The 69,059-nt window shown below is 38.2% G+C and overlaps 6 protein-coding genes and 1 pseudogene across 6 annotated transcripts; all 7 read right to left on the bottom strand.

Annotated features, from left to right (window-relative positions):
- Nucleotides 1-3,332: 3,332 nt before the first annotated feature.
- LOC114041695 (olfactory receptor 5B12-like) lies at nucleotides 3,333-5,917 on the bottom strand. Its single transcript, XM_027860282.1, has 2 exons — nucleotides 5,006-5,917; nucleotides 3,333-3,353 (listed from the first exon to the last, which is right to left on the bottom strand). Exons 1-2 carry the CDS (start codon nucleotides 5,915-5,917, stop codon nucleotides 3,333-3,335), a joined length of 933 nt encoding a protein of 310 aa, XP_027716083.1.
- Nucleotides 5,918-11,741: 5,824 nt separating this feature from the next.
- On the bottom strand, nucleotides 11,742-12,719 carry LOC114041719 (olfactory receptor 5B12-like). Its single transcript, XM_027860302.1, has one exon. It carries the CDS (start codon nucleotides 12,714-12,716, stop codon nucleotides 11,742-11,744), a length of 975 nt encoding a protein of 324 aa, XP_027716103.1. The 5' UTR covers nucleotides 12,717-12,719.
- Nucleotides 12,720-31,299: 18,580 nt separating this feature from the next.
- LOC114041720 (olfactory receptor 5B12-like) lies at nucleotides 31,300-32,238 on the bottom strand. Its single transcript, XM_027860303.1, has one exon. It carries the CDS (start codon nucleotides 32,236-32,238, stop codon nucleotides 31,300-31,302), a length of 939 nt encoding a protein of 312 aa, XP_027716104.1.
- A 9,329-nt stretch (nucleotides 32,239-41,567) lies between these two features.
- Nucleotides 41,568-42,524, bottom strand: LOC114041721 (olfactory receptor 5B12-like). Its single transcript, XM_027860304.1, has one exon. The coding sequence runs from the start codon at nucleotides 42,522-42,524 to the stop codon at nucleotides 41,568-41,570; it is 957 nt and encodes a 318-aa protein (XP_027716105.1).
- A 10,876-nt stretch (nucleotides 42,525-53,400) lies between these two features.
- LOC114041737 lies at nucleotides 53,401-54,332 on the bottom strand (annotated as a pseudogene).
- Nucleotides 54,333-63,795: 9,463 nt separating this feature from the next.
- On the bottom strand, nucleotides 63,796-65,860 carry LOC114041722 (transmembrane protein 189-like). The gene is made up of 2 exons (XM_027860306.1): nucleotides 65,827-65,860; nucleotides 63,796-64,511 (listed from the first exon to the last, which is right to left on the bottom strand). The coding sequence occupies exons 1-2, from the start codon at nucleotides 65,858-65,860 to the stop codon at nucleotides 63,796-63,798; spliced, it is 750 nt and encodes a 249-aa protein (XP_027716107.1).
- A 162-nt stretch (nucleotides 65,861-66,022) lies between these two features.
- LOC114041723 (olfactory receptor 5B2-like) lies at nucleotides 66,023-66,979 on the bottom strand. Its single transcript, XM_027860307.1, has one exon. It carries the CDS (start codon nucleotides 66,977-66,979, stop codon nucleotides 66,023-66,025), a length of 957 nt encoding a protein of 318 aa, XP_027716108.1.
- Between the last annotated feature and the right edge of the window lie 2,080 nt (nucleotides 66,980-69,059).

Here is a 69,059-nt window from a genome sequence, read left to right on the forward strand (position 1 = left end):
ATCTATCTATCTATCTATCTATCTATCTATCTATCTATCTATCTATCCATCCATCCATATTTTCCCCCTCCAACTACTGAGAAAGATCTCATGAGTTACAAATATCATCTTTCCGTGTAGGAATGTAAACAGCTCAACTTTAATAAGACCCTTATGATTTTTCTTTCCTGTTTACCTTTTCATGCTTCTCTTGAGTCTGGTATTTGAAAGTCAAATTTTCTATTCAGCTTGAGTCTTTTCATCAAGACTGATTGAAAGTACTCTATTTCACTGAATGTTCATTTTTTCCCCCTGAAGGATTATATTCAGTTTTGTTGGGTAGGTGATTCCTGGCTGTAATCCTATGTCCTTTGACCTCCAGAATATCATGTTCCAAGCCCTCTGGTCCCTTAATGTAGAAGATGCTAAATCTTGTATTATCCTGATTGTGTTTCCATAATATTTGAATTGTTTCTTTCTGTCTGCTTGCAATATTTTCTCCTTGACCTGGGAACTCTGGAATTTGGCTACAATATTTCTAGGAGTTTTGCTTTGGGGATCTCTTTCAGGAGGTGATGGGTGAATTCTTTCTATTTCTATTTTACCCTCTGGTTCTAGAATATCAGGGTAGTTTCCCTTCATAATTTCTTGAAAGATGATGTCTAGGCTCTTTTTTTGATCATGGCTTTCAGATAGTCCAGTAATTTTTAAATTCTCTCTCCTGGATCTATTTTCCAGGCAGTTGTTTTTCCAATGAGATATTTCACATTGTCTTCTATTTTTTCCTTCTTTTGATTTTGTTTTATAATTTCTTGATTTCTCATAAAGTCATTAGCTTCCATTTGCTCCATTCTAATTTTTAAGGAAGTATTTTCTTAAGTAAGCATTTGGACTTCCTTTTCCATTTGGCCAATTCTTCTTTTTAAGGAATTCTTCTCTTCATTGGCTTTTTGGACCTCTTTTGCCATTTGGGTTAGTCTATTTTTTAAAGTGTTATTTTCTTCAGTAATTTTTTGGGTCTCCTTTAGCAAATTGTTGACTTGTTTTTCATGATTTTCTTACATCACTCTCATTCCTCTGCTTCTCTTACTTGCTTTATTTTTTTATTTTGGTGAGGGGATTGGGGTTAAGTGACTTGCCCAAGGTCACACAGCTAGTAAGTGTTAAGTGTCTGAGGCTGGATTTGAACTCAGGTCCTCCTGACTCCAAGGCCAGAGCTCTATTCATTGCACTACCTAGCTGCCCCCTTGCTTGCTTTTCAAAATCCTTTTTGGGCTCTACCACGGCCTGGGATTGACTCATATTTTTCTTGGAGACTTTGGATGCAGGAGCTTTGACTTTGTTGTCTTCTTCTGGTTGTATGTTTTGATCTTCTTTGTCACCAAAGTAAGATTCTATGGTCTAACTTTTTTTTTATGCTGTTTGCCCATGTTCCCAGTCAATTACTTGAGTTTTAAACTCTTTATTAAGGTAGAGGTATGCTTCCAGTGTGGAGAATGTATCCGAAGCTTCAGGGATTTTGTGAAGTTGTTTTCAGAGATACTTCTAGGGACCTGTAAATTTTCAGTTCTTTCAAGTGTTATGATCAAAGTTGAGGTATTTACTCCTTTCTTGGACTGTGCTTTGATCTATGAGTGACCACAAGCACTCTTTTCTCCTTGGAACTGTGAGGATGATTCCCTTTTCACAGCCAAAACAAACTCCACCATGCCAATGCTCCTCCTCACCCCAGGACCACCACCCAGACCTGTGACCCAGATCTAAGTATGGGCAAAGCAAGGGAATCCTGCCTCAGTGCCAACAATGGGATCCCTGCAGTCCCCCTCTAATTAGCTGCTCAATCCCCCATTCATCTGTGGGCTGAGAGCTCCAGAAGCAGCTGCCACCCTGGGGTTGCACCAGGACTGGGCCAGACCACACTCATCTCTCACTCAGGTCCAACGGACTTCTCCTATTGACCTCCTAAGTTATCTTTGGTGTTTGTGGGTTGAGAAGCCAGGAAACCTCTACAGCAACCCTTGATTCAGTCCCTTGAGGCCTGCTCCAGGTTCACTGAGGCCCTGTCTTTACCTGCATGGGCCATGATGAACTGAGCTGCTCTCCCAGCCACGTGCAACAGATCTTTCCAATCAACCATCCAGGTTGTGTTGGACTGGAAATTTGTTTCACTGTCTCTTTTTGTGGATTCTGCTGCTCTAGAATTTGGTTAGAGCCATTTTTACAGGTATTTGGAGGGGTTTGGGGGAGAGCTCAAGCAAGTCACTGCTTTTACTCTGCCATCTTGGCTCTTCCCCCTCCTTTGTTGGCTTTCTTTTCAAACTTTTCTTAAACTACTTTTACTCCCCTTTTTCCTCTCTGCTTTATGAGATGATATTATTCAGAATCATCCACAATTATTCTTTCTTTTTTTTTTTTAGGTGAGGCAATTGGGGTTAAGTGACTTGCCCAGGGTCACACAGCTAGTAAGTGTCAAGTATCTGGTCCAAGGCTGGATTTGAACTCAGGTCCTCCTGACTCCAGGCCTGGTGCTCTATCCACTGTGCCACCTAGCTGCCCCAACCCACAATTATTCTTTAGCAAGTGTCATGGGTGAGTTTATACTCTAAATTGATTTCTTTTGACTTTCATCTTTTGTTCTCAAATCCTCCTCTTTTAGAGACTTGCCCAGGCTATGTTCCGGAAAACCGTAACAATGAAAAATGATGAAATTGCACTTGTTTACTAACACAAAAATTTATAGAATATTTATACTGTAGCAAGAAGGTGCCTAGTCTTGAAATCAGAACATCTAGATTTTGAGTTTTAGTTCTGCTGTTAACAAGCAATGTGGCCCTGAGCAAATCAATCATCTGTTTCAGTGGAATTGGAAGCTATCTGTTAAAGAGATCATATAGCAGAGCTATCCCCAGAACTTGACACCTCAATGTCCATCTTGTAGGTGTTCAAGAAGTGCTTGTTGACTTTACCTTTTGATTTGTTTTAGAAGTCCTAGAGGACCTATGTTGAAATCCCATCTCTGAAACATATTACTTATGTGATCTTGGGGTAACCTCCCTAGACTTCAGTTTCCTCAGTTGTTAAATGAGAGAGGTAAACTGGATGGCCTCTGTGTTCCCTTTCAGTTTTAAATCTATGGGACTACAGGGGTGAGGAACCTGCAGCTTTGAGGCCACATGTGTCTCTCTAGGTCCTCAAGTGTGGCTCTTTGACTGAATCCAAACTTCACAGAACAAATTCCCTTAATAAAAGGATTTGTTTTGTAAAACTTGGACTTAGTCAAAAGGCTGTATCCAAGGACCTAGAAGACCAGATGCGGCCTCAAGGCTGCAGGTTCCACCCCTGGATAAAGGCAGTCACTGAGCCATTTTCAATACCTCCCCCTAAAAAATAATTACTAAGCCATGGAGAATCAAAGGTAATAATAATAACAATAATAATAATAATAATAATGAAAATAAAAAAACTAATAAAAATAATAATAAACACAGGAAGCATACAGCAAACTTACTAGTATATATGTGTATATACATATGTACTTTCACATGCACATATATGTGTGTATATGTATATATGTGGGTATGTCTTAAATTTTTAATATATATTAGATTGTTTAGTTATTTCCAACTCTTTGTGTCCCCATTTGGGGTTTTCTTTCAAAGATACTGGAGTGGTTTGTCATTTCCTTCCCCAGCTCATTTTACACATAAGAACTGAGGCAAACAGAGCTAAGTGACTTGCCCAGGGTCACATAGCTAGTAAATGTCTGAGGCCAGATTTGAATTCAGAAAGATGAATCTTCCTGACTTCAGGCCTGGCACTCTATCCTCTGAACTACCTAGCTGCTCTTTGTGACTTAACACATAGAATTTTTTTTTAAAGTTTCATGTGGAATGTTGCTTTAAATAATCAAAAGTTAATATTTAAAATATGACATCACTCAAAAGTTTAGTCAGTGATGTGATTACATAAAAATCTAAAGTCTTGCCTTTCATGTGGCAGGATGAAGTGAAGGTAATAATGTTTTTAAATGGTCATTGTGAGAAATTAGATAATGTTCAGATTATCCTGTGCATAATTGTAATATGGTATAATTTGATTTCAAGGTACTAACATATAAAATATAAAATATTGAATACTTAATTGGCCATTTGTATATTCACAATGAGACCATACATGCACCCATATTCCTCACTTCTCAAATCCCAGAAACCAAAGAGAAGAAAGACAGATAGGAACTATGAAATATAACAATAGTAGATAAAAGGACTGCATAAATAATCAAGAGCTATATAAAAATGGTTCTAATACCTTTGATATCATCTACTTCTTCTTTTCTTTTTTTTTTTTTGGTGAGGCAATCAGGGTTAAGTGACTTGCCCAGGGTCACATAGCTAGTAAGTGTCAACTGTCTGAGGCTAAATTTGAACTCAGGTCCTCCTGACTCCAAGGCCTGAGCTCTACACTCTGTGCCACCTAGCTGCCCTGGCATCATCTACTTCTGAAATGAGTCTTCATTTAGTTCCTAGAAAGGCCAGAAGTAAGCACCATAAAAGCTACAAAAAATTTTACATGGCTTAAGTAGGAAGAAGTCATTAGTGCCATAAGCACTAGAATGATTGGTGGAATCAAGTGTCATTCATACCATATTAATGTGAAGAAAAGAACCATTTATTAAGTATAACTTCAAATTCTTCAAGTGTTCCTATCATAAGAGTACAAATGAAGACATGAATGATGAAAGAGACTAAATGACTTCTTGAGGGACACAAAACAGGAAAATGTCATAATAAACATTACCATCTGATCTCTTCTGATTCCAAGTACAATACTGTACAATGCTTCCTCTGGAAAAGATAAAATCAATATTCTTTACTTCAGAAATCAATCTGAATTTGGAACTGTAGCCTAGCTATAGGAGATTCATATTGGGTTTTCTCCACAATTAGCATTGATGAAGTATAATTTCAAGTTCTAAAATTAACTTCAAGATTTCTCATATGCCTCGTGGATATTTTCTCCCAGCAGCTTTCCTGAAAGCATTCTTGACTTCCTTGTTCCTCAAGCTGTAGACCAGAGGATTTAGCATGGGAATGACCATGGTGTAGAATACTGATGCCAGTTTGTCTGTGTCCATGGAATGACTTGAGTTGGGTTGGAAGTACATGAAGATGATTGTCCCATAGAAAATGGACACAGCCGTGAGGTGGGAAGCACAGGTGGAAAAGGCTTTATGCCGACCCTCAGAGGAACGAATTCTTAGGATGGCAAGGAAGATGAATATGTAGGAGGTAACAATTACCAAGAGGGTAAAAGAGACATTAAATCCTGCTAAAATAAATATCACCACCTCATTGATATAGATATCAGAGCAGGAGAGAGCCAAGAGTGGGGGAATGTCACAGAAAAAGTGATGGACCACATTGAAACTACAAAAGGAGAGGTGAAAGATGCATCCAATGTTAATAGATGACTGAAGGAAGCCACAAATATAAACCCCAATAGCCAGGCGAATACATACACTCAATGTCATGGTGGTGCCATAATGTAGGGGCTTACACACTGCTGCATGGCGATCATATGCCATCACAGCTAGAAGGAAACAGTCCACACTGGCAAAGGCCATGAAGAAGAACATTTGTGCAGCACATCCATTATAAGAGATGACTTTGTTCCCTGTGAGGAATCCAGCTATTACTTTGGGAGTAATAGCTGAAGAATAACTAAAATCCACCAAAGACAGGTTACTGAGAAAAAAGTACATTGGATTGTGGAGATGGGAGTCCAAGGAGATCAGTACTACCATACCAAGGTTCCCCAACAGAGTGATCAAATAAATAAGCGTGAAAATTATGAAGAGGGGGATCTGAAGTTCTGGGGCATCTGTTAATCCCACAAGAATGAATTCACTCATTTCTGAGTGATTTTCCATAGGTGCCATTCCAGGGTAGGGCCAATCACCTGTGACAAGAGACAAACCAACAGAAGTAACTCAACATAGTTAATTTTGAAACATAAATGATGATAAGACACATATTTCTTGTGGTGAGTGGGAATAGGAGCATGAGGGGGCAGGAGAATCAGGTGGTCATCATGGTAGTTACTACAGCAACTATGTATAAACTCTTGACTAATGTTTCCAACTTATTTTTCAATCTACCACCAGCTTAATAATTTCAAAGGTGTAATAGTAAATCTCATTGTCAGAGAAGGTGCCTTTGTTCTGGTGAAAGTCAGCATAGTAAGGGATGAGTAGGTGAGTAGAGCAGAAACACTTTTCTTGGGAGTTTGCTCTATTCTGATAGGGAAGAAAGAAGAGAAGGAAAATTTAGACAGTAGAGAGAAACAAGGAGGGAGGAAAGACTTAATGACAAAAGAGAACAATAATGATGGCCAGGGGTTCAGTGGGTGTTTTTAGGACAGATTCAAATGCTGATAGGATGTCTGTGCAATGACTTAAATTATTACTCTTCCACTCACCCCTTAAATATTTGTAGAAGTCAAGCTTTTTAAAAAGAATATTCAGGAATCACTTGAGGATAAATATTTTATTTCTAAAGTGAATTTTTTTAGCACTGTCTTCTCCCTTTTCAATGCTCTAACGTGACCAATGTGGAAACAGGTGGTGCCACAGATGGGTTTGAAGGAAGTTGTGTCCTCTTGTCTATTTCTTTGTTTGCTGAAGATATTTTCCATTGAAGGAGAACTTTGTACTATCTTTTGCTTTCCTTTGGATAAGATCTGGTCGAATACCAGGCTTTACTTAAAGTCTTCCTTGTTTAGAATGACCAAATGAAGCTCTATCCCAATGAGATAGTTTTTTGAAACCTAGCTTCATCACTCTTTCACACTGAGACTTTAGTGGAGGACATTAGTGAAGGTCTTAAGCAAGCTGCTGCATGTTAGCCAAGACAACTTGCACTGTGAAATAAATCAAACCATTATTGAGCAAGGCGGGACCATGAGTGTGACTCATATCTGACTGATAAGTGCCTCTACAACATCCCTAATGAGGATGTGGAAAATCAGAAAAGAAGTGAAGTCAATTAAGTTAAAGTAATAAAGACCAATACATAAACAGCCTTCTAGTAATATAGGTAACAAGCAAGATGACTTATATATCCCAATATAAGGGGATATACTTGTCCTCAATGATATCATTAACACTTTGTGGGGTGATAAATACATGACTGCAATACAGACCTCGAAAGACATACATTATTCAAAATAAACAGTATTGGTAGCAACAAGTTGGAGAAGCACTATATAGTAAGAAGATAAATAGCAGAAGAAATTCTGGAACAAGAAAGGAAATGTATGATGGAAAGTATTTGGAGATAGATCAATGGAGATAGAAACGAGTACCAATGCCATCAGAGTTGACTAGAGATATTCTAAACAAGAAGAAAAAATGAGTGAGGAATTTGGGGAACATCACAAGACTGGGCAAAGTGATTCATCAACATGTTATTTCATCACCTTTTGAAGAAGAGAGTAGGAAAGTCCATTTTAACAACTCACTCTGGGTTTGATCTGGGAGTTTCACTTCACATCACAGCAAATGCTTCAAAGAGGCTATTCCTAGGTTGGTGCTCAGACACAGTTATATCAATCCCATACGTTCTACTTTCACACTTACCTGATGGTTATGATAACTTAGCCAATTAAATGTAGCCATGTCCTTAAAAATAATCTCCCTGATGTACTTAAGATTAGGTGACTTGGAGTTCCCATATATAGAGTCCATATGGATAAACAGAAGAAAAAAATGATTTGTCTTCCTTTATGATAATATTAGTAGCTAATATTTATATTGCAACTAAAGGTTTACAAAATGTTTTACACATTTTATCTCACTCAGTTTGTAATCCTGGGAGGTAGGTGCTATTATTATCCCTACTTTACAGATGAGAAAACCAAGGAGATCTTGCCCTGGGGCACACAGCTGTTAAGTGTTTGAAGTTAGATTTAAACTCTGGTCTTCTTGACTCCAAATCCAAAGCTCTATCTGCTGGGTGACTTCACTAATAAGACATTGGATAATCATATGTTAGAAAAAGTACTAGACTAGCAGCCCAGAAGATTTGGGTCTAAATTCTACCTCAAACATTTTACTAGCTGTATATCCCTGAGAAATTCCCTTAACTTTTCTTGTTCTCCATTTGGTCACCTGTAAAATGGGGATATAAATAGTTATTGCACCTTTCTTATAGAGTTGTGAGATTAAAATGAGTTATTGGATGCAATCCACTATTAAAAGTGAGCTGAGATGATTGAGAGCAGGAACCATGTCTTATATAAACTCTGTGTCACCTTCAGAGTTTAACACAGTGCTCTGTAAAAGGTATGCCCTTAAATAATGTTTGTCAATGAGTTTTTAAGGTTTCATTAACATTAAGTAACTCTGACATACTCTGTTGTTCATTCATGTCTTACCATTCATTATTCCATTTGAGGTTTTCTTGACAAATACACTGGAATGGTTTGCCATTTCCTTCTCCAGCTCATTTTACAGATGAGGAAACTAAGGCAAACAAGGTTAAGTGACTTGCCCAGGGTCACACAACTAGGAAGTGTCTGAGGCTTGATTTGAACTCAGGAAGATGAATCTTCCTGACTCTGGGTCTGGCACATTACCCACTGTGCCATTTAGCTGCCTGATATACTCTGTACCTTCTAAAAATGCCCCTTAAGTTAGTTCATCACAATCAACTTGAGAAGATGCAATGTGGCAAATAATAACTGGCATTTTAATAACATTTTAAAATTTGAAAATGCCACATTTCTTGAAAGCAGTTACTACAGGTATTATGATCAAATTTTATAGATGACAAAAATGAGACTGAAATGACTTGACCAAGGCCATGCACACAGTTAGTGTCAGAGAGAGAGAGCACTTGTTGTTCCTAGCCCCAATTAACTAGGACATATTATCCTTCAGATAAACCCTGGAGTTGTGGATTAGGCTTCTTAAAACCTACCACTCTGGAGAAATAAAAATGGAACTTAGGATGGTGGAGACAAGCAACCACCTTCACATGTGGGTCTTGAGTTTGAAGTCCTAATACTAGGAAGGAAGTTATTATACTGAAGAAACTTCTCCCTCTTCCCTAATAATGTGTTCAGTGGTCTCTATTTCAGGAGAAATCATTCTTGATCACTGCTTCTTTGTATGGCAGTAGAATTGGTGAATTTCTCTTCTGCAGATTCTCAAGACTAATAATAATTGAATGATTGTGAGGCCTCCTGCCTCCAGGTTGATCCTATAGCAATTAACTCTAATGGTGCATCAATTAGATGTGAATGGCTGAAGGTGGGAATCAAGGAAGGGCTTTACATAGACCTTGGCATAAAGCAACTCTTAGGAGACCATGCCACCTTGGGGAAACCTGGCAGTTCTTCACCCAGTTCATGAACAAAACAAACCATTAACTCTGCTGTGACCATGGGGACCAAGTCTTGATCATCCAAAGAGATCATGTTCTCATAGGTAACTTTGTCACTCTTAGTTCATACAAATTCAAGAAGAAGCCCTAGAGGCAGGGATCTGAAGGCATAACTACTGATCATATACCTTTCATAGTCATGAATAAAGAATGAATTATTGATCAAAAAGGGACAAATGCTATTTAAAAGAAAAAAAATATAATTGGAATAACACAAAATTGAAAAAAAACCTTTTGCATGAACAAAATTAATATATTTAAAGTAAGAAGGAAAACAGTTGGCTGGTGAAAAATAGTTGTATCAAATATCTCTGGAAAGACTCTGATATCCAAAATATAACCAAAAAAATGATGAAACCAAAAGCCATTCCCCAATAGATACGTGGTCTAAGAATAGAGGTAATGGCCTTAATCTGGGAGAGGCATCTTGTTCCATGAATTTGAAACTAGGCAGAGCAGCAGGTGCAGAGTGGAGAACTCTTCAGAAGAGTTTTTCTCCTCTACTAAAAATATTCCATTTTTCTTCAACTGCTTCTTATATGAGCACTTCTCGGTTTCACTTCTCTGGGCATGCTCCAGGGTCAGTTGCATTCAGAACTTCAAGATAATTCTCCAGATATGGTCTGAGGCAGAGCAGGTTCATTGTCATCTTCATGGTGCATACTATATCTCTATTAAAATAGACTAGGATTATATTGAAGTGTTGGCTATCATGACACAATATTTATTCCTATTAGTCTTGCAATCTAGTCAAACTCCTAAATCTTTACACAAGAAGCATGAGAGAGTCACTTAGACTCTGACATTGTGCGAGCTGATTTTCAAGTACAATAAATTTTGACAACACTAAGAAAAACTCAGAAATATCACCAGCTTACTCCCAGTCTCTGGAAAGGCCTATTCCAGTGCACTGATTGTCAGAGAAGAAGGTTTTTGTTGTTGTTTGTTTATTTGTTTTAATATCTGACTCTGTAGGTTGCCATAGTGCAAAGTCATTTACCCTGCATGCAGTAGAAAGGAAGGCACAGGGAAACTAAGCATTTTTGTAATTAAAGGGCTGACATATTGTATTGCTCATTCTTGAGGCCTGAATGGAAGATCTATGGAGTTATATACCTGAGATCTGCTCTCAAACCCCAGCTCCAAAACCTACTAGCTATGGGACCAGTTTGTCTAAATTTCAGTTTTCTCATTTTTCACAGACTTAACAAAGTCCAATTTAACATTTATCAAATAGCTATTGTGCCCAAGTCAGTGTACTAGCCTCTGCAAATACAAAGAGTAAAAGTGGAAGAGATATTACAGTTTCTTGGGGTAATAAAAAAAAAATACACAGATAAGCATGATGCAAAATACAATGGGACAAAAGTCAGAAAGAGATCCATGAAAACAATTTAAGGACAATTTGAAGAGGAATATCAACTGGGTGAATCACGCATGAGGCTTTGTGAAAGCTGTGCAGTGGAGACTGGGTCCTGAGGAAAGGGAAGACTTCAATTTCAGATTATGAGGGGCATTAAGGGTATTTCAGGGACAAGGAGTGCTCTGTGTGAATATTAGGAATCAGCAAAGGGTAGGACAAGGTCGGCCATTAGACCGTTTTATCTGGAATATCCCAAACTAGGGGTGTTTCAAAATAGATATATTCAATTACAAAAATACTTTGTTTCCCTGTGACTTTATACTGTATGCAGGGTAAATGACTTTATGTAGAAAGCTTAGAGAAAGACTAAGTTGAAAGAAGTGAGACAAAAGTCACTAACCTTTCTAATGTTTTGAAGCCAGCCTAGCCCTCATGAATTGCATAGAACAGGGGAACATGATATGCGAGCTTAATAGCAGTTACCAAACCCCAACTTCACTCATTCCTTCTTCCATTTTAGGGAGTATAGATCCAGGGATATAGTCATAAGCCAGTTAGGTATTATAAGGATTATAAAACGAGTTTCTGATCACAAGTCAAATGAGAGTTGAATTGAGGAACTCACTGGAAAGGAAAGGGAAGTTGAAAGAAGAGATGATCTTACAAGGATAATTTGCTATGTTCCATGACAAACCAAGAAAAGAAAATGTTCCTACTCATTTTATTGAAGTGTTGCAGAGAGGCTTATTAACCATAGCAATCACAGGGAATGGAGGACAGAACACTTGGTAGCCTTGAAAATGGAGTTTCTGCTGAAATGAGATCCAGTTAAAGTCTGAAAAGCTGGCTGTAATCCTCATAGGCAGGGGAGGGGCTTATCAGCTACATAGTACTCTCACTTGATGTTGTACTAGGTAATAGGTGATCCTGAAGACAATTGGATAGGTTAAGAGCAGCTAGAGTGAGATACATGGAGGAGTAACATGGAGAAGTAGAGATGTGATGCACAGGAAGGAGGAGCTGATGCTTTTCTTGAAAGCATTCTTGACTTCCTTGTTCCTCAAACTATAGACCAGAGGGTTCAGCATTGGAATAATCATAGTATAGAACACAGATGCCATTTTGTCTATGTCCATGGAGTGACTAGAGCTGGGTTGCAGGTACATGAAGATGATCGTCCCATAGAATATGGACACTGCTGTGAGGTGGGAAGCACAGGTGGAGAAGGCTTTCTGGCGGCCCTCAGCAGACCGGATTTTCAGAATGGCAATGAGGACAAACACGTAAGAGGTGAAGATGACCATGAGGGCAAAGGAGATATTGAATCCCCCTAATATAAAGAGCACCCACTCATTTATGTATATATCAGAGCAGGAGAGAGCCAGAAGAGGGGGAATATCACAAAAAAAGTGATGAACTATATTGGAACCACAGAAAGAAAGAGTAAAGGTATCTCCTACACTCACAGAAGAGGTCAGAAAGCCCCAGACATAGGAACCAACAGCTAGACGTGTGCACACACCTGATGTCATTGTCATGGTATAATATAGAGGTTTGCAAACAGCCACATGACGATCATAGGCCATGGAAGCCAAGAAGAAACTTTCAACAGTGGTAAATGTTGCAAAGAAAAACAACTGTGTAGCACATCCATTGTAGGAGATGACCTTGTCTCCTGTGAGGAGCCCAGCCATCACCTTGGGAGTAACAGCTGAGGAGTAGCCAAAATCCACCAAAGATAGGTTACTGAGAAAGAAGTACATAGGAGTGTGGAGATGGGAGTTCCAAAAGATCAGGGCTATCATCCCCAGGTTCCCCACCAGTGTGATGATGTAGATGAGGGTGACTATTATAAAGAGTGGTATCTGAAGCTCTGGGGCATCTGTTAGTCCCAGAAAAATGAACTCATTAACCTCTGAGCCATTTTCCATAGATACTACTGGGAAGTTAGGTTATTTACCTGTAACAAGAAAGAAAGCATCATAAGAATGAACTCAGACCTATACATGACTCAGAGTCATAAAATATGACCACAAATAAACATATCTATTGTGAATGGTGGAAATACAGGTGTGAGGGAGGAGGAGGGCCTAAATGATTTTCATGGAAACTGATCCAGGACCTATCATTTCGTTGATCTCGGATTCCTCTGAGGCCCTTAAGACTACTTCTCAACTTTTCTTTTCAGTTTGTGAGATGCAATCTTCTCATACCTATAGCCACTCAGGGAAAGGGGCGCCCTTCTGGTGAGTTAAAGAGGGGTGCATTGTTGTAGAAAGTAGGAGAACTAGACTCTTGTTGAGGAATATGCTTCACTCTGAAAAAGATGATAGAAAAACAAAATAAGAGAGAAAAATTGGAGAGAGAAAGGAAAAGAAAGCCCAAGAAACAAAAGGCAAAAGAAAAAAAAAGACCAAGGTGACAGATGCCAGTGAAACTTTGACTAGGCCACACATAAAAGCATTTAAGTTCTACAAGAACAAAGAAGGCCTTTCCAGGGGAATGAAGTCATCAGCCACTGGGAAGGAATACCTACTAACAGAGTCTTGTTGCATAGTTATGGAAGTCAAGACAATCAAAATGATCACGGAATTATTTGACAATAAATTCATTGTTTCTAAGTCTAATTTTATTTACATTATAGCCCCACCTATTTTTAACATGTTTATATATATATGTATATATATATATATATACATATATACATATATATGAGAGGAGAGGGAAAGGGAGATGGGGAGATGGAGACAGAGACAGAGAGAGACATAGAAAATATAGACATGTCATATATAGACATAGAGATATAGATATCAACATAGATTCAGATACAGATATCCCTTAGATATCTATATCTGAATCTATGTTGATATCTATATCTAAGAGTGTACTCTTAGAGGTCAGGCTCCTGGAAGTGAGACTCTCTCCCCTAAGTCAGGATGGTGTTTAGGAACTGGACTTGTAGTCTATCACAAACCCACACTCTCAGCCTTTATAGCTTCAAAGGACCTGACAGATTCTGCTTCTCTGCCATCATCCTTGAGAACCCAGAGTCACATCTGTACTAAATAAGGCACTACCGGAAGGCCTGAGTAGAAGACATTGGTAGACAGTCTCATGAAATCCATGTGAACTAGCACCATGAGACAGCCATTAATGAAGACAGAATCACATGATCTCATAGCAGTCAGGGGCCTTGAAGGACATTGAGTTTAACTCATAAATGAAAAAAAGAATCACTTTGACTTCAAACGTCACCAACAAAGGCACATATTTTTGGAAACTTTAGTGGCATATTGGAGCCCCTCAGTGGTAATATGAGGAGGTAAATTTGTCTTTATGTCTGTCACTGGGACTTGGAAGGATGAGACATACCTGGAACATGTTTCTGGGAGGGTGTGCAGTAAATAAACTAGGATAGGTAAAAGCACACCCATCTGATTGATAAAGTTAACAAAAAAGGAAAATGACAGATGTTGGAGGTGCTACTGGAAAACAGACACATAAAAGGTCTTTTGAAGGAGTGTAGAATTAGTCCAGCCATTATGGCAGACACAAGTGAATGATACCTTTACTTAGCCTATATAGTATTGAAAACAAAGAAAGAGGAAAAGGACATCAAATGCCCAAAAATATTTATAGCCACACTCTTTGTAGGGCAAAAGATTGGAAAGTGAGGAAGTCTTCATTTATTGGTGTTTAGCTTAACAAATTATGGTTTATGAATATAATCAAATACTATTGTGTCATAAGAAAATATGGGGGCAGCTAGGTGGTGCAGTAGATAAAGCATCGGCCCTGAAGTCAGGATGACCTGAGTTCAAATCCGGCCTCAGACCAAACACTTGACACTTACTAGCTGTGTGACCCTGGACAAGTCACTTAACCCCAATTGCCTTAAAAAAAAGTATGAAAGAAGTAGTTTCAGAGAAACCTAGGAAGACATGCATAAACTGATAGTCATAAAAGTAGAACAAGATTTGTTGTTGTTTGTTTGTTTCAGTCACGTACGTGATTCTTCAAGACCCCATTTAGTGTTTTCTTGGCAAAGATACAAGAGTGGTTTCCCATCTCCTTCTTCAGCTCCATTTACAGATGATGTAACTGTGGCAAACAGGGTTAAGTGATCTGCCCAGGGTCATACAGCTAGTAAGCATCTAAGGACATCTTTGAATTTGTGAAGATGAGTCTTCCTGATTCTAGGCCTGGCATTCTATCCACTGCACCACCTAGCTGCCCTAGAGCCAGGAGAACAATTGTACAATAACCACATTGTAAAAAGGGAACAATTTTTTTTATGACTTCAGATGTCTGACCAATTCAGTGACAAAATAAGATTGCAGAGGACATTGATGAAGCACGCTATCCACATTCTGAGAGGTCATACACTCAACTGCAGAATGAGACATACATCTTTGTATGTGGCCAATGTGCAAATGTATGTTGCTTTACTATGTATTTTTTTCTTTATCAATTGGGGTCAGTGAGGGGGAAGTGGGAGGAAGAGAAAATGTGTGTTAATTGATAAAAAAAAAAAAACAAATTCACCAGCACTGTATATCAAAAAGAAATGCTCATATGCTCATATCTAATATTCTAAGAGGTAACCATGGTGGAAATTATTTCAATAAAGCAGTTGGAGATTTGGTGGCAGAAATAAAAGGGATATCGTCATAAGAATAGGTTCTGGACCACTTGAGCTAGAAAAGGAAACATATGAGGCATTTGGGAAACATCATGGGTTGAACATGGAGTTATGATTATAGTATCATGATGATAGTATATAGTGTAAATGTAACAGAGTTATAGAAGCAGTGACATCAATTATTTGGAAATCTACTGGATTCCTCTCTCTCTCTCTCTCTGTCTCTTCCCTCTTTCTGTCTCTCTCTTTCTCTCTGTCTCTCCCTTTTTCTCTATCTCTGTCTCTCTCCAACGATTTCTTGACTTAACAATAGTTTCATCCTTCAAAGAAACCAACACATAAATTCTGTTCTGTATCTGCTTGTCAACAGGGAGGACCTGGTTACAAAAGGAAATAATAAAAACTGTAGTTGGAGGGGCAGCTAGGTGACACAGTGGATAGAGCACCAGCCCTGAAGTCCGGAGGACCTGAGTTCAAATCCAGCCTTAGACCAAACAATTGACGCTTATTAGCTGTGTGACCCCGGGTGAGTCACTTAACCTCAATTGCCTAAAAAGAACCAAAAACAAACAAAAAAAACCCTGCAATTGTTTAATGATGAACTCACCTTGGGGTTTCAGAAATAATTATGAAGGATCTTATTTTTCATTCATTGCAGGAATTATTAAAATGATCAATCAGGTGGATGCTGTTGACAAAGTCTGCCTAAAATTTATTTGATGATTTGATAAAGTCTCTCATGAGATTCTTTTCAGAAAGATATAAAGAGTTTTGCTAGATAATAGAACAAGTAGGAAGATTCATCAGTAATTAAATTACAAGATCCCAAGCTCCAAAATGAATGGCTAAATATTAACTTGTAAGACATTCTCCAATGAATTATCCCCAGTAATCATAATAAAAGTTAGCATTTCTGTAGCATATTCAGGTTTGTGAAATGCTTTGCTTGTTATCTCATTTTATTCTTGAAATGACCCTGTGAGACAGATGCTAATTTTACCCACATTTCACAGATGGGAAAACTGAAATAGAGAGAGGTTAAGTGAGTTGCCTAGGGTCATTTAGTTAACAGGTGCTGGGGCAGAATTCAAACTCGGGTCTACCGGAGACCAAGTAACATTAGACTTAGGCTAATTAGAATTAGACTCCAAGTGTAATTCTCTATCCATGGTTTAATATCATCTTATAAGGGGTTCTTCAGTGGCATACCCCAGGTACTTACACTTGGTTTGGTACCATTTAAAAAAAAATTAATGACTTGGCCAAAGTCATTTAATGGCAGGACTATTAGGCTTGCAGATTAAAAAAAAAAACTGGAAGACAAGAGAGGTAAGGTCATGGTGTAAAATAGTTAGAGGGCAGCCAGGTGGCACAGTGGATAGAGTGCCAGGCCTGGAGTCAGAAGACTCATCTTTCTAAATTCAAATCCAGCCTCTGACACTTACTAACTGTGAACCTGGCCAAGTCATTTAACCCTGTTTGCTTCAGTTTCCTTATCTGTAAAATGAGCTGGAGAAGGAAATGGCAAACCCCTCCAGTATCTTTGCCAAGAAAACCCCAAAAGGGGTCACAAGGAGTCAGACATGATGGAAACAACCGAACAACAACAATAATTTAGAACTGGAGCTGAATTAGGAAATCCCCTGGGGTTGAATAGGGACGATAATGGAATTAGTGAAAGCTAATGAGATTGGAGGCCGTAGAAAGAGAAACGGAGAGGTTCCAGGACAGTGTTGGGGACAACTATACACAGAGGACAGATTCTAATCTTGCAAAGGAGACTGAAAAAGATTCATTAGAATCTGGAGAGAGTACAGTCACAAAAACCCAGTGGGAAGAAAGTATCTGGGCAGAGAGGGAAGCCAACAGTTTGAAATGCTGCAGAAAAGTCAAAAGATATGGGAAAAGAGAACTATCCAGATTTAGAAATAAAGTTCTCATTTGTAACCTTAGAGGGCAGTGTCTGACAAAAGTTTGAGTGGATTTTCAGGTGAAGTGAAGGTTTGTTTGTTTGGGGCAGCTAGGTGGCACAGTAGATAGAGTGCCAAGCCTAGACTTAGGAAGACTCATTTTCCTGAGTTGAAATCTGACCTCAGATGTTCACTAGCTATGTGACCCTGGGCAAATCATTTCACCTTGTTTGCCTCAGTTTTCTCATCCGCAAAATGAGCTGGAGGAGGAAATGGCAGACTCCTCCAAGTATCTTAGCCAAGAAGACCCCAAGTGAGGTCATAAAGAGTTATACATGATTGAACAACGTCAAAACACTTTTAGTTGAAACCAGGGGTGGGGAAACCTATGGCCTTAAGTGCATCCCTTTGAATCCAAACTTCACAGAACAAATCCCTAGATTTGGTTGAAACAAACAAATATAACAGTAGAGATAAATATCAAATTTTGCACTTGGATTCAAAAAATCAATTTTGTAAGTACAAAATTGAGAAAACTTTATTTGACAGTAGTTTGTCTGATAAAGATTGGGGAGGATGTTGACTGTACTGCAAGATCAATATGAAGGAAGAATATGCTATAATAGTCAAACATACTAATGTGACTTTAGCTTATATTCTGAGGCCTATCACGTAGCAGGAAGGTGGTGACTGTCTCCCTGTACTCTGCATCTGGAGTATTATACACATCTGGGGATCATAGATGTAGAGCTGGAAGGAACCTTCTACATCATCAAGTCTAAAGGCCTCATTTTAAACTGATGAGGAAACTGAGGCAGAGAAAGGAAAAGTGAAATTGCCCTGGGTGACACAGCAGATAGAGTTCTAGACTTATACTCAGGTAGACATGAACTTGAATCCTGCCTCAGAGGTGTAGAAGCTACATTACCCTGAGCAAGTTACTTCTGCTTAGTTTCATCTGTAGGATGATCATAATAATAGTAACAACTATGTCACAGAGGAGGATCAAATGAAAGTTTATATTATGTTATATATTATTTATATTATTTTAATTATATTATATAGATATATGATTATATATTATATTATGTGGTACAGTGGATAGAGCACTGGGCCTGGAGTCAGGAAGACCTGAGTTAAAATTCAACTTTAGATACTAGCCTACTAACCCTGGGCAAATCACTTAACCCTGTTACCTCAGTTTTCTCATCTGTGAAATGAGTTGGAGAATGTAATGACAAACTACTTCAGTATCTTTGCCAAAAAAAACCCAAACAGGGTTATGAAAAGTCAGACATGACAGAAAAACTGAACAATAACAATAATATGCAATATACATATATCACATGTGTGTATATATATATATATATATATGTATATGCATGTATGGAGAGAGAGAGAGAGAGAGACTTTTTTTGCAAACCTTCAAGTATTATTTAGATGTCACTTTTTTTCTTATTGCCCTGGGTCACACAACTGGTGAATGTCTGAAGGGGAATTTGAACCCAGGTTTTTTGACTCCAAGTCTGAGAGTTTATGTATAACTCAACTCAGGCTCCTCAGTTTTGGTACCACATTCAAGGAAGAATATTGAAAAGCTGGAGAGGTTTCTGAGGTGGGCAATTAAAAAGGAGAAAAGTTTCCAAATGAGGCCATAGCAGGATTCAGTAGAAGGAACTGACTGTTGTTGGCACAGGGGAAGCAAAGACTCAGATGTCATATGGCAACTATCTTCAAGGCTACCATGGAATTCTGATCAGACTTCTTCTGCTAGCTATTCTAGGAGGTGCACCAAGGAACATGGAGTGGGGGGAGGTGGTTCCAAAGGGCAAATGTGAGCTTGATGGGAGGAAGACTTTCCTAGAAAAGGAGAGCTGTTCCAAAGTCATGTGGGTGTGTAGAGATTGGGTATTTTCCCTCCTTTTTGGTCTTTGGGCAAAGACTCAATGATTACTTGTCAGGTTTGTTGTGGAGGAAACTCATTCTCAAGTAGGGGTAGGGTGAGATGGCCAATGGGCAACCTTCCAAGTCTAAAATTCGGTAACATTTTATAATTAATGGAGTAAGACTAAGGCCCCCAGCACAAAAGATAGACAGGAACGATGGCATGGAAACATGGAGAATGCATAATCCACATGAGGAGAAAAAGCATCCACACTGAGGAGAACAGAAAGCTACCAGAACAACACAGTTTTGAAATGTTTTTAAAGATTAGTTTTCTTTTATCATGGGAGCAATGGAATGTAGGCAATACAATTTACTTCTTGTGAGGTGGTAGAGCAGGGGAATACTGTTGATAATCTACCTGGAATTTATTTGATAAAGTCTCTCATGAGATTCTTTTGGAAAAAGACGTAGAAAGTTTTACTAGTTGACAATACTCCTAATTGGAGGATTTAGCAGTAATTAAACTGCCAGACCCCCAAATTAGTCATTAATGGTTAAATTTTAATTTTGTAAGAATTTCTTGGGCTAGCTAGGTGGTGTAGTGGATAGAGCACTGGCCCTGGAGTCAGGAGGACCTGAGTTCAAATGGACTTCAGACACTTAACACTTACTAGCTGTGTGACCCTAGGCAAGTCACTTAACCCCATTGCCTACCCCCTCCCACCCTGGCCAAAAATTTTTTTTTCAATTCTTCAGATAATAGTAACAATGGTTGGTACATCTATACATCAATAAATAAGTTCTCCTTTCTGGACCCCAATTTATTCCTCTGTAACATCCAAGGAATAAAACTTTTGGAGTACCTGTTTCACTTATTTTTTAAGATTGAATGAGGTAATATATATATATGTGTGTATGTGTGTGTGTATGTGTGTGTGTGCGCATATATATATGTGCATATGTGTGTATATATGCATGTGTATATATGTGTGCATATATGTGTGTATATGTGTGTATATGTATGTGTGTATATATGTGTATGTACATATGTGTGTATATTTATGTGTGTATATATGTATATGTGTGTATATGTGTATATATGTGTGTGTATGTGTGGGTATGTATATGTATGTGTGTATATATGTGTGTATGTGTGTGTATGTATATGTATGTGTGTATATGTGTGTGTATATGTGTATGTACATATGTGCATGTATATTTATGTGTGTATATATGTATATATGTGTGTGTATATGTGTATATATATGTGTGTGTGTATATACATATATGATTCTCTATGTAAACATTAAAGTGCTAAAGAAACACCTGGGATTGTTATTGATTTAATTATTATCAGCACTGTTACTTCCAGTGTCAGACTGGGCATGCCGCTTACCATCTCAGGGCCTGAATTTATTGCTATGTAATATAAAAGTCTTTGACTTCCAATCCAAACTTTGTCACTACTATTTTTTGTGCTTTGCATGAGGTCAGTTCATCCCTCCTCTGACCTCATCTACAAAATTGGGATGAAAACCTGTGTGCAATATAAGTCAACAGTTTTTGTGAGGAATATTTGTTTAAAACTTAATACTTTAAAAATGGAAGTCATAGGAAGCCTTTAGTTATCATGGAGAGCATGATGAGGGGGGCTAGGGAGGGGATTACGGTTAGATCAGAGTGAGTCATGATGGGGAGAAATCAAGGAGCTCTCTGATAAGAAGATCTGGGCACCTTTTCATGTCCTCTTTTTTATAGATTAGGCCAGGGGTGGGGAATCCATGGCCTTGAGGCCACAAGTGGTCCTTTAGGTCCTCGAGCAAGATCCCAAAGGGATTTGTTGTGTGAAGTTTGGATTCAGTCAAAGGATCCACAGTTGAGGACCTAGAAGGTTACATGTGGCCTTGAGGCTGGAGATTCCCTGCCCCTGGATTAGACTCTTTAGGTGGATGCGTTACCCTTTCTGGAATCTTCCAGATCTGATGTAGATTCTTTGCATCATATTTTGTTCCTTAGGAATCCCAGACTCCAAAGGTTGTTTACATTCATTCATCAAACATTATTATGTCACAAATGATTTTTAATCACTAAATAATGAATAGAAACATTAATAAAAATTAATTTAAAAAAGTCAGTGACAATTTCTACTGCCCTACAAACAACTAATGTGAGTTGCATATTTAATAAAGCAGTAAACCCCATAGAAAAATCTTTATTCCTGCTAAGCCTAATTCAAGTAGTTCAGACAGCCACTCAAAGGATGTCCAGTTAGCCCAAAGCTTCAACACTCAGTACTGTTACCAATGATAAGAAGTTGCTCTAGAGAAGGGAATGGAAGCTGGCTCAGCTGGTCTGAATCAGGTGGGGAGTGCTACAGTGCCTATGACTTCATAGCTTTATTACTGTTCCATCCTTTGTGTGGCCATGAACCACTAAAAAGGGGAGTTATTATTACTTGCACAGATTGTGAGATTTACAGAGAACAAAAAGAATAGCTAGCATTTATACGCAAATGGTTCAGTGAATAGAATTCTAGGATCTGAGTCAGGAAGACGTGTCTTTCTGAGTTCAAGTCTGGCCTCAGACACTTACTAACCCTGGGCAAGTCACTTAACTCTGTTTGCCTCAGTTTCCTCATCTGTAAAATGAGCTGGAGAAGGAAATGGCAAACCACTCCAGTATCTTTGCCAAGAAGAGTAAAACATAACTGGATAGCCAGTAGTTATATGGCACATTAAGAATTTCAGGATGCTTTACAAATATTATCTCAGCGTCCTCATGTTTTCCTGAATGTAGCTTGCTTGCATAAATTTGTTTGCTGCTTGTCTCTCCTGTTAGATGAACTCTTTGAGGGCAGGCACTGTCTTTTCGCTTCTTTTTGTATGCTCAGTACTTAGCAGAGTGTCTTGTACATAGTAGGAACTTAATGAATTGTTAGTTGACTGATTATGAAGATAACATGCTAGGAGATAAGTGCTATTATCATGCCCATCTTGTAGATGAAGGTATTGAGGCTGAGAAAAGTTCAGTGACTTGCCCAGAGTCACACAGTCAATAAGGGTCTGAAGCAGAATTTGAATGCAGTTTTACCTGAATCCAGGACCATTGCTCTATCCCTATGCCTCCTAGTTACCTATCCATCATACGTGATAATGGAAGAAAATGTACTCTGGGTAGAATTAGAAAAAAAAAAAAAAGCAAATAGAGGACAGGCAGATAGAGGCAGTATTTTGTAGTACATATGGCAATGAAATTAGAATCAGGAAGACTTGGGTTTGAATTCTGCCATGGCCGTTTCCTGGGCAATTCTAATACCTTTTCTGAGCCTCAGTGTCCTTGTCTGGTAAATGGGGATAATAAAATGCCAATGGAACCTCCCTCCTGTGATTATCTTTAGATACAAGTGAGATATTGGATGTACAACACTTTGTAAACTGTAAAAGTGCCTATAAATGTGAGCTGTTACCAGGAACCACATCTATTCTAATCTCTGAATCTTCCCCAGAATTTTATAGTATTATCTGCACACACTATGTACTTAATTAGCATTTGCTGATTTATTAACATTTTACTAGCATTAGAGTTCTGCCTTGATCCCTTCAAAATACTTTCTCAAGACTTTATCCCTTAAATTACTGCAAGGAAATCAGCTTGAAAAGCTGCAGGCAAAGTAGAGACTATTAATTTGTGTTTGTATAAAGAATGTTGATTCATGCATAGAGAGCACTTTAAGGTTTGCAAAGCAATTTTCCATACACTAACTCATGTAAGTCTTACAACAACCATCTGAAGTAGATACCATGGGTATTATTAACCCATTTAGTGACTGTAGGAAATGAGGCTCAGAGATTCAAGTGTCTTGAAATGACAGAGACAAGATTTAAACCAAGGTCATCTTGACTCCAAGTCTAGAATGATATTGTCTTTTACAAGTTTCCTCCCAAATAAACTATGAAGTCTTGAACTGAATGTCCCAGAACTTACCTGGCAGGTAAAGAAAGGTGGATGTGACTCCAGAACTGAGGAATGGCCAAAAATTACACATGTAGGTCTTGGATTTTAGTCCCAAGCTCAGGAAGCAGGCAAACTGATTGCAAAAATGCTTCCCTAGTCCTTGGTCTTATGTTCAAATATCCCTAGATCTGAAGGGGACACACCTGGCCTGTATGGATGGTAGTAGAGTTGTGATTTTTCCTCCAGCTCAGTCTCTTGATGAACAATAGAAATGAAATGAATGATTCAGTGATCCAGGTAATTCTGACTCACAACAAGAGGTAGAACAATGTATATTAATAATAAAATATATCAATGTTAATAGATGAAACCAAGGATCAGGAAGTGACTTTATGCAGATATAGGGGCCCTTCAGCTCTTAGGAGATGGTGCCCCCTTAGAGACACTTGGTAACTCTACCATCAATTTGTGAGAAAAAAAACCATCATTAAATTCTGCTGTGATCATGGAGGACACAACTTGATTGTCAAGGGAGACCATTTTCTCATGGGTATTTTGTCATTTTTAGCTTGTTGTCAGCAGAGTGAGGTAAACAATAAATCATGACCAAGTAGATAACAAAACTAGAATTACAATTCTGCTTCTACAACATCCTACCTGTATGACTTTGAAGCCACTGAACATCTCCATATCTCAGTTTATTCATCTTTGAGATGAGAATAATTATCTCTAACCTGAATGCATTGAAGGGGCTGTGGTGAAGATCAAATGTGATATTACTTATGAAAGGCCAAGGTAGTGTAGGGAAAAGAGCACTGGATTTGGAGGCAGAGGATGTGGATTGGAGTCTTAGCTCACTGTGAAACTTTTGCAAGTTACTTTCCATCCCTGAGTTTTGTTTTTCTCATCTGTAAAATGGAAATAAGGATATATGCATGCTCTAATTGCCAGGATTATTATTAAGATAGTGCTTTGTATTACGAAGAAAATGCTTTTTGTAAATCACAGAATGTTTTTATTCTCATGGATGCTCATACTATCATTTTTGGGTCTATACTTTGCTCCCAATTTAGCTATCCCCAACCTCCTCCTTGACCTGGCTCTCTCTGCTTAGTAGTTCTCATCCTCAAGAACGTGTATGCCCTTATGTTCTAAATCAATAGTAGCTTAGGGCAATGTGGTAGTAATCATTTGTTAAGGATTTAGCCAAGCCTTTGACCATCTCCCTCCTGCTATTCTTGTAGATAAAATGCAGAAATGTAGTCTAAATGGTAAAGAGTATACTGGAGGGTACACAGAACTGTATGAATACCTAGATTCAAGAAAGAGTCATTAATGACTCAATGTCAGCTTGGAAAGTAGTCTCTCCTAATCCTTTGTCTATTACTATCTCTCCTATATTGTGATTTACTGTTTATATATTTTGTGTTCACTTAAATATATGTATGTAAGTAGTTTCACCCCAAAGAATGTGTGATCCTCTTGGAGAGAGAAAGTTTTATTTTTGCTTTTGTATCCCCAGAACCTGTTACAGTGCCTTGCTCATTGTAGGTACTTAATTGACTCTTGTTGATTTGAATTGAATTAGCAATCACTTGAACAAAAGTACAGTGGCATCCTTATCAAATCTGCATATAACATAAAGTTAGTATGGATAGCTAACACATTGAATGATCAACTGGAAATCCAAAGATATTTCAGCAGAGTAAAATGCTGAGTTAAATCTAATACGATGAAATTTTTAAAAGAAACACAAAGACCAGCAAAGATTGAGGGGTTGCAAGAAACGTTACTTCCTGTGAAGACTAAAAAGGCTTGAGAGACATAGTTTCAGGGTAATTTAATCATTTTATTAATAAAGTCAGCAGGTTATTAATAAAAGGATGGTCGTTTGGCCATCTGTCTTAGACCAAAGACCCCTAATGGAGGTGGGGTCACTATTTATATACCTTTTGAAGAGTAGGAGTGCTTAAGGGATGGCAATAAACTCAAATTGGTTAACACAATGAGAGGTGTGGGCCATATTAAAGTGAAGGTCTTGGAGCATGTGACTTAGGTCACTCAAATCTCGGTTAAAAAGACATCAATTTCCATATCACTTGTTTTGGTGTTAGGGAGAATGAACATTTTCTCAGGACCTGTGGGAGCAAACACAGTGGATATGAATTCACCCATTAGATCAAACTTGGAATTTCTTTTACTGTCTGATTAGATCTTGGCTTGAGTAAATCTTTTTTTTTAAAGTTTTCTCAGGAAATTGATGTGGACTTTTTACCATTTTCTTTTCACTGACTAAAGTAACTTTCTTTTAAAAAATATTTAGTATTTTATTTTCCCCTAGTTACATGTAAAAACAATTTTTAACATTTTTTTAAAACTTTGAGTTCCAAATTCTCTCCCTTCCTCTCTCCCCCATTGAGAAGATAAATAATTTGATATAGTTTATACATAGGTAGTCATGCAATACATTTCCATATTAGTCAAGTTGTGAAAGAAAATAGACAAAAAGAAAACTCAAGAAAAAGTAAAAACAGTATGCTTCAATCTGTATTCAAACACCATCAGTTGTTTCTCTGAGGATGGACAGAATTTTTCATTCTAAGTCTTTCAGAATTATCTTGGAACATTGTGTTGCTGAGAATAACTAAGTAACTCACAGCTGATCATCTTACAATAATGCAGTTATTTTGTACACAATACATTTCACTTTGCTTCAGCTCATGTAAGTCTTTCCAGGTTAGTCTGAGTGCATCCTGCTCATCCTTTCTTATAGTATGGTAATATTTCATTACAATCATATACCACAATTTGTTCAGCCATTCCCTAATTGATGAGCAATCCCTCCATTTACATTTTTTTTTTGCCACCAGCAATGAGGTGCTATAAGTATTTTTATACATATAGGGTCTTTTCCTCTTTGTTTTTTGTTTTTATCTCCTTTGGGATACAGACCTAGTAGTGGTATTGCTGGGTCAAAGGGTATACATCATTTTATAGCACTCTGGGCATAGTTCCAAATTTCTCTACAGAATGCTTAAATCAGTTCACAACACCTTCAACAATGCACTGTCTCATTTTTACACATCCTCTCCATCATTTGTCATTTTCCTTTTTTTCCCTTCCAACATCTGTCATTTCCCTTTTCTGTCCTATTAGCCAATTTAATAGGTATGAGGTAGTACTTCAGAATTGTTTTAATTTGCATTTCTCCTCAGTAGTGAGTTAAAGCATCTTTTTCACATGTTATAGCTTTGATTCGTTCACCTGAAAACTGTTCATACCTTTTGATCATTTATCTATTGGGAAATGGCTCTTATTTTTGTAAAGTTGACTGAGTTCTCTATATGGTTGAGAAATAAGGCATTTATCACAGAAACTTGCTTCAATTTTTTTTGCATTTAATTTTGTTTTATTAATTTTTTTTTAATTTTTAACATGTGTTTTTAAAACTTTGGGTTACAAATTTTCTTCCTTCCTCCCTCCCCACCCACCTTCATTGAAATGGCAAGCATCTCAGTACAGGTTATAGATGCGTAGTCATGTAAACACTTCCATAGTAGTCCTGTTGTGAAAAACTAAGTATATTTCCCTTCATCCTATACTACCCCCCATTTATTCTATTCTCTCTTTCGACCTTGTCCCTCCTCAGAAGTGTTTGCTTTTGATTATCCCCTCCCTCAATCTGCCCTCCCCTCTATCAGCCCCTGCTCTCTTGTCCCCTTTCCCTCTTATTTTCCTGTAGGGTAAGATAGATTTCCATACCCCATTGTGTATGTTATTCCCTCCTTAAGCCAAATTCCATGAGAATAAGATTCACTCATTCCCTCTCACCTTCCCCCACTTCCCCTCCACTGTAAAAGCCTTTTCTCGTCTGTTTCATGTGAGATATTTTACCCCATTCTACTTCTCCCTTTCTCCTTCTCCCAGTATAATCCTCTCTCAACCCTTAATTTTATTTTCCAGATATCACCTCTTCATCTTCAACTCACCCTGTGCTGTCTCTCTTTCTCTCTATCTATCTATACATATATATAATTTTTTCCCCTCTCACTACCCTGATACTGACAAAAGACTCATGAGTTACAAATATCATCTTTCCCTGCAGGAATGTAAACAGTTCAACCTTAATAAGTCTTTTATGATTTCTCTTTCCTGTTTGCCTCTTCCATGTTTAACTTGAGTCTTGTATTTGCGCACTACTTGGTTTCTATGTGAAGAAGTAGAAAAGGGGAAAAACCTTGGTCCTAATACAATAATTAGTTATTATATATGAGTGAAATATTCCTTTCTCACATTCCTACCTCTTTCCCATAACTATTTCAACAAGGACCTAGAAAGAGCACCAGACTAGCACGTGATTAGGACATCCAAGGAAAATCAAAGTGAGTCATTTGTATAACCCAAGTAAATATAAGTAAATAGGTTGATGTATTTAGGCACAAAAGTGTGGTTGTAATCAGGTAGGTGTTGCACAGCTTTAAAGGGTAAGGACTGAACTGGGTCTTGTGATTGGATACTAGGGGAAGAAATTATCCTAAATCTGGGATGGATGAGCCAAATGCTAGTTCTGTTACTAGTACCAAGTGCAAGGTGGTAGATACAATATGAATCAAGGAGATCACCTAAACTAGGTGTGGGTGACTACATCAAGGAAAGGAATGGGCACAGGCCCAAGGACAGAGGCTCATATTCTTTCCCAAGAGTGGTCAGGGGCATAAAACTGAGTAACTAGGTCAGGGAGCTCAGACCGGTGGTGAACATGCAGCTCTGTCTCTCTGAACCTAGAGAACCTGAAAGTTAACTAATAGGGAGACCAAGCCAGCAGCTGTCTGCTGGAACTCCAAACAGGGGCAAGCCTACAGTTGTATTGTTGTTATTTAGTCATTTCTGTCATTTCTGATTCTTTGTAAGCCATTTTGCTATTATCTTGGCAAAGATACTGGAGTGATTTGTCATTTCCTTCTCCAGTTGTATTAACCAGATACAAACTGCAGTCAGCAACTTGGTGAGCTCAGAACAGAGGAATGGTGATTAGACTTCATCCTACATAAGACCATATTAAGTATACTGAAAGAATACAGGATCCTGAATGAGGCACCTCAGAGATTCTTGAAGAACAAAGAATTAAATACCATAGAAAAGCAGCAGGAGGACTCCAGCAAATAAGAATTAAGCCTCAAAATGACCAGGCATTCCTGCCAATAGTGTGGAAACTCTGGCTTCAACAAAAAGAATTTGTGTGTCATAGAGTCTTAAGAACTGATGATCTAGATTTTGAACTTGAGATAGACAAGTGTCCCTCCTCTGTCTGAGAGAGATTGGACTATCATGATTTTTGTGTCAGGAGCTGGATTTGAATCATGCCCAGAAATTTTGAAGAATATACACAGTCTGTGAGCTAGTGAAGATGGAAGAATATATTAGGAATCCATGAACTGAGCAGCAGTGGCAGCTGTAGAGATGGTGTCCTCAAAGCTGAGCTGGAGAGCTAAGGGAGGCAGAGGGATAATGAGAGATCACAGAGAAAGAAAGGAAAGCTGAACTGCATCAGACAGCAGAGAGTTTGCAGGAAGGGTAGCAAGGTGGCACAGTGGACATAGTTCTGGATCTGGAATCAGAAAGATCTCAGTTAAAATTCCCACCTCAGATGATTATTTGTAAGATCCCAGACAAGTCACTTAACCTCTGTCTGCCTCATCTGCAAAATGGGAATAATGAATACTACCTGTTATTATTAGACAGTTAGGTCCTGATAGACCACTTGGAACTAGGTATTTACCCTAAAGCTGCTTCTTCCGGTCACATCTTCTAGATATAAGGGAAATTCAAAACCATATAATATCTCCCCAAATTCTCTATTCTATTTCATGTCCAATTAGAGAGATTACTATATATTCTTTCATTTTTTATTTTTTAAAAAAATCTAATCTCTTTTCTTTAGGTTCAGTTTACTTCATATAAAAACTCAAGAGTCAGGGGCAGCAAGGTGGCGTAGTGAAAAGAACTCTGGCCTTGGACTCAGGAGGACCTGAGGGGGGAAAAATCCTCAAGAATTAGTCATGAAAGATCATATGCTTAGTCAATCTGATTGAAAGATCAAGGCTGGAGTAAGCCAGGGGTTACTTGGAAATTTTACACAAACACACACACATACACACACACACATACTTACACATATATACATATGTCTTTTCTTTGGCTTGAGATTATTTCACATAAAAACTCAAGAGTCAGTCATGAAAGATTATATGCTTAGTCAATCTGATTGAAAGATCAAGGCTGGTGTAAGCCAGGGGTTACCTTGAATTTTATACACACACACACACACACACACACACACACACATATGTGTGCATATAACTATGTATCTTATTTGTTATTTATTATGTCTTATTTATTACTCCTTTCATATTATATTACTTCTATACTATGACCTCTAATCCCTTGATGTCTCATGGGACCTTTCCCCTCCATTAGCCACTTATTCCTTTTCTTGCCAACTTGGCCCTTTGGTGAATCAATTCAGCTCTACACTGTCTCCCTCCCTAGCCCCCCTATAATATTGCTGATTGTACCCAGCCAAACCTCAGTCTTGGAATGCTCCCAGCATTCTCTACCTTCTCTCCTATATACATGCTGCTGAACTAAGATGAAGAAAATCATGTAACAATTCTGACCGAGTCCACTACAAATTTAAGTTACACAACCTCACCTGGACCCTCTCAGCTACTAAGCAATCCTACTCTACTTCCCTCATCAATTCACTATCCTATTCTCCCCAAACTTTTTATCTTCCTTCAAACCTCCCCTGGCTATGCTCTTCTCACTATATCTGCTAAGAAGCTTTCCTAATGTTCTATAGGAAAAAATTGAGGCTATTCACTGTGAGCTCCCATTTCTCCCCTCCTTCTCATCTCCTATCATTGAGATGCCTTCTGTGACTATCTCGATCTTCACAACCATGCCATGATGAAGTAGCCTTTCTCTTTATCATGGCTAACCCCTTTACTTATTTAAGTGATCCTATTCCATCCCATTTTCTTCAATAGATTGTCTCCTCTTTTATCCCCACTTTTTCATATTTTTTTTGTAATATCTCCCTGTCAACTGAGTCATTGCTACTGCCTACAAACATGCTTACATCTCCCGATCCTAAAAATGTCTCACTTGATCATCTCATCCTCATTATCATCCTATATCTCTTCTTCCCTTTTTAGCTAAACTCCTTAAAGGCCATCTACAATAGCTGCCCCTGCTTTCTCTCCTATCACTCTCTTCTTAACTTCTTCTAATCTGACTTTTGACATCATTACATTGAAACTATTCTCTCCAAAATTACCCAATGAGAGATAAGGAAGGGAGGAAAGGGGGAAGGAGAAAAGAGAGAAGGAGAGAGGGGAGAGAAAGGAAGAGGGAGAGAGAGAGGAAGAGGGAGCAGTTAGTTCACTTTTACTGGCCAAAGGAAGGAACAGAACCTGTGAGGAGATTTTGGCCTCCTGCACCTCAACCAGTCAATCATTGGGAGACAATATGAGCCTTTGTAATACAATGAGTAAGAGACTTTCATTTTATGTCATTGTAACCCCATCACCTAGTATATAGCAGAATCCAAATTAATGTTTCTTTATGGATTGATTGGTCCTAAATGGTAATCCTGTAAACCTATTTCTTCCTTCCCCATTATCATAAAATCACTAATTTTGAGCTGGAAAAGACCTAAAAGTTCATCTGGTCCAATCCTTTCACTATGCAGAGAAGGAAATTAAAGCCCATAAAGGCTTTCTGACTTATCTAAAGTCCCACAGATAGTGTCATTAGAAGTAGGCTTTGGACTCAGGTGTTGTCACCTCGGCACTGCAATGTACTAATAATATCTGTCACAGGTCCCTACAAATCAATGGTAGAGACTTTCTTAAGGTCCCATGACTAGTAAGTGTTAGATCCAGCATTCAAATCAATATTTCTCATCACTCTAAAGATAATCCTTTTTCTACTATATCACACAATCTAGAGAAGGTAGATCTGGGCTTAAGAATACTTAAGAAAAGATCATGACTTCGGGGATAGAATTTAGAGAAAGGGAGTTCAAATTATTGTTTTCTTTTGAGAAAAATGCTAAGCCTAATGAAGTCTTTGCCCCCGCATAGCTTTTCTGAAAGCAACATGGACCTCTTTATTCCTCAGAGTATAGACTAGAGGGTTCATCATGGGAATGGCCATGGTGTAGAATATAGAAGTCACTTTGTCTGTGTCCATAGAATGACTAGAGCTGGGTTGTAAGTACATAAAGATGACTGTCCCATAAAATATGGACACCACAGAGAGGTGAGAAGCACAGGTAGAGAAGGCTTTCTGGCGGCCCTCAGTAGAATGAATCCTCAGGATGGCAATAAAGATGAACAGGTAGGAGGTGCAGATAAACAAGATTCCAAAAATGACAGCAAATCCTCCTAAGATAAAGATTATCATTTCACTGATGTATACATCAGAACAGGAGAGATCCAGGAGAGGAGGAATGTCACAGAAGAAGTGATGGACTATATTGGAACTGCAGAAGGACAGGCTAAATGTCTGTCCAGTGACAATAGCAGAGTTCAAAAATCCACAGACATGTGCAATAACGGTCAGACAAGTGCACACACTCGATGTCATGGTGGTGGCATAATGTAGAGGCCTACACACAGCTGCGTGTCGATCATAGGCCATAATAGCCAGGAGATAAATTTCAGCAGTGGCAAAGGTTGAAAAGAAGAACATTTGTGCAGCACATCCATTGTAAGAGATGACCTTGCCCCCTGTGAAGAAACCAGCTATAACCTTGGGTGTGACAGCAGAGGAATAACCGAAATCTACCAGAGAGAGGTTACTGAGAAAAAAGTACATTGGAGTGTGCAGGCAGGAGTCCCAGGAGATAAGGGCTACCATCCCCAAGTTCCCCATGAAGATGATAAGGTAGATGATGGTGAACATTATGAAGAGGGGAACTTGAAGCTCTGGAGTATCTGTTATTCCTGTGAGAATGAACTCACTCACCTCTGTTCTGTTCTTCACAGATGCCATTTGGGGAGTTGCTCATTCACCTGCAATAAAAAGGAAATTATTAGACATATCTAAGCACAATGAATTCCTCTAAGGCATAGACTCTGGTTTATGGACATATTGGCACACATGAGATATTGTGAATGGGGAACAATCTGCAAGAGTGTGTAAAGGGGAATAATAAGAAAAAAAAGAAAAAAATGAAGTTAACCAATTGGAAAAAGAGATACAAAATTATAAGGAAGAAAATAAAAAGAAATTTAAAATTGAATAAAAGAGAAGGAGGAAAAAATAGAAAGAAAAAGCAATTTAAAATTAGAAAGAAAAAGAAAAAATAGAAAGAAAAAGAAAAATTATGAAAAGAAAGTTAACTAATTGAAAAAAAGATACAAAATTGTAAGGAAGGAAATAACTTCTTGTGAACTAGAATTGGGCAAATGGAATTGAATGATATTATAAGACACAAAGAAGTACTAACACTAGAATAAATAGGAGAAAATCTGAAACATTTCATTAGAAAAACAGCTGATGAGGAGAATAGATCAAGGAGAGACAATTTGAGAATTGTTAGACTACCTGAAAGTTACGATGAAAAAAAAATCTGGATACACTATTACAAAAGATTATTAAGTAAAATTGCCCTGAAGTTCTAGAACAAGAAAGTAATGTAGAAATTGAAAGAATTGACCAATCACCACCTGCAACAAGTCCTAGGAAGAAAACTTACAGGAATGTCATAGCCAGGTTTCAAAATTCCCAGGTTAGAGAGAAAATATTGCAAGCAACAAGAAAAAAAAACAATATAAATACTGGAGAAAAACAATCAGGATTTCATAAGACCTACAAACTTCTACACTAAAAGACTGTAGGTCTTGGAACATTATATTTTGAAGAGCAAATTATGTGAGGTTGCATCCAATTCATGCAAAAGTCAATACGTCACCTGTGACATCATTGGTCCTCTTTGAAAATAAAAGTTGAACAAACACATATTTCAATTTGACATTTCTTATTCTTATACACCATCCCTTTTCCAAGCTGTACCATGAACTCTGTGAAATCAGAAGGGGACTTCACATAGGTCTGAAGTCCTTCTTAACTTTTTGTCCTTTTCATGATTTACAATGGCCCCAAATCCCCAAAATCATTCCTTAGCAACCAGCCACTGATGATGAAGCTCTCTACTTTAATCCTGGCTGCTATTTGATGATGGAAACATTAATAAGCTGTACTAGAAGACTTACAGTGTAGAGAAGGCTTCCTGGAGGCCCCAACAGTGATTGCCTTTCACTGAAATAGTCTCAGAAATCTGAGTTTACTACTACAACACAAATGAGGACTGAGAATGGAACTTATACCATAGATATAAGTGGTCTATTTCATTTGGTCAATCCTGAGTACAGCATCACAGATACTTAAATCAGTAAAAAAATCTGTGGCCATCAGATCATTTCTCCCTGGTAATCTCTTCTACAACTTTGTAATAGAAGCACTCCAGATCACAATTCCTCTTTTTCAACTCACTTAGTCAATGTCCCAGACAAAGCTACTACAGATTCAAGGCAATACATGAGTTCATATGCACTTGAGAATGGAGTTCATAAGCCCTCATTGATTGCTTTTTTTTTTTCTAGACAGGCTAAGGAGAGAATCAGGTAAAACAAATGTATTTGATGAAATCACACACAAAAATGAGGATCCAGATAGACACTGGACCTGTGGTTTACATTTTCATAAGACCTCTCCAATGAGGAAACTATAGCTATCTATGTAGCTTTCTGCCTTCTAATTTATATCTAGAGTTGCCTAGAGCTCTAAGAGGTTAAATGACTTGCCTTCAGCCACACAGCTGCTATGTGTCAAAGGTGAGGCATGAACACATTTGTTCCTGATCCCAAGGGTTATCCTCTCTTTACTATGAAATGGCAAAGTAACTAAAGTATCAAACATTTCCTCTTTTTAACCTGGAACCCAGTTTTCTACAAATAGACAACATTAGTGGGCACATGTAGGAAATCGTTATAGAGTCTATTGTCACATATAGGAAACACCAATGTCAAGGTGCACTCATGGGAAAGCACTCCATAGGTAATGCATGTGGCTAGGATATAATGGATGTGGACCAGCTCACACACCTGGGCAAATGTTTCCTGATGACATCATTGATGCTGCTTGTGCCAGGCCTAGTGCCTACTGGTGTTCAGTAGTATTAAGTCTCCTCCAGACCCAAAGTATCCACTGAACTCATTTGTCCCTGTGTTTAATTCTATCCGTTGAACCACATTTGTGAGTCACTGAGGCCCATCTCTTTGTCTAGGTACTTTTTATAACATGAGGCAAGTGAAATAATGTAACTTGCTGCTCGATTTGGGCATGCTAGACCGCACTCAGTCAACATCAATTTTGAAAGCTGCCTTCTCACTAACTACCATGGGCTCTCAGAATATGGAATTCCATTTCTTAATCCTCCAATTCATTTCCTTTCTAATTCAGATGACTTAGACTAATAATGATGATATAATTGATAATAACAAAATTAGCATTTATATAGTTCCTTAAGGTTTTCAAAATACTATGTTATCTCATTTAATCTTCACAAAGACCCTATGAGGTAGGAGCTTGGGTTATATCCATTTGATAGAGAAAGAAACTGAGTTCCCAAGGTCACATGGCTGATAAATGTTGGAGGCAGGATTTGAACTCATCTTCTTCACTGGAAGTCCAACATACTACCATTGTATTACCTAGCTGCTTCCTTTGTTGTTGTTCATTCTTTGTTCTCCAATTCTTACCTAGCCTTTGATCATTGAATTGATGTTGCCTCAGACAGACTGTGGCCTGGGAAGGGCCTTATCCTAAAAGTTGCCTCCTAGTTAGAAGCAGAAAGGGATTTTTATAAAACAAAGCCTAAGGAATAATATACACCTTTCATGTGTATATTCAACAAAGTCTTTCTAAGCTTTAAGCCCACTCTACCCCAACAAGGATATATATTCTGGAAAAGAAGGAGGGAAACTCATTCATGAATGGTGAACTTGATAACAGATGGCACTCCTAAATAAATAAAAGATTAAAGCAAAAGCTTTGTGCATGTTAACTGGCTTGAGGCTTCATGGAGGATTTGTGGCAAATCAAGGACAAAAGACAGATAACTTCAGAAGACATGCACAAGTTGTACTCTACATTAATGGAGGGGGAAAAACATGTCATGGAAAAGACAGAGCTATTCTAGCAACAAAATATTGACTTCTTTAATAAGATATCATGTCATTGGGTGGCAAGAATGGGGAGTGGCAATAATTCCTGCGTGAATGAATAGCGATGTGTTTGTCTCAATAGAATTTTTCTAAGGTGTCTAACAGGGACCTTGTAGTGAGGATAAAACATCCTCAAAACTTTTTTTCAGAACCAATTGAAAGAGCAGTGGAGAAGAACATTTGATAAACTCTATTTGGTTTATAAATTTCTCTAAAACGACTGAGAGAGCACAATGGTGTGCCCATACACTTGGGCTGGGGCATGAATTCAAATTTCATAGGATCATAGGTCCCCTTTCTCTCCCTTTAGCTTCTTTTTGTGTGCTGTATTCCTTGACTAGATTGTAAGAACCTTGGAATCTGAACTTCCTTCTTTTGTATGTGTATCCCCAGCACTTAGCACAGTGCCTGCCACATAGTAGGCACTTCATAATTGTTTATTGGGTAACTGATTTAGGTGTAGGGGGCTTATGTAACTCCTAAAATAGGGAGGAAACTTCAGAGGCAGTCTACAGAGCTACTACTATCCTCTATTACCCTGATGAAACAGAAATTGAAAGTGAATGGAGTGTACAAACAAGTGTGTGTGTGTGTATGTGGTGGGGGAGGTGGGAGAGAATAGCTTCACAAAAAACACCTAAACACATTTAGAAAACAAAGCAATTTCTCTTCACTTGTAGCAAATTCTTTAGACTTGTTTGCAAACAGAACATAGACAGCTTAGTGACAAGATTTGGAGAGATGTCAATAACATAGCTACTCTGCCTTGATGATAATTCTGGTGAACCAAAGTTTGTAGATAGAGTTTAAGAGAACCTTGGCGTACTCAAAACAAGTTGAAAGATCCAAAATGATTTTCTTTCATTCATCGATTACACGGTGTTTAAAAATTATTTTTGGAAATAAAAAGGTACCACACAAGAAGTCAGAATATATGAGCTTTAATCCTAGCTTATGGGAAATTAGCAGGCCTGCCTCTGAGGTTACTTATCCAGCCACTATACCTTGAGCTTCTGAATTGTGTGTATAATTTTATCTTATGGAATGTAAATTTTGATTGCTGAAACCTCTCAAGATATCTCAGGGTTTATAGGCTATATTTCTTTTTTAAAGACCATGTCTTAAACCCAAATCACTCTGATTCTCATTGATTGGCTAAAAATGAGATTCATCCCAAGCTTCACTTGGTCATTGTTTGGGTTCTGATGGCTCGGGGAGAGTGAAAATAGCAATTGTTTTTTTTTTTTTTTTTTTTTTTTAGTCATAAAACCTGATGGTCTTCCCCTCCCCCCAATTTATTTTTTTTCTTTTTGACTAGGTAGAAGAGATCATTTCTTCTCTTATTTCTTACCTAGCCTTAATTACTGAAGGGGTGATGCCTCAGATAATCTAAGACGTTGGGAAAGACCTTAACTTAAAAAGGACAAATTCTCCCCCTATATCAGCGGCCATCTCCAGCTGTCCTGATCTATATCTTGCCACTGAACCCAGATGGCTCCAGAAGAGAGAGTGAGGCTGGTGACTTTGCACAGCCCTCTCTTACTAAAATACAATTTACTTGCAAGTCAAAACATCACCTTCCTGATGTTACTGGTTCTCTTACAACAACTACAACAACAAAAATATTTTTTCTTATGTTCTTATCTAGGCAATTTTCTATTCTTAAAGTTAACCACAAATTACTTGAGGGCACATTTGTCTTCTATCCTTAGCATCTCTATCAGTGAATGGAATGTAGCAGGCACTTGGTGAATTAAATTGAATTTCAGGCAACACAATTAAATCTTTGGGTCTCACCTTCCCTTCCTATGAAAGGGTAATATCATTTATATTACATCAGTCAAAAAGAGTTTATAAAGAAAGACAGTCTAACATTTAAAAAAAGTTATAAAACTAGGAGTTATTATTTCCCTTATAGACTTTGGCGCCTCTATGTGATAATGATGAGACAGTTCCATGCTTTAGCATATGAGTGAATTTATTGAGGGAGTTAAGCTTAGTGAATAGAGCTAAAGACTTAGATTTGGGGAAGACTTGGAAAAGAATCCTTCCTCAGGTACTTATTAGCTATGTGAGCCTGAACAATTCACATCAATTCTCCTATTCTCAGTTTTCCGATCTGGAAAATGGAGAAGATGACAACTGTAGCACTTACCTTTCAGGGTCATTGTGCATTTCAAATGAGATCACTGCTTTTAAAGCATTTTGAAAACCTTAAAGCAAAATATAAATATAAGATGTTAGTACCAGGGCTTGAAATCATGTCTTTCCTAATTTGAAATCTGCCCCAAACCTTAAAACCATGATTTGTACACAGTACCCCCCTATTACTATTCACTGATTTGTTGTTAAATGTTCATTATCATCGGTCTCCTCTCAGATTGCTCCTTTGCTTAAAACCAGAGAATAGGTGGCAAAAGCTCAAGCTTGGTCCATAATAATGACTGTCATTTATGAGACCTTTAAATCTTGCAAAATATCTGGTGTTTCTTATCTTATTTGAGCCACACAATACGTTTTATCAGGAAGATGTCATATGTGTTATCATCTTGATTTTATAATTGATACTAAGACTCAGAGAGATGAAATGATTTGCCTATGATTTCACAGGTCATAATTTTTAGAAACAAGATCTAAGCCTAATCTTCCAGATTCCAGATCTAAACCCCTATAGCATTATGACCTTACTGTCTCCCAGATGAATTTTGGAATCTTAAACTGGATTTTTCACAACCTAACTCTCATGGAGAAAGGCTGATGGGTGTCTGTAGAAGAAAGATGGCCAGACACCTTCACAAGGGGTCTATGGCTTGAAGTCTAAGACTGAGGAAGACAATGAAAATGATGAGGAAAGTCTCCCCCAGTACCTGGTGCTAAGTCTTCAAAAGTCCTTAGATCTGGAGTGATGAAACTTGGCCATTGTTGCTACATGGAAGACAGTAGATTTAGTGATCTTTTCTCAGGTTGAATTTCAGAATGAACAATGGAAAAGCAATGATTGGGTGAGTCAATGGACTCCTTCACTAGCTTAGTCCCACAGCAATGTGCCTTGAAAGAGACACATTTGGATGACAGTGGTTGAAGATAAGGATTAGGGAGGGGTTTTATACAGACCTGGGAGACTGTGCCCCCTTGGAGATAATTGGCTCTACAGACAACTAATATACAAAACAAACCATTACATTCTTCTCTGACCATGGGGAGCAAACACTGATTGTCCATGGGGACCATTTTCCTATGGCTGCCTTTGTCTTTCTTAGTTCCTTGTTAGGGATGTGGAGTAGAAAGAACCTTGGTTATTGGGAGTCCTGGCCTTGAGCTCCTAGAAATGGGACCTTGAGAAAGGCCCTTTACTAATATCTGTTTCAACTCACTCATCTGTGAAATGAAGCTAATATTCCTTGCCTATATAGCTCACAGAATTGTTGTGATATTCAAATATCACACTGAAATATGAAAGTGACAATGTACTGCAGACCAAAAAGTATTGAAACCTAGATTTCAGAGAGCCAGTTGGAATCCTAGATTTCCCTCTAACTAACTTAGTCATATCATTCTCTGTACCTCAGTTTCCTGATCTGTAAAATTGTGATAATTATAACTGTCCATCTTTACCCTTGCAAAGTCTTCCTAGGGGCTATGCTCCTGAAGGATACATGCATATAAAGATCTAGTAGACTAATGAATCAAAGGAATATAATAGATACAGTTTAATGAGTTTGAAGCAAAGTGGTTGACAAAGTCTCTCATGCCATCCTGGGGACAAGATAGAAAAAGGTAGGCTAGACATGAATACACTGGTTGAATGGCCAGGCCTAATGAGTGTCAATGGCTCAATTCAGTTTGGGGTTTAGACTCTAGTGGAGTGCTCCAAAAATCTATATTTGGTCCTCTTCTAGTCAACATTTTTTATCATCATCATAAATAGTATCCCTATTTCTAGATTTCTCTAAAAAAGTAGTTTAAATGGGTCTACAACTCATATACAATCATTCATGGTACCAATATAATATTGAGAAATTCTTTATTTCACCCTACAAAAAACAAACCTCACAGGAACCCCTAAACAAATGCAAAAACATATAAAGCACATAAAGAACTAATCAGTTAGAACGGAAGTGAAACTGGGGTTGTCATCGGAATACTGTGCTGAAATGCTGTTGAAATCTCTTTATTATAGAAGATAATACACAAACCCTTCCAGGTCCTTCCAGGACCACTGGTGATTTATATTCCTTCTTATAGGTGTTCCTACATTGGGTGCTGCTGAATAAGGAAAATCATTCCCATCAAATCTGCACTGTCCATGCAACTTACTGGTTTTGCTCTCCAAGTATGAGGGTGTGCAGGAATTAAATCATTGATCCTCTTTCTCAAAAGATGTTAATGATTGATGGTGATGATGACAATGGCAGTAACAAGCACCTAACTTTTATACAGTGCTTTAAGGTTTGCAAAACACTTTATATGGTATCTCCTTTATTCCTCAGCAGAACTCTGGGAGGTAGTTACTATTAACATTTTTACAGATGAGAAGCAGGAGGGTGATAGAATAGATGATTCACCAAAAGCTGCAGAGCCAATAATTGTCTGAGAAAAGATATGAAATTAGGTTTTCCTGACTTCAAAGCCTGCACTCTCTCTTTGTTCACTTTGTTCACTACACAACCCCTACCCAAGGAGTGCCTGGTTTTGCTCTCCTAGTAGGACAGTGAGCATGAACTATGTTGATCCTCCTCTTTCTCCAAAGACCATGCTGCATCAGGAAATCTCTTCTCTCTTTAGAAGTTTCAGTGGCCAAATGAGAACCCCAGAATATGGGCCATGGACTTTTGCAGCAAATCCCTCTAAGTGCTTTGACTGCTGCCATCTTAGGCACTAGGGAAGTCAATCATCAGATAGGTGTCTGATCTGTGCTCAGACATTGAAGAGAAAAGCAAAAAGTGACCAGAAACTTGAACTCCCTTTTTAGGTGCATTTGACTCATCGTGTCCCTTTACCAAAGTTGTCATTTTTGTTCCTGGAGTAATGGGAAAGGATAATGCACATTGGCAAAGAATTCAAGTTTGTGCTGCTATGCTCTGGTATGGAGACAGGGCAGGGAGAAAGAGAAAGAGAGATACAGACACAAAGAGGCAGAGACAGAGAGAAAGGAAGGGAAGAAGTCAGAGAGAGAGAGATAGAAAAAGTGATGGAGTGACAGACACAGACAGATATAGACAGATAGAGACTAAGACATATAGGGACAAACAGAAATAGAGAAATGTAGAGAAACACAAAGAGAGAGAGAAAGAGGAGGGAGAAAGGAAGGGAGGAAGTTAGAGATAGAAACAGTGATAGAGGGAAATACAAAGACGGACAGAGATTGATACAGCGATACACACATACACACACACAGAAAGAGAGAGAGAGAGAGAGAGAGAGAGAGAGAGAGAGAGAGAGAGAGAGTATAGCTCCTTTTCTACACTATCAGTAAGAGTTGTTCCTCTGAAGAGAATCTGTCCCCTGAGACTGTCATCAGTTCACATGAAGGCTGTCTCAGTCTATGAAACCCACATAAGGGGACAGTGGATAGGTCTACAATTTGTTGATTTTATTAGAGATTTCACCATTCTGCCTGATGCTGGCACAAACATTAATATTTATCACAGGGCTGGTTTCTGAAATCCTTTCCAGATGAGACCTATATCTGTATCAGGCTAACTTCCTAAAATAAAAGAAATAAAATGCCACACATATTTCAATGTAGCAGATTTGTTTTCCAAGTATTTTGCATGTATCATCTTATTTAATTCTCACACGAACACAGGAAGGTAATTAATCAAGTATTATTTTCTCCATTTTACAGACAAGCAAACTGTGTCTCATAGAAGTGCAGAGATTTGCCCAGATTTGCTCTGTGTGATTAGACAGCCAGAAAGGGTGAGAGTCAATATTCAGATCTAGGTTTCCCTTCCTTCCAAGTCCAGAGCTCTTTCCATGACATTATGTTGTCTCTAGACAAATTAGAATCAAACTCCTGAGTGTATAAGAAATATCACCAGAAGTGAAAGTTGGATCCAAGAGAAGGAAGATGCATATTATACTTTTTCCCTAAGAAAAAAGATGATCTAATTGATTTCTTTGTCCCATGAGAGCTTTCTGGAAAGCACTCTTGACCTCTTTGTTCCTCAAACTATAGACCAGAGGGTTCAACATGGGGATGACCATGGTATAAAACACTGAAGCCATTTTGTCCGTGTCCATGGAATGGTTGGTATTGGGTTGGAAATACATGAAGATGATTGTCCCATAGAATATGGACACTGCTATAAGATGGGAAACACAAGTGGAGAACGCTTTCTGGCGGCCTTCAGCAGAATGGATAGTCTGGATGGCAAAGATGATGAACAGATAGGAAGCCAAGATAACCAGAAGGGGAAAAAATACAGTGAATATTCCTAAGATAAACATTATCATCTCCGTGTTGTGAATATCAGAGCAGGTTATAGATAGGAGAGGGGGAACATCACAGAAAAAGTGATGGACTACATTGGCCCTACAGAATGAGAGGCTCAAGGCATTTCCTGTAACTATGGAGGAATTTAAAAAGCCACAGATGTAAGTTCCACTGGCCAGGTATGCACATACAGTTGATGTCATGGTGGTGGTGTAATGTAGGGGCTTACACACAGCTGCATGGCGATCATAAGACATGGAAGCCAAGAGGAAACTTTCAACTGTGACAAAGGCCACAAAGAAGAAAATCTGTGTAGCACATCCATTATAGGAAAGGACCTTGTCCCCTACGAGGAGCCCAGCCATCACCTTGGGAGTAACAGCTGAGGAGTAGCCAAAATCCACCAGAGAGAGGTTGCTGAGGAAAAAGTACATGGGGGTGTGGAGGTGAGAATCCCAGTAGATCAGGGCTATCATACCCAGGTTCCCTACCAAGGTAGTGAGGTAGATGAGGGTGAACATTATGAAGAGAGGAACCTGAAGCTCTGGTGCATCTGTTAATCCTATGAGGATGAACTCATTCACTTCAGTTCTGTTCTCCATGGATGCCATTTGAGGGGGATGCCATTCACCTGCAACAAAAGAGTAACTATCAGAAAAATACACTCTGCATGATGAATGACTCCAAGACATAAAACATGATCAGAGACCTATCTTATGTGAGGTTTAGAAATAAGGGTGAATACCATTTAGGTAGTTATCATAGCACTTACTCTACATTCTCAAAGTCATTGATCCAGTGAGAGAGAGAGAGAAAGAGAGAGAGAAAGAGAGAGAGAGAGAGAGAGAGAGAGAGAGAGAGAGAGAGAGAGAGAGAGAGAGAGAGAGAGAGAGAGAGAGAGAAAGAGAAAGAGAGCAAGAGCCCCATGTATTACTTCTAATGTTTTTTCAATCTACTACAAGCTTAACAATCCCCAAAGTGGCATTTCCAACTTCAGGAAATGGAAATGCCTTTTTCTCTGGCATAAGAAGGGTGATTATTGTTTGTTAGGGCTGGAGAACTAGACCCTTTTCCCATGAATATGCTTCACTCTGTTGAAGAAGACAGAAAAGAAGAATAAAAGAGAAGACAGAGGAATAAAATAAGAAGAAATTTCAAAGACAAAGGAAGGAGAGGATCAAAGAAAGTTGGCTGAGATTTCACTGGAATCTTGTTTAGTCCTGGAATCATTGCAGCTGAAAGGTGGATGCAATGGACTGAAGTCACCAGTTCCTGAGGAGAAAGAGCTGCCAGTGGACATCAGTTGCCTAGTTTTGGGAGTCATCAGTCAAAACACCACTGGTGAATCACTGAACAATATTTGTCTGATTTCTAAATTTGTTTCCCTCCCACAGCCTGTCCATTTTTCAACTCTCTACCACTGCCACTGTGGAAGCAGAAGGTATTCACAAACAGGGACATTATGTCTTTTCATTCAATATATTGTTTTCTGGGTCCTAGAGAAATCACCAGTTTTTGGTTTAGCCTCCTTTCAAGTTCAGTGAAAATCTAATATACAGTAAGCCTTTGCTGATCCATCTCAATTCTAAGGCCTTTTCTTTTTTTCAAAAAAAAATCTCCAATTTATTCTGAATATTTCTTGTTCATAGTTATTTTCGTATCATGTAGAGATTGTGAGTTTTTGAGGCCAGGGATTATATTTGACCCTTCTTTGTATTCGTGTTCTTATCATGGTGGTAGGCACACAATAGGCACTTGAAAATGTTTATCGGCTCATTTATTTAAATGGTAACTCTTTCTATATGAACAAAGCTAAGGTGACCTTTGCACATCAGGCAAATACTTAGTCCATCCCCAGACTCCGCCATAAACCTTTATAACTTGAAAGGACCTGCCACAGTTATGTTTCACTAACTTGGGCTACTTAGTTTCATCTCTATTACCATGAGACATTAGAAGAAAGTTTTCAGATAAGTTATAAACAGGCTGCTACACATTATTTATAACAAGATGTATCTTGAAAAAATCATAGCAAACAGATTCAAAAAATCTCAAGTCATTATTGTTCCTCAGAGGTCACCTACCTTAGCTCACATCTGACCAGGAGTCACTTGTACAAAAGTCTGCCAAAAGGCATGTAAGGTTGGAAAAGGAGTAGAGCTGGTTAGGTGGGAAGAATGAAGGATAAGAGACATATAGCTCTGGTAGCCTATTGGTGTCCCAAGGAATTATGCCTAACAAGCAAAGTGAACCAGAATCTGTAACACAAGAAATCAAATCTAGGTAACAAGGTAACATTTAGACTTGAAGGAAGGGACTCCTAACTGGAATGTAGTTCTAAAAAAGTTTCTCTCTTATTTGAATGAAACGGGATAGGTAACAGCAGGTTTTCTATTTTTTTTTTTTTTTACACAGACTGTATACTCATATAAGAAAATCCAGGAACCTGAGTGGGCAAATATGGTGGAAACTATTTATACCAATATTAGCATAACATTACGTTGTTCTAAATAACATTTGAAAGAGGAAGTAGGTCATGAATTTGGTAAACATCACAAACTTGGCACAAAGGAATGACATATTATTGATGAGGCATTTCAATTATCTGGACATCTCCCAGAATTTCCTCTCATTCTGTCTCTCTGTCTGTCTTTGTCTCTGTCTCCTTGTCTCTATCTCTCTGTATATATCTGCATCATCGTCTCTGTCTGTCTCATTCTCTCTGTCTTTCCTATCACTTAGATAGGAAGATGCTGTTTTCTCCATTTTAATGTTGAGGAAATGGAGACAAACAGGTTTTGAGTGACTTGCCCAGCGTATTGCCATGTCTCAGACTATATTGGAACTTGGGTCTTTCTGACTCTAGTCCCAGTGCTCTACCTACTCTACCAAAGCTGCATCTTTAAAGTTTGCCAAGTACTTTAAATACATTCAAACATTTGATCCCCACAACTTTGTGACATACACGGCTACCAAGAAAACCAATCTGACCTGACACTGAGTGGTGGGGCACAGTATCCAGGTGTGCAGAGGTGGTTGCCCCCATTCTTTATTAGGAGCAACGTGTTGAGTCATCCCTTCCACACTTTAGGAAGGACATTGACAGGCCTGAGATTCTCCAGAGAAGCTCAGCCGGCATGGAGAAGGATTTTGAAATCTTGCTGTATCAATATTGGTGGAAGGAACTGAGGGTACTTGATGTAGAGAAGATCAAAGATGAGTGTCAGGGCAGGGGTTGGGATTAAAGGTATCTTCAAGCAACTATAGAACTAGCATATGGAGGAAGGATTTGACTTGTTCTATTTGTATGCAAAAGGAAAAATCAGGAGCAAAGGCAGAAGTTAAGAAAAAACAAATTTAGGTTTAATGTAAGGAAAATATTCTAAAAATAGCATTGTTCAGATGTGGAAGGGATTGCTTTGACATATGCTGGTTTTCTCTTCACTTAAAATCTTGACGGAAGAGCCAGTTGACCACTTATTTTACACATACACACACACACGATATATATAAGTACAACACACATATGTATATATAATATCTGCATATTATATATGCATATATAATGTGTGTGTATCTATGTGTGTATAATAGAGACCAGAGAGAGACAAAGAGAAGAAAGGTCTATTTCTCATTTCATGGGAAAATTTGACTCCTAGCCCTTCTTAGTGTTACTTTGACAAGTCATTCCACTTCAACTTCACTTCACTTAAAGACAAAAGAGGATAAAATTCATGGCACCTACATCCTAAGGCTGATCTGAGTATAAAAGTAGATAATTCTATACAATGCTTTGAAAATCTTAAAACTCCATGTCAGTGTTATCTACTGTTATTATTTGGATTACTAACACTACTCCTACTACCTGTGTTATCTATCAGAAATCCTCTTGCAGTCTTTTACTCCTAGAATACGATAGATGTCATTTGCTCATCAATAAAGAAAAAATATTAGACCAGATTATCTCTGAGAATCTTTTCAGCTCTTAATTCATGATCCTATGACACCTTTAACCTATGTTAATTTTAAAGATTTTTATGAGTCTTCATAACATTATAGTAAAAGAACATTTTTTTTCTAATATAGTTAATTTTGGACTTATAAATAAGAAAAAATAAATAATTAAACTTTATCTCATAAACCATTAGGGGAGTAGAAAAAAATCTAATTTTGCAACTAATGCATCCAAGGATTTTCATTTATCATAATAGGAACTATATTAAATAGAATAAAAGGAACCCATTTAGAGTCAAAATTTATAATAATGTTGGTCGTATATATGTTACTCGAGGCAATTTCATAATTGATACTATTGAATCAAATATATATAGACATAGTCTATGACAAGCCTTCTCACTTATGTTCTCAAGATTGGGTCTTCTTGAGTTCCCATGTCTAGAAAGAGCCCTTCTTGGTCACCAGGGCAGAAAAAGTGATTTGTTTTCTATTCAGAAATGCCCAAGTGTTGGTAGATAGTACTATTTGGAAAGAACACTTGATTGGAAGTCTGAAGACTCAGGTTCTAAACTTACTTGTATATGCAATGATTTCTTATGTGATTTCACAAAAGTTAAATTCTTCTGGGCCTCTGCCTTTTCATTTAGAAAATGGGATTATTTCTTTCAATATGGAGGTAACAGGGGAGCTGTGAAGAAAGTGTTTGCCAAAATCAAGTGCTGTAGACATGAGAGTTATCATCATTAGCACAGGCTTTTGGGCTTTTACATGACAAATGGGTTAACAGGTGCCACGAAAACACAAAGACATAGAGAAAAGAAAAGAGAGGTGCTACTCCACTCCAAAGTCCCAGTATGTCAATGTGGTGTAGTGCAGAGGGCTTTGATCTTTGACTCAAGAAGATGAGGATTTAAATACCACCTCAGACCCTTATTAATTGTATACAATAGTGTATCTTTGAACACATCACTTAAGTCACTCAGCCTCAGGTTAGTTACCTGTAAATGGGCACTAAAAATATTGGTATTAATTTTACAGAGTTATGGGGAGATTAAAATGAGAAAATTGATATAAGGTACTATGCAAGTTTTAAATGCTTTTTTGTTTAGTTGTTTCAATATTGTCCAACAATTAGTAATCCCATTTGTATATAAATATGAGCTATTATCATCAAGGGCAAGGATTAGATCTCACCTAAACTTTGTTATTAACCCTATTCCTCAAGAATTTAATGCAGTACCCTGCATACAATATCCCTTTTATCAACATTATTAATTTAATTTTAATAATTTAATTTGTAATTTAATAACTTTAATTGCTATATATCATAATTTAATATTTACTTGTGTTTATTAGCACTACAGGAATGTCAGTCCCTCAAATTGCTCCCAGTTACTTGAAGGTTAATGACCTTGAAAAGCTGCAAGTAGAAGAAAATAACTGGTGTTTACAAAGCACCTGGATGTCTGAACACAATTTATATGCAAGAATTCATTTGAGCCCCTACACAATCCTATGACAGAAGTACAAGATATATTACGAGCAGTTTATGAATAAAAAAGGGACAAAGTTAAACGACTTACCCATGGGGAAACAGTGAGTTAGTGTCTGAGACAGAGAAGGTTAGTATCTTGGTCTTCCTGCCTCCAGGTCCAGCAATGTTTCCACTATATCTCTTTACTGTCTATAAAAGTACTAGAGTGTTAGATAGGACATCCTACAGTATAGCTGCCTTGATGAGAAAAGTGGCAAGGACTCTAAAGAGAAGAGTTAGTCACGAACTTTAAATTCAAGGTTTGGCCTGAAGCACAAGGCCTAGGAAGCATGGGATTTTATTGGCAAAAAAGCAAACAAAAAGCAAACCAACAAAACAAAACTCTTCCTTAGTCACTAGAGCAAAGAATTCAAAGGTTCCTGGTAGCAGAGATGTCACTTCTGGCCATTACCGCTTCATGGATGGCAGTAGAGTTCACAATGCCCTCCCTTACCCTCCAGTCAGCTCAGTCCTATGAAACAGAAAAGGAATGGTATGAATGAATGAATAACTTGGATTTTGACCCACAAGCTGGCACCACAGCATTGAGCCCTATAATGGCATGTTTCAACGCCAGTAGCCAGAGTCAAGGAAGAGGCTGGGACTTTATGCAGACCTGGGAGCCCTGCAGCCCTAGGGAGATGGTGCTCCCTCAGACACCTGGCAGCTCTGCTGCCAACTCATGAACAAAACAAGTCATTAAATTCTGCTTTGATCATGGGGAAAAAACCATTTTCTCATGGGCACTGTGTCCTTCTTAGCTTTTTGTCAATAAATTGAAGAAGAAAGGGGCCTGGACAGGGCAAATGACAAAATCAGGATGCTAGTCCTGCTTCTACCACCTTCTAGCTATGTGGCATTGACCAAGTCACTATATATCTCTAAGTCTCAGTGTATTCATTTTTCAAATTTCAGACCTGAAAACAATCAAAAGGTTTTGGTGAAGTTTAGATGTAATGCTGAATATAAAGGAGATATGGATTGGTGAAAAGATCTTGATATGGGGAAGTGGAAAGTTCACTGAAGTTGGTATTAGAAGATTTGTTATGGAATTGATGGTCATCATGAAACTTTAAGCAAATCACTTATTTTGGATAGACCTTGATTTCCTCATTTGTAAAATGCAAATAAACATATCTGCATGCGTTAATCCTCAGGACCTATGTGAGAATAGTAATTTGTAAATTAAAAAGATATTCTTTTTTTAATAATTTATTTTGATTTATCAACAATCACTTCCATACACTTTTAAGTTTTAAATTTTTCTCCCCCTCCCTCCACACCTCCTTTCCCAAGGCAATGTGCAATGTGATGTAAGCAATACACATACATTCCTATTAAATTTATTTTCACATTAGAGATGTTGCAAGGAAGAATTACAACCAATAGGAGGAACCACCAGAAAGAGGTAACAAAATGCAATAGAAGAAAAAATAGCAAATAGTATGCTTCAATCTGCATTCAAACTCCATAGTTCTTTCTTTGGATGTGGACAGTATTTTCCATCATGAGCCCTTTAGAGAAATCTTAGATCCTTGTATTGCTGAAAAGGGTTAAGTCTATCAATATTAGTCATTGCACAAACTGGTTGTTAGTGTATACAGTGTTCTCCTGGTTCTGCTCACTTTACTCAGCATCAGACCATACAGGACTTTCCAGGTTTTTTGGAAGTCTACCTGCTCATCATTTCTTATAGCACAATAGTATTCCATAACATTCATCTACCACAACTTGTTCAGCCATCCCCCAATTGATGGGCATTCTCTCAATTTCCACTTCTTTGCCACCACAAAAAGAACTGCTGTAAGTAGTTTTGTACATGTGGGTCCTTTTCCCATTTGTATGATCTCTGTGGGATATAACCCTAGAAGTGCTATTGCTGGGTCAAAGGGTATGCATATTTTATAAAGGATATTCTTATCATGAATGTTATTGATCTAATTTTTGAATTACTCGGAGCTCCCACATGACCTACATCCCCAAACTGAATCTTGTTCTGTCTCACCCTACTTCATAGCTCTGGTCCTTGAGGACCCATGCCTGAAATTTCCTGGTTTAATGGTAACTGGGGGGAATACTGTAGTAATCATTTGTCATGGTTTAACCTTTTGACAAGATTTCACCTACTCTCCTTCAATGTAAGATGCAGAGAAAGATTTTAAAGAACACAGTGTGGTAGATTCAAAATTTATTGAATACTTAGAACAAAGAAGGATGCAATTATGGCTCCTTGTCAACTGGGAAGGTCACCTGTCCTAATCCCATGCCTGCTAGTATCTCCCCCAAACTGAAAAATATTTTTGTGTTTACTGTTTATATATTGTATGTTCCCTTACATATGTACATGTAGTTTTGCTCAATATAATTTCACTCCTAATGGACACAATATATTCTTTTTGTCTTGATATACCCAGAACTTAGATTGGGCATAGTGCCTTTCATGTAATATTTCCACAAACCCCAAATTATTGTGTACATGATTGTGACAATTTCAAATCGCTGTAGAAACAAGCTTAAAATGCTTCAAACACATGCATGCTTGTGGTCACTGGTGGAATAAGAGAGTTGTAACAAAACTGAGTCATTATTTACTGCTTCTGGCACCAATAACATTTGGTGAGCTCCATCTCCTTGGATTATCATTGTGAACCCCTAGAGAGTTTGTGAACCACTAAACAGGAAACAGTGCACTAAATCATTTTACCTTTAATTTTTGGAACCATTCTGGTTCCCAGTCCAGTCTTTAACAAAGTAAGTGCTTCACAGACATTTATTGAATTTCTTGAAAAAAATGAATGGAAAATTAAGTCTGACCCAAATATCCCATGTGTGGATAGTAGTGATGTCTACAGAATGTATGTTCTTCAAAACATTTAGATTGTATCCTGATAATAATGACTATGATTTTCCTGTTAGGTAAAGCTTATTGTGTTTATAGAAGGGAATCGTGTGGTCTACCATGCATGCTATACTGGCAACTATAAAATGTAGTAATGAACAAATGAATGAAGAAAAAGCATTTATTATATGCAAAGTATGGTGCCAAGCGCTGGGAATACATATTGAAAACAAAACAGACCCTGATCTCAAGGGCTTACATTCTAATCAGGGACATAACACACATAGATCATCTCAGATGTAAGTATCATATAAAGGACCAGGCTGCATTGACAAACCATTTTCCCATTTGGAAATACATTTTCTCCACAGGGCTTACCCTCTTGGATAATATCTGCTAAATCATTGTTGTTAATTATTTCTTAAATTAGTTTTTTGACAACAGCAGCAGTAGAAGCAGTTTCAGGGAAGAAATTGGCAAGGGTGGATTTGGACTGCAGTGGAAACTTTGTGTAGGTGTATACTCAGACTGCCTTCAGTATGTCAGTGGCGGCTAAGCTATTTTGTTCTGAACTTCCAGGAACATGCAGCCTCATCTACACTCCTGTCTTTTTATGCCCCTGTCACTGCTTCTGTTGTTGCCCCTACCTAATAAATTCATGCACATACAAACACACACAATTTTCTTTCAATCTTCTTTTTTTCTTTTTTCTTTTTTTAAGTAATATTTTATTTTTTCCAGTTACATGTAAAGATAATTTGTAACATTCATTCAAAAAATTGACTTCCAAAGTTTCTCTGTCTCTCCCCCCCACCCTCTCTAAGAAGGTAAGAATTTTAAATAGGTAATATATGTGCAATCATGTAAAACATTTCCATATTAATCATGTTCTGAAAAAAGAAACAGAACAAAGAAAAAAACATAAAAAAAGATAAACACAGTTACAATAGTATGCTTCAATGTACATTCAACCTCCATCAGTTCTTTCTCTGGATGTGGATAGCATTTTCCATCTATGGGTCGAGATCTCTGGAAGCAGCTGCCACCCCAGGGCTGTGACAGAAATGGGGTGGATCAAACTCTTCTCTCACCACAGTCCTACACACTTTTCCTACTAACCTTCTAAATTGTCTTTGATGTTGCAGATTGAAAAGTCTGGAAACCGCCACAGCTTCCCTTGATTCAGTCCCCTGAAGCCTACTTACGGTTCGCTGAGGCCTTGCCTTTGCACAGCCCACGCTGAACTGCCTTCTTAATTGTAACCAGTTGATTCCAGTCCAAAATAATTCAAATTCCAAAGGGAGATAGTATGGAATCAAAGCGGGGGAAGGAATACCAAATATATACCAAAGTCCTTCATCCACTACTACAACTTCTGGGCTCACATGGACCAAGTTCAATCCCAAAATATGATTTGCAAAAAATGATTTCTTTCTCTCTTATTAGCTCATTACCTTCACAATAAACATCTGTAATAAACAAAAAGTAAGGCACAAAGGTTTGAGCACAATACATTTATTAGCAGGGCTAGCAATTGTAAATAAAAGAGATGTAAGAATCCTCATTAGCCAAAGATTCATCTGACAGAGAAACTCTTTTCTATAGTTGGTCACTTAAGATACAAGATGCAGTCCAGTAATTCGAAGTAAAATAAGAATGTTATTGTTCACGCTAAGATTAATGATGAGCTTTGCTTGGCTTGACTGAAAACAGGGATATCTATAAGCTAGGTAACAGGGAAAACATAGCATTGACTAACATCTCCTAGAAAGTCTGGTGGTTGGCAAGCATCCTATGACCAGGTTGACTAATCTACTGCAAGGTCAGTAAAAGTTCACAGATTTGAGTCTTTGTGGCTGGACTTTAGGTCATAAGAATAGGGAAATTAAAATTTTTACCAATTTTACAAATTAGGGCTACACAATTAAGTATATATTTGATATGCATATATTTGTTCTAGTGATTAGGTATAATTATCAATCAATAATTTATAAATAATACAAAATAAAGAGGAGTATTAATTTTCAATTTCACTTTATCCTCAAAAAGAGTTAGTATTGTACATTGCTAAGTTTCTCCTAGTATGGGCAAGATGTCTCTCCAGCTCCTATAATTCAAGTTACCAAATAGTAGGTAGCCTTTATTTCATCCCACAGAAAAAAATCAAAAGATACTTAAAAAAAAAACCTCTCACAAAAACCTCTGTTTAGATACATAAACACATAAAGCGCCCAAGAAAGTATTAGTGAGAATGTAACTGATATTGAGGTTGGCATCAGGATAGTATACTGATATTACAGTGAAATACTTCTCTCCTCCAGTATCAAAGTTCTTTCCAACCCTACGGACCACCATGTGGTTTTTATTCCTTCCTAAAGGCAGCAATATTGCAATACTGTGCCTGAGCCAACTCCAAGTGGCTCACAAAGAAATCATTGAATTTAAAGTGGGAATATTGAGACCATATAAATCTATAAATTCTACAAATCAGGACTTCATGTATTGCTTTGTTAATAATCTAGATTTTAGGAAGTGAAAAGGAAAATAGTAAGGCAGATTAAATTTCAAAGTATGTCACAGATATATTTTTTCCCCAGAGAACTGGTTCCTAAGCATTTAACAGCACACTTCTCATTTAGGGGATGCTGAAGAAGCAACGAAATTAACATCAAAGCTACACCTTCCAAGAAACACAATGGATCTGTTCTCCAAGTGCTAAACTGTTTGGTAATGAGGGAGCTTATCTTCCTCTATCTAGGAGGATAATAGAATCACTATATTACACTTAGATGTGTGTGTGTGGGGGTGTGTGTCTGTGAGTGTGTGTGTGTAGACATAAACACTTACCATTAATTCCACATAGCAATCTTATAAGATAGGAGATATTATTAAGGCCCTTTAAACATGAAGAAACAACCTGAGACTTTAAGTGATTTACCAAAGGTTATATAACATGAAAGTATGTGAGACAGAATTTAAATTCATATGTCTCCTAACACCAAATCTATGACACTTTTCTACTACATAAAGTTACCTTTAAAAAAGTTTGGATTCTACTTCTCTGTCCATATAAAAACATACTGATTTGGGGGCTGGATCCCAGAGTGGGCAAGGTACAGATTGAATTTTTCCTTTAAGAAAAAAGTTGATCCAATTGTCATTGCTGTCCCCTCAGAGCTTTCCTGAAAGCATTCTTTACCTCTTTGTTTCTAAGACTATAGACAAGAGGGTTCAACACAGGGATGATCATTGTATAGAACACTGATACCATTTTGTCTGTGTCCATGGAATGGCGTGAGCTGGGTTGGAAGTACATGAAAAAGATTGTCCCATAAAATATGGACACTGCTGTGAGATGGGATACACAAGTGGAGAAGGCTTTCTGGCGGCCTTCAGTAGAATGGATATTTAGGATGGTGATGAAGATTAAAAAGTAAGAAGTGAAGATGACAAGAAATGGGAAAAAAGCAGTGAATGACCCTACAATAAAGACTATTGACTGAATGACTTGAATATCAGAACAAGAGAGAACTAGGAGAGGGGGAATGTCACAGAAAAAATGATGGACCACATTGGATTTACAGAAGGAAAGGCTAAAAGTATTTCCTGTGACTATGAAGGAGGTCAGAAAGCCACAGATGTAAGCTCCACTGGCCAGATATACACATATTGTTGAAGTCATGATAGTGATGTAATGTAGAGGCTTACACACAGCTGCATGATGATCATAGGCCATGGAGGCTAAGAGAAACTTTCAGTACCAACAAAGGCTCCAAAGAAGAATGACTGCGTAGCACATCCATTATAGGAGATGACCTTCTCCCCTGTGAGGAGTCCAGCCATCACCTTGGGAGTAATAGCTGAGGAGTAGCCAAAATCCATCAGAGAGAGGTTACTGAGGAAAAAGTACATGGGGGTGTGGAGGTAAGAATTCCAGGAGATCAGAGCTACTATCCCCAGGTTCCCTACCAGGGTGATGAGGTAGATGAGGGTGAGCATTATGAAGAGAGGAACCTGAAGCTCTGGGGCATCTGTTAATCCTATGAGGATGAACTCATTCACTTCAGTTCTGTTCTCCATGGATGCCATCTGAGGGTGATGCCATTCACCTGCAACAAAAGAACCATTAGAAAAATCCACTCAGCATGATGAATGGCTCCAAGACATAAAATATGGTCAGAGACACATCTTAGTTGAGGGGCAGAAATAAGGGACCAAAATCATAAAGGGAGCTGTCCTTTCAGTTACTCCAGCTCCCCAAAATTCATTGATCCAGTTTCTCAAAGTCGGAGAGTCTCTCTCCAGTATTAATTCCCACCTACTTTCTGTCTATTACCAACTCAACAGTTTTCAAAGTGGCATTTCCCATTTCAGGAAAAAAATAATTCTTCTTCCCTGGCAAAATATCAGCATAAGAAGAGGACTCATTTTTGCTGAGGGTTGGAGAACTAGACTTTTTTTATTAATATCCTTCACTCTGATAATGAGGGAAAAGAGTAATAAAGACAAGGGGGAGGAACAAAATAAGAGAAAAGTTAAAAGACAGAGAGAAGAGAGGAAAGGATCAAAGAAAGTTGGCTGAAGTTTTTTGGGATTCTACTTAGAGTAAGGTCTATTCAATGACCTGAAGTCAGCAGTTCCTGAGGAAGAACAGCTAGGAGTTAATACGGGTTGCATAATTTGGGAAGTCATTTGTCAAAAAGGCCATTAGTGGATCACGTAACAATATATATGATTCCTAAATTTGTTTCCTTCACACTGCCTGCCCCCTTTTCAATTCTCTACCACTGACACTGTGGATGCAGAGCTGGCCACAAACACAGACACTGGACACTTTATCCTTTCATACTTTAAAGATTTTGAGGTCCCAGAGGAATCGTCAATCTTTGGTTCAGATTCTTTCAAGGCTGAGCTAAAATCCTGCCTACAGGAGGCCTTTCCTGATCCATCTCAATTTCAGGGCCTTCCCTCCTTTATGATCTCCAATTTATTATTGAATATAATTTTTTATGTGCTTTCCATGTTGTCTAGAGATGGTGAGCACTTTGAGGATAAGAACTCTTATTTTAGCTTTCTTTATTTTCTCAGTGCTTAGCATGGTACTGGGTATATAGTAGGCACTTAATAAATGCTTATGGGCTCACCGATTAGCCAATAGTAACTCTCCCTTTCTGAACTAATGTAAGGTGGCTTTTGGGCATCAGACAAATACATAGCCTATCCCCAGATTCCACCATAAACCTTTACTGCTTGGAAGGACCTGCCACAGTTATGTTTCACTAACCTAGAATACTTAGTTTCATCTGTATCACCATGACACATTAGAAGAAACTTTTTTTTCCAGAAGTTATAAGTAGGCTGCCATATGCTTTCTATAGCAAGTTGTATCTTGAGAAACAATCCCATAGAAAACAACATCAGAGATCTTAAGTCATGATGGTTCTTCAGAGGTCATCTACCTCAACTCACATCTGATCAGGAATCACCTCTACAAAAGTCTGTGAAAAGGCATGAAAGATTGAAAGACAGGAAGAAGTTTACAAGGAGGAAGTATGAAAGATAAGAGTTATATAACTCTAACAGCCCATTGGGGTCTCCAAGCAATTATGCCTATCAAGCGAGGTGGACCCGAATCTCTAACACAAGAAATCAAATCTTCTTGCCAAGTTAACATTTAGACTAAAGGGCTAAGACTCATAATGGAAATGTGGTTCTGGAAATATTTCTCTCCTATTTGAATGAAAAGAGATGGGGAACAGCAGGTTGTTCTGTTTTATAAAAATGGCCTGTATTTGAGCAGATAGGTGGCACAGTGGATGAAGCTTTGGCCTTGGAGTCAGGAGGACCTGAGTTCAAATCTGACCTAAGACACTTGAGACTTACTAACTGTGTCACCTTGGGCAAGTCACTTAAACCCAATTTCATCACCAATAAAAAAATTAAAAATGGCCTGTATACTTATATAAGGAAATCCAGGAACCAGAGTGATGCAACATGGTGGAAAGCATTTCTACTGTTATCAGCACAACAGAAAACTTTTAATATAAAGCATCTATATGGGAAGAAGAACTAGATCATCAAGTTGGTAGACATCATATACTTGACATGAAGAAATGATGTATTAGTGATGGAGGACTTTATCTGGGAATCTGCTAAAAAGTTCTAGCTTATTCTGTCTGCCTCTGTAATTCTCTGTCTTTGTGTTTTTCTTTTCCCTTCTCTGTCCCTTCTTGTTTGTCTCTGTTTTTTCTTTCTCCCTGTCTTCTTGTTTCTCTCTTTATCTATCTATCTATCTATCTATCTATCTATCTATCTATCTATCTATCTATCTATCTATCTATCTATCTCTCTCTGTATGTATTTATCTATCTAAATGCTTAGCGACTCTGTGTCTCTTTTGTCAAAGTATAGCTATTGAATTCTTGAAAGAAAATGATATTTTTTACATCAAAAGTTCAAAAGTGAAAGAACCAATATGAGAAAATCCTATCCTGCATTTGATTCTCAGAAAAGATGAGGAATTGTTAGGAAATATAAAAATAAATGGGAATGTTACAGGGTTTGGAGGAAAATAACCAAATCATCTCAAATGAAAACAAGCATTTGTCCCACATACACATTGGGTTTGTGAAAGGTCATTTCCAGGCATTCCAGAGGAAGGACAAAGTAGCATCCTATGGGCTAATTCTACACAGAGTTGAAAACTTAAAATATAGAAATATTTTAAGGATGTAATTTTAAAGATAAAAGAAGAAAAATTGTCAATTATTTAGACTTCAATCTGAAAAAATGCAGTAAAGGAAAAAAAATGTGAGGTAACAAAGATTGAATGCAAAAGCAGATTCTATGTTATAGTCATAGAGTCAGAGGAGTGCCAGGGCTCAGGGTGAGCTGAGAGAAGCCCAGATAGCCAAAACTACCAGGAATGGGTTTTTTTTTAATTGGCTATTTGGGGATCAAACAATAATAAAATAAAGAATTGGACCAATTTGCAAGTTCAAAAGTAACAGGATGAGTACAATGAGTGACAAAGAAAGGCAGAGAAGCTCAGTTTCTATTTTGCTTTTCTTTTCTGTGACCAGGAGAATGTTATTTGAATTTAAAGGAAGTGAACGGCCATATTTTAGAGATAGTATATGGATAATATATAATAATAATCCTATAGTTAGTAGGAATTAGCACTGATATTAGTGAAGGGAAGGAAAGAAGCATTTATAGAGTGTTTATTAAGTGCAAGGACTATGCTAAGGGTGTCCTTTATTAATATCGTCTCATTTGATTCTCACTACAACCTTGCAATGTGAGTATTTTTATTTTAAAGTTGAGGGAACTTAGGCAAACACTGCTTAAGTGATCAGGGTCACATCCTAAGTATCTGAGTTTGGATTGGAACTCAGGACATCCTGACTCCAGTCCTAATGCTCTGTCCACTGTACCAGAGCTGCCTCTTTAAAGTCTGCTGAGTACTTTAAATACATTGAATCAGTTGATCGCCACAACAACTTTGAGACATGCATAACAAACCAGAAAAAGTAATTTGATTTTAAAATGAGTGGAGGGGTGCAATAACCAGGCATACAGAGGTGGTCTGCTGTATTCTGCATGTGGAGCAACATGTTCAGACATGGGTTTCAAACTTTAGGAAAGATATTGATAGGCTAGAGATTCTCCAGAGGAGTTCAGCCAGTATGGAGAAGGACTTTGAAATCTTGTCTTATTGGGATTGGTGGAAGGAATAGAGGGTGTTTGGTGTAAAAAAGATAAAAGGTGGTGCCAGGGCAGGGTTTTAGATTAGTTATCTTCAGGTATCTGCAGGACTGACATGAGGAGGAAGGATTTGACTTGTTCTATTTGTATCCAAAGAGAATAACCAGGAGCAAAGTGCGGAAGTTAAGTATATTTATATTTATATGACACATATGTATACATAAATATATACATGTGTGTATGTAGATATAGACATAAATGAATGAAAGGGAGGGGAGACACCTAGCCAGAGACAGGATTTATTTCTCATTTTATGGAAAAAAAAATTGATGTTTAGGTCTTCTTTATTGTCACTGTGACCATGGACAAGTCACCTCATCTCTGAGCCTAACTTCACTCATTTGTCAAAAGACAGTGAAATTCATGGCACCCAAATCATGGGGCTGCTCTGATCACAGATGGAGATAATTCTGTAAATTGCTTTGAAAACCTTAAAGGTTGTTGTAAATTGTTTTGTTGTTGTTATTTTAATTACTAGCAATACTCCTGCTGCCTGTGTTCTCTATCAGAAATCCCCTTGAGGTCTTTTACTCCTGGGATACTACGTACTTCAGTTTGCTCATCAATAAAGAAAATAGATTAGAGTAGATTGCTTCTGAGATCCTTTTCAGTTTCAGATAGATGATGCAATGATACTTTCAACCTGTATTGATTTTAAAGATTTTCATTACTCTTCATGAAGCCACAATAAAAGAATCTTTTTTTTTCTTCTAATGTAGTTTATTTGGGCCTTTTAGTTTAGGACAAAATAAATAATTGAAACTTTTTATCATGGACTATTAGAGAAGTAGAAATAAAATTTATTTTTTGCAACTAACATCAATGAAGATTTTCTTTTAACAAAATAGGAGCTATACTAAAGAAAATTCAAACCAACAACTTGGAGTCAAGATTTTTGGTAATGTTGGTCAAGAGCCATCTTGGTAGTCAATACTTCTGAATCAAATATGTGTAGACATAGTCTACGTCTCTGTGACAATCATTTTTATTGATGAATTCAATATTGGGTCCTCTCACTTTTCCATGTGTAGAAAGAGCCCTTCTTTGTCATCAGGGCAGACAAAGTGATTTGTTTTCTATTCAGAAATGCCCAAGTGTTGGCAGATAGTACTATTTTGGAAAGATCACTTGATTAGGAGACTGAAGACTTGGGCTCTTATGTTGCTTGATTTGAATTCATTTTCTCTGTGATTTCACAAAAGTCAATCAATTATTCTGGGTCGCTGTCTCCTCATTTGAAAAATGGGATTAATATTTATTTGGTCATGGTGGTTATGCATAGTGAATGTAAGGGAAATGTTTGCCAAGAATCAAATGCTATAGGCATGAGAGTTACCATGATCAGTACAAGTTATTGGACTTGTGCATGATCATGGATGAATTGGAGCTCCAAGAAACATGATAATAGAAACTAATGGTGTGGGGATGTGTTGTAGTGGAGACAGCTTAGATCTTTGAGTCAAAAAGATGGGGATCAAAATCCCATCTCAATCTGTGTTGATTGCATATGTCTAGACAAGTCACTTAAGTCATTTAGCCTCAAGTTACTTACCTGTAAAAGGGGAATAATGTTAATAGTATTTATGTCACAGAGTTGTTGGGAGATAAAAATGAGAAAACTGATGTAAAGCTCCTCCAAATGTTTCAATGCCATAAAAATGGGATGTATTATCATTGAGGGCAAGGACTATATCTCATCTAAATTTTGTTTTCAATCCCCTGTCTCAAGAATTTAATGCAGTGCTCTGCATACAATATTCCTTTAATCAACATAATTTAAGGGTTCATTAGAAATCTACAGTTGCCCATCCCTCAAATTCCTCCTTCAGTTACTGAAGGATGATGAGCAAGAAAAGCTCCAGGTAGAAATAATCACTGGTGTTTAAAGAGCATTTGTTTGCACCCAATTTCCATATATGACCATATTTGATCCCCAACACAACTCTGTGAGTGGAGTATCACCAGTGTAATTTTATGCATTTGATGGACAAGGAAAGGAAAGAAGTCAAATAATTTACCCATGCCTAAACAGTGAATTAGTGTCTGACAAATCTTACTGCCTTCAGGTCCAGAGATGTTTCCACTGCAGTCATGGACTGGATATCCTAGAACCCATCTGATTTTAAATGGAGAAAGGTGGCCAGCACTCAAAGGGGAGAGTTAGACAAGAACTTTATATTTGAGGTTTGACCTTGAAATCCCAAACTTAGGAAGCATGTGCTTCTATTGGAGAAACTTTTCACTAACCATTAGGGCAAATTGTTCAAAAGTTAGTAGTGTCAGAGAGATCAATTCTGGCCATTGTTATGGCATGAATGGCAATAGAATTACTAATGCCGACTCCTAGCCTCCATTAAACTTAGCCCCAGGAAACAGAAAAAGAACTGGATAAATGAGTGAATGACTCAGAGAATTTGACCCACAAGCTGGTTCCCCAGCATTGAGACCTGTAGTAGACTTTTTCAGTATTAGTAGTGGGAGTCAGGGACGGGTCTGGGACTTTATGCAGACGTGGGAGCCCTGCAGCTCTTGGGAGATGGTGCTCCCTTAGAGATGCTAGCAGCTCTGCTGCCCACTCATGAACAAAATAAGTCATTAAATTCTGCTCTGACCGTGGGGAAGGACCAGTTTTCTTATGGTACTTTGTCTATCTTAGCTTGTTGTTAGCAAAGTCAGGAAGAAAGGGACCTGGACAAGGCCACTGACAAAAGCTGGGTGGTAGTCCTTTCACCACCACCTCCTGGCTATGTCACATTGGCCAAGTCACTGAACATCTCCAAATCTCACCTCCTGGCTATGTCACATTGGCCAAGTCACTGAACATCTCCAAATCTCAGTCTATCTGTGTTTGAAATGGGTATACTAAACTTATACCTGGAAACAATCAAAAGATTTTGGTGAAAATCACATGTGACCCTGAACATGAAAGAGATGTGGAGTAGTGAAAAGATCTCCACAAAGTGGGGTAAGGAAATGATCCCTGACCTTGGTGTTAGAAAATTTGAAATGGAATTGGAGGTTGCTGTGAAACTCTAGGGGAGTAACTTATCCCAGATGAACCTTAATCTCCTCATTTTGCAAAATACAAATAAGCAGATTTGCATGGTCTAGTTCTTAAGACCACTATAGGAATAGTAAATTTCAAATCATAAATATTATGCTTATTATCAATATTAATTCTATTTTTTTTAAAATGCTACTCAGAGCTTCCAATTGATCTGTCTCCCCAAACACCATCTTGTCCTATCTCACTCCTTTTCATAGCTCTGATCCTTGAGGACACATGCCCTAAAAGTTCTAGTTCCATAATACCTGAGAGGAATACTGTGGAAATCATTTGTCATAGTTTAACCCTTTGACAAGCTCCCTTGTTCCATTCTTCAATATAAGATGCAGAGAAAGACCATAAGGAGCACAGTATGGCAGATTCAGAATTTGGTGAATATTTAGACCCATGAAGAATTCAATAATGATTCATTGTCAACTTGGAAGGTCATCTGTCCTAATTAACCACTTACTTGTATCTCCACTATGCTAAAATTCTTTTTTTCATATAGTGTTTATATATTTTATGTTTACTTGCATGTGTATATGTAGTTGCACCTTGTACAATTTGTCTCCTAGTGAACACACTCTATTCTTTTTATCTTGATATACCCAGAACTTGCACGGAGTCTAGTGAGTTTGATGTAATATTTTTACATACACCCAAATTGTTGTGTCCATGATGTACTTTCAATGTTCATTCACACTCCATCAGTTCTTTCTCTGGATGTGGATAGCATTTTCCATCATGACTGTTTTGGAATTGTGTTGGATCATTGTTGACAAGAACTAGCTAAGTTATTTAAAGTAGATCATCATACAATATTACTGTTAGTGTGTACAATGTTCTCGTTCTGCTCACTTCACTTTTCATTACTTTATGGAAGTCTTTCCAGGTTTTTCTGAAATCTGCCTGCACATCATTTTTATAGAGCAATAGTATTCCTTCATATTCATATATCACAACTTGTTTAGTCATTCCCCAGCTGATGGGCATCCCCTCAATATCCAATTCTTTGCCACCACAAAAAGAGTTCTATAAATATTTTTGTACATGTATGTGCTTTCCCCTTTTTTATGATCTCTTTGGAATACAGACCTAGTAGCGGTATTGCTTGATCAAAGGGTATGTACAGTTTGATTACCCTTTGGGCATGATTACAAATTGCCCTCCAGTATGGTTGAATCAGTTCACAACTCCACCAATAATGTATTAGTGTTCCAATTTTCCCACATTTTCTCCAACATTTATTATTTTACTTTTCTGTCATATTGGCCAACCTCATAGATATGAGGTGGTGCCTCAGAGTCATTTTTTTTCCAGAGTTGTTTTAATTAGAATTTCTCTAATCAATAGTGTTTTAGGGTTTTTTTTTTCATGTGACTATAGACAGTTTTCATTTCTTAATTTGAAAATTGCCTGTTCATATCCTTTGCCCATTTGTCAATTGGGGAATGACTTGTATTCTTCTAAATTATGACTCAGTTCTCTATATATTTGAGAGATGGGACCTTTATCAGAGACAGCTGCTGTAAAAAATATTTTCCACCTTTCTGTATTCCTTCTAATTTGGTTGCTTTTATTGGATTTTGTTTTTTTTTTTTTTTTTTTTTTTTAGTATTCTCAGCTGCTTTGTTATAAATATATTACATATATTCAAAACATCACCGTAAAATATTATTCCATGTTACAGAAAAGATATTAAGACTTTATATTATTTACATTAAACAAACAAGCACCTTAAAAAGACAAAAACAAAAAAAAAATCCCTCTCCTCTCTTGACAACACTTCTCCAAAAGGGCTATCATTTCCCTCCCATCCAGTTATCACCTTAGCTCATGGCTCTTGCAGAGCAAAGAAACATCTCTAGCACCAACTGTATTTTCTCCTTTCCATGAAAAGGGAAACGTCCGACTCATGTCTGTTCCTGGGATTGGTTGGGTAGGCAGGGTTCCTGAACTGAGCAGGGAGTCAGGGGGCCAGAACAAGTCTCATATCGATCTCCCTTGGTCTTGGCAGAGGGGGAGACCAGACTGGCCCAGGGAAGCTTCTCCCCTTGCTTTCCAATCCCAATAGGAGGTCAGTCAGGCCTTCAGGTAACCCCCAGTCCCAAGGGCACAAAGGAGACACTGTGGTGAATGACCATTGAGTGCAAGAAGATCTGACTGTTGGGTGGGCTCTTTGGGCTCTGTGGGCTGTTTTCATGCAGAGCAGCCTTGGGGCACTGCATTCAATATAAAAACTAAAAACCCTAATGGACCAGAGTCGAAGTCATGATAACCCTCCACCTTCTGCTCTTCCTCGGGTCTCCATTTGGCCACAGGCTCTCCCAGGCAGTGCAGAAACAGTGACAAGGCCAACGAACTCCTTGTGAGCAAGTTTTTTCCTTCTCCACAAGCTCCCTTGTGGTTCCATGGGATGCTTCTGTGAGGTGGGGGACACCCGACTCTCAAAGATGAAGGGCACCCCCAGGAATGCTGGCCAGCAGGTACATGGGCCCTGCCCTACCCTCCCTTCACTCAGTTAATCTGTTACGTGTCAAGCAGCATCTCTGTTTCAAAGGAGAGAGAAGCAATCGGTGCTGCCCATCTACTGAGCAGGTCCCCAAGTAATTTCACTTCAAGTCTGGCACTTAGCAGATGGCGAGGGAAGGGTGTATGTGTGTATAAGAGAAAGAGAGAGAGACTATTTGGAAAGGTTGGCCACAAGGTTAGAGCTCATAGCAAAGCTGTTGGGGACTACTTTATCTTTTGGGCCCATTTCATATCATCTGCCCTGGGCTCTTCTCCAGTTAGTCCTTGGACAATATCCTCTAACCGTCTCCAGAATCCAATCATCTCCAATGGGTAATTGAGCCAGCCTGTGGTGATACAGAAGTAGGTCTCATGGGCGGACACATGGTGGATTCGGTGGTGCTCTCTGGGTAAGATGATGTGCCAGTCTTGGAAGAAAGTGACCCATCGGGGAAGCCCAACATAGGCTTGAGATCTTTTGTGAATTTGGTTGGTGAGGGTCCCAAAGATGACGGGGCAGAAGACAAAACACTTGCAGGGAGAGAGCTGATAAAGTTCATCCGGGCTTAGGGCGCTGAACTTGCAGGCCACGTTCACCAGAGGCAGCAGCGTCACTGGGCAGTTGTCCCCATTGGTCTCAACAAAGTCGTGCCGGGTGATGGCGGTGGGGTCAACGTGATGCTCCCGGAAGGGCCGGATGAAAGCCTTTCCCATCACCCGCAGCTCCAGGGAGCCCCAGGTATCGGCCCCACAATGCACCGGCCCCGACAGGAAGTCAGCGATGAGGGCCCGTGCAACTGGAGAGCAGAGCTCGCGGGCCCCCCCACCCCGCGCCGGCTCCCTCCTCCCTCCTCCCCTCTGCCCCCGGCGCTCGCTCTGACCCCGGTCCTGACCTCGCCCCCGCCCCCCCCACCCCGGCTCTCGAGGGTTTGGTTTTCTTCCTGCTAAAACTTTTTAATTTAATATAATCAAAATACCTATTTTACATCTTGCAATGCTTCCTATACCTTGTTTGGTAAAACAATTCTTCCCTTCTCCTTAGATCTGACAGATAAACTATTGCTTGCTCTCCTAATTTGTTTATGGTATCATCCTTTGTGTCTAAACCATGCACCCATTTTAATTTATCCTGGTATATGGTATGAGATGTTGATGTATACCTAGTTTCTGCCACACTATTTTCCAGTTTTCTAGTTTTTGTCAAATGATGAGTTCTTGTCCCAGAAGCTAGGATCTTTGCGTTTATCGAAAGTAGATTACTACACAATTAAATCTACATTTGCTATACATATATACATTCTAGTGATTACGTATAATTCTCAATCAATAATTTCCAAATAATACAAAATAAAGAGGGGTATCCATTTTCAATTTCATTTTACCCTCAAAAAGACTTAGTATAGTATGTTGCGAAGTTTCTCCTGGTATGGTCAAGATGGCTTTCCAGCTCCTATAATTCAAGTTACCAAATGCTTGGTAGACTTTATTTCATCCCACACAAAAATCAAAAGGTACTTAAAAAAAAAAAACCAACTTACAGAAAACCCCTATTCAGACACACAAATACATAAAGCACCCAAGAACTATCAGCTAGAATGCAATTGATATTGAGGTTGGTATCAGGATACTACACTGATATTACAGGGAAATGCTTCTTTCCTACAGTATCAAAGTTCTTTCCAAGACTTAAGGACCACCCTGTGGCTTGTACTCCTTCCTAAAGACAGCTATACTGCAGCAGTGTGCTGGAGCCAGCTCTCACAAAGAGATGATTGAATTTAATGTAGAAATATTTAGATCATATAAATCAGTAAAGTTTATAAATCAGGACCTGATTTATTGTTTTGTTGATGGTCTAGTCATTAGGAAGTGATGGAGAAAATAATAAGGCTTATTAAATTTCAAAGTGTGTAATGGATATGTTTTTTCCCCAAAGAGCTGGTTCTTAAGCATTTAACAGCACAGCTCTCATTTAGCAGATAAGCAATGCCATTAACATTAAAGTTACACCTTACAATAAACCCAACAGATCTTCTCTCCAAGTACTAACTTGTTCAGAAATGATGGAACTGATCTTCCCTTTTCTAGGAGGATAACAACTGGAATCACTATATTGCGCATAGGGGTGTGTGTGTGTGTGTCTGTGTATAGACATAAATGCTTATCATTCATTCCATGTTGCAATCTTATAAGATAGGATATATTATTAAAGCCTTTTAAAAATGAAGAAACAGGCTGAGACTTTAAGTGACTTACCAAAGGTTATATAATATGAGAGTATCTGAGACATAGTTTACATTCATGTCTCTCCTAAGCTCAAATCTATGACGCTTTTCTATTACACAAAGTTACCTTTGAAAAAGTTTGGATTCCATTTCTCTGCACATAAGAAAAATATACTGACTTGGGTGCTGGATTCCAGAGTAAGCAAGGTACAGATTGACTTTTCCCTTTAAGAGAAAAGATGATCCAGTTGAAGTCGCTGTGCCCTCAGAGCTTTCCTGAAAGCATTCTTGACCACTTTGTTTCTAAGACTATAGACCAGAGGATTCAACATAGGGATGAGCATGGTATAGAACACTGACACCATTTTGTCTGTGTCCATGGAGTGGCTTGAGCTGGGTTGAAGGTACATGAAGATGAGTGTCCCATAAAATATGAACACTGCTGTGAGATGGGAAGCACAAGTGGAGAAGGCTTTCTGGCGGCCTTCAGCAGAATGGATCTTCAGGATGGTGATGAAGATCAACAAGTAAGAGGAAAAGATGACAAGAAATGGGAAAAAGGTATTTAGTGACCCTAAGGTAAAGACTACTAACTTAATAATGTGAGTGTCAGAGCAAGAGAGAACTAGGAGAGGGGGAACATCACAGAAAAAGTGATGGACTATGTTGGACCTACAGAAGGAAAGGCTAAACATGCTTCCTATGACTATGGAGGAGGCCAGAAAGCCACAGATGTAAGCTCCACTGGCCAGATAGACACATATTGTTGAGGTCATGGTAGTGGTGTAATGTAGGGGCTTACACACAGCTGCATGGCGATCATAAGACATGGAAGCCAAAAGGAAACATTCAACAGTAATGAAAGACCCAAAGAAGAACAACTGTGTAGCACATCCATTGTAGGAGATGACCTTGTTCCCTGTGATGAGCCCAGTCATCACCTTGGGAGTAATAGCTGAGGAGTAGCCAAAATCCACCAGAGAGAGGTTACTGAGGAAAAAGTACATGGGGGTGTGGAGGCAGGAATCCCAGGAGATCAGAGCTACTATCCCCAGGTTCCCTACCAGGGTGATGAGGTAGATGAAGATGAACATTATGAAGAGAGTAACCTGAAGCTCTGGGGCATCTGTTAATCCTGTAAGGATGAACTCATTCACTTCAGATCTGTTCTCCATACCTGCCATTTGAGAGTGATGCCATTCAGCTGCAACAAAAGAGTGACCATCAGAAAAATTCACTCTACGTGATTAATGACTCCAATACGTAAAATATGGTCAGAGACATATCTTATTTGAGGGGCAGAAATAAGGGACCAAAAGCATAAAGGGAGATGTCCTTGAAGTTACTCCAGCTTCCTGAAATTCATTGATCCAGTTTGTCCTAGAGGGAGAGCCTCTCTCCAATGTCAATTCCTAACTAGTTTCTGTCTATTACAGACTTAACATTTTCCAAAGTGACATTTCCCAGTTCAGGAGAAAAAAAATGCCTTCTTATCTGGCAAAAAAAAAATCAGCATAAGAAGAAAGGTTATTTTTGCTTTGGGTTGAAGAACTAGATCTTTTTCTATGAATATCCCTCCCTCTGATAATGAGAGAAAATAGTAATAAAGACAAGAGGGAGGAATAAATAAGAGGAAAGTCAAAAGACAGAGAGAAGAGAGGAAAGGATCCAAGAAAGTTGACTGAGATTTCTTGGGATTCTACTTAGTGTAAGGTCTATGCAATGGCCTGAAATCACCATTTCCTAAGGAAGAACAGCTACCAGTTAACACCAGTTGCATAGTTTGGGGAGTTGTTCAAAAAGCCCATCGGTGAATCACATAACAATCTGCATGATTTTTAAATCTGTTTCCTTCACACTGCCTGCACCCTCTTCAATTCTCTATCTCTGACCCTGTGGATGCAGAGATGACCACAAACACAGACACTTTATCCTTTCATACTTTACACTTTTGGGAGTCCCAGAGAAATTCTCAATCTTTGGTTTAGATTCTTTCAAGGCTGAGCTAGAATCCTGCCTACAGGAGACCTTTCCTGATCCATCTAAATTCCAGGGCGTTTTCTCCTTTGGCTATCTCCAATTTATTAACGAATATAATTTGTTTATGTGCTTTCTATATTGTCTAGGGATGGTGAGAACTTTGAGGGTAAGAACTTTATTTTACCTTTCTTTGTATTCTTGGTGCTTAGCATGGTGCTGGGCATATAGTAGGCACTTAATAAATGGTAATAGGTTCACTGATTAGCCAATAGTAACTCTCCCTTTCTGAACTAAGCTAAGGTGGCTTTTGGGCATCAGAGAAGTACATAGTCTATCACCAGAGTCCACCATAAACCTTTGTAGCTTGGAAGGATCCGCCATAGTTATGTTTCACTAAGCTAGGCTTAGAATACTTACTTTCATCTGTACCGCCATAGGACATTAGAAGAAAGTTTTTTTTTCAGGAACTATAAGTAGGCTGCCATATGATTTCTATAGCAAGTTGTATTTTCAAGAAAAAAACTGTAGAAAACAACATCAGAGATCTTAAGGAATGATGGTTTTTCAGAGATTATGATCTACCTCAACTAACATCTGACCAAGAATCACCTCTACAAAAGTCTGTTAAAAGGCATGAAAGATTGGAAAAAGGGAAGAACTTTACAAGGAGGAAGAACAAAAGATAAAAACAACTTTAGTAGCCTATTGGGGTCTCCAAGGAATTATGCCTTACAAGTTAGGTGAACTATCTCTAACACAAGAAATAAAATCTTGTTGCCTAGTTAACATTTAGACTAGAGGGCTGGGACTCATAATGGAAATATGGTTCTGGAAAGATTTCACCCATGTTTGAAAGAAAAGAGATAAGTAACAGCAGGCTGTTCTATTTTTTTTTTTGTAAAAATAGCCTATATACTCATGTGAAGAAATCCAGCAACCAGAATGAGGCAACATGATGGAAACCATTTCTCCAGTTATTAGTATAACAGGATACTTTTAATATACAGCTTTTATGATGGAAGAAGAACTAAATCATCAAGTTGGTAGACATTATAAACTTGATATGCAGAAATGATATATTGGTGATGGAGGACTCTGTGAGAGTCTGCTAGAATGTTCTAGCTTATTCTGTTTCTTTATCTCTGTAATTCTCTATCTCTCTGGCTTTGTATTTTTCTTTCCCTGTCTGTCTCTCCTTGTCTTTATTTTTCTCTCTATCTCTGTCTTCTTGTTTTTTTATCTATCTATCTATCTATCTATCTATCTATCTATCTATCTATCTAT

This window comes from Vombatus ursinus, unplaced genomic scaffold (genome assembly GCF_900497805.2).
Source record: "Vombatus ursinus unplaced genomic scaffold, bare-nosed wombat genome assembly UNPS02014177.1, whole genome shotgun sequence".
Classification (NCBI taxonomy): Eukaryota; Metazoa; Chordata; class Mammalia; order Diprotodontia; family Vombatidae; genus Vombatus; species Vombatus ursinus.

What these genes read in the sequence shown, in the direction of transcription:
- LOC114041695 (XM_027860282.1), bottom strand. Translation starts at nt 5,917, where the DNA reads ATGGCACCTATGGAAAATCACTCAGAAATGAGTGAATTCATTCTTGTG. An exon ending in TCAAGAATGCTTTCAGGAAA is followed by an intron (nt 3,354 to 5,005) that starts GCTGCTGGGAGA and finishes TTTTAGGGGGAG; the next exon opens with GTATTGAAAATGGCTCAGTG.
- LOC114041719 (XM_027860302.1), bottom strand. Translation starts at nt 12,716, where the DNA reads ATGGAAAATGGCTCAGAGGTTAATGAGTTCATTTTTCTGGGACTAACA.
- LOC114041720 (XM_027860303.1), bottom strand. Translation starts at nt 32,238, where the DNA reads ATGGCATCTGTGAAGAACAGAACAGAGGTGAGTGAGTTCATTCTCACA.
- LOC114041721 (XM_027860304.1), bottom strand. Translation starts at nt 42,524, where the DNA reads ATGGCATCCATGGAGAACAGAACTGAAGTGAATGAGTTCATCCTCATA.
- LOC114041722 (XM_027860306.1), bottom strand. Translation starts at nt 65,860, where the DNA reads ATGTCTCAGATACTCTCATATTATATAACCTTTG. An exon ending in CTCATATTATATAACCTTTG is followed by an intron (nt 64,512 to 65,826) that starts GTAAGTCACTTA and finishes AAGTTTTAGCAG; the next exon opens with GAAGAAAACCAAACCCTCGA.
- LOC114041723 (XM_027860307.1), bottom strand. Translation starts at nt 66,979, where the DNA reads ATGGCAGGTATGGAGAACAGATCTGAAGTGAATGAGTTCATCCTTACA.